Raw genomic sequence first — 72089 nt, forward strand, 5'->3', positions numbered from 1 at the left:
CACAACTTGCAAATGCTTTTGGCTATAAAAAATTATAAAGGAAGAAAAGGAGAAACATTTTCCTTGTTTTGGGGAGGAAAAACAGGAAAATGTTTTTTTTTTTTTTTTTTTTTTTTTTTCAACATCCATTGGAAGCTAGACCACAACTTGCAAATGCTTTTGGCTATAAAAAATTATAAAGGAAGAAAAGGAGAAACATTTTCCTTGTTTTGGGGAGGAAAAACAGGAAAATGTTTTTTTTTTTTTTTGTTTTTTTCTTCAACATCCGTTGGTTTAAATAGCCTTTGAAGCAAAGGGAAAAGTGAAGATAGCTTATTTCGGTTTTGAAGAAAATAGAGAAGAAGAGAGAGCTCAATACTCTGTTGAGAAAAAGAAAGAAGCTGCAAATAGAGAAGAGAAGCTGCTGCTTCATTTGGTTAGTAATCATCTACCAAAGTTGTTGTTTGTAATAGCTTTGAGCTATATGTATAGAGAAGAAATTATTCATTATATTTCTTCCTCTATTTGTTTCTTTGGTGTGTGAGAGCTTTTGGGTGTATTGGGTTATTTGGGCTGTGAGATTGCCAACACTTTGTAAACTCCCATTTGGTTGATAGTGGATTATTGGGTGAGCTCCTACTGCTCCGAGGACGTACTCCAGTTACACTGACTGTGGAGGAACCTCGTTAAAAATCTTTGTGTCTTTTATATTTTGTTCTTTTATATTTTGTTCTTGCATTTTTTTTTTTGTTTTTTTTGTTTTTTTTTATTTTTATTATTATTATTTTTTTATTAATTTTTTTTATATGGTGATCTGCAAGGCTGAGGCTGCCAAACCGACGAAGAACCCATGAACGCGTAAATTGGTGGTGTAGAAAGAGTGGTGTTGTGCAAAGATTGCAAAGGGATTTTGCTGTGTAATGCCTTTTGGTCACAGTCTTCCCTTGGTAGTGACGTCGCCGTGCCTCTTGCCGCTGCTTCGAGCTTGTTGCAGTGTGTCACTTTTACCGTGTGAGGTTATGCAAAAGACTGCAGCGAGTTTATGCTGTGTAGTGCCTTTTGATCATAATTTTCCTCGGTGGTGACGTTGTTGTGCCTCTTGTTGCTGCTTGCTGCACTGTCATCGCTGCACACCATTGCACTGTCTGTTGTCCTGCTGTTCAAGTTTTGTGGCTGTTTTTTTTTTTTTTTTTTTTTTTTTTTTTTGAGATGTGACTGTACTTGAAGTTTTGAAGTTTTGAAGTTTCAAGTTGCCTACGTACCCTTGGTTGAGGAGGGATCAAGTCATGACGTAGTTCAAATGAGTGATGGTTTTTTTTTTTTTTTTTTTTTTTTTTTTTGATGATGATTTTGCCGTACACAGTTTATGCTCTTGCGGGCCAGGAGCGTGGTGCATTTGCTTTAGGGGTAGTAGCGCTTCAAAAATCTGCCGTTGATGGGGCCGATCTTCAACCCGTCTTCTGCCATGATTAAGTAGGCGCCATTGGTGTAGATCTCTTGTATTACGTAGGGTCCATCCCACTTTGATGTGAACTTGCTTTTTGTCTTATGAGTTGTAATGATAGGCCTACGCAATGCCAGCACGAGATCTCCGGCTTGGAAAGACCTTGGGCGGACTTTCTTGTTGAATGCCTTGGATAACCGTGCTTGGTAGCATTCCAAGTGTTGTTGAGCTTCGAGCCTTCTCTCATCCAGCGCTTCCAACTCCTGAAGGCGCAACTTTGCATTTTCTTCATCAGTCAAGCCTTCTTGTATAGCCATCCTTAGTGAGGGGATTTGACTTTCAAGCGGTAGAACAGCTTCTACGCCATATACGAGAGAATAAGGTGTAGCTTGGGTAGGAGTCCTATGTGTAGTCCTATATGCCCAAAGTGCTTCACTTATTCTTTCATGCCAGTCTCTCTTTGTTCGGCCGATTACCTTTTTCAGGAGGTTGCACAACGTCTTGTTGAATGCTTCCGCAAGGCCGTTGGCCGGAGCATGATACATGGAAGACTTGTGCTGCTTGAACTTGTATTTGTCGCAAAGCTCGTCCACGAGTCGGTTGGAGAACTGCTTTCCGTTGTCAGTGATAATGTAGCGAGGCACCCCATATCGATGGATGATATGCTCCTTGATGAAACGAACAACAGTTTCCTTTTTTACTTCCCTTAAAGGTATGGCTTCAGCCCACTTAGAGAAGTAATCTGTTGCAGCTAGGATGTAAGCTTCCCCTGCAGATGACTTTGGCGTAATTGGTCCTACAACGTCTAATCCCCATGCGTCGAACGGCCATGAAGCAACTGTAGGGTGTAATGGTTCAGGCGGTTGATGTATGAAGTTGGCGTGGAATTGGCAGGCTTGGCACCTTTTGGCGTGTTCCAGGCAGTCCTTCACCATGCTCGGCCAGTAGTAACCCATTCTTTTAAGCTGGAAATGTAGCTTTGGTCCAGATTGATGTGCCCCACACACACCTGAATGTGCTTCTTCCATGGCTTGATTAACTTCTTCCTCACCTAGGCATCTCAGGAGCAGTCCTTCAAAAGAGCGTCGGTAGAGTGTTCCTTTGTAGTAAAGGAAGCGAGGTGCTCGTCGACGTATTTCGGAACGGTGTCTAAGATCATCTGGAAGCTTTCCGTGCTCTAAGTAGTCGATCAGCGGCTGTCTCCACTCTTCAGCATCGACTGGAAGTACTGAGATGACATTTGTATCATCTAGTGACATTTCATTAACGAGCGGAATCACCCATCTTTGGCAAACTGGCACGTCTGCAACTTCATCTTTTCCTAGTGTCATACTCGAGGCTAGATTGGCGAGAGCGTCCGCCATTTGATTTTCCTTTCTTGGCACATGTTCTAGTGTCACAGCTTCGAACTTTTGTAGCAGTTGGGTTGCTAGCCGGAAGTATGGGACGAGATCATCCTTCCTCACCTCATACTCAGTTAAGAGTTGATTGATTATGAGCTTGGAATCGCCATATACCTCAAGAGCTGTGATCTCCATGTTGATCACCATTTGGAGCCCGATGATCAATGCTTGGTACTCAGCAACATTGTTGGAGCATAGCTCATTCAGTTGGAAGGAGTAAGGTAGTATGTGCCTTTGTGGTGACATGAATACTACTCCTGCCCCCGCTCCGTCTGCTCGTGCGGATCCGTCGAAGAACATCGTCCATGTCGGGAAGATGTCGATGTAGAACACCTCCTCGTCAGGCAAGTCGTCTGAGATTTTCCAATCAGCCGGGATTGGATGATCGGCAAGAAAGTCTGCTAGCGCTTGTCCTTTGACAGCTTTAGCTGGGACGTAGATGATCTCATATTGATTAAGAAGCAAAGCCCATTTAGCGAGTCGCCCTGTCAAGACTGGCTTAGTCATAACGTATTTGACAGGGTCGGCTTTAGCAACCAAGTGGATGGTGTAAGCATGCATGTAATGTCTGAGTTTCTGAATGGCAAACACCAAAGCGAGGCACATCTTTTCTATTGGGGAATAGTTCAACTCAGCGCCGGTGAGAGTTCGACTGAGGTAGTAAAGTGCTCCTTCTTTTTGGGATTCATTCTCTTGCGCCAAGAGCGCTCCGATTGAACTTTCCTGAGCAGCAATATACAATATGAGTGGTTTCCCGGGCACCGGTGCCCCCAGGACAGGTGGACTTGACAAATATTTCTTTATGCTTTCAAAAGCATTATGACATGCTTTGTCCCATACGAATGGAACATCTTTCTTCATAAGGCGACTAAACGGTTGACAACGCCCTGCGAGGTTGGAGATGAAGCGTCTGATGAAGGCTAGCCGTCCTTGTAGACTTTTCAGCTCGTGCAGGTTTCTTGGCTCGGGCATGCTTTGAATGGCCTTGATCTTTGATTGGTCTACTTCAATACCACGGTGCTTGACGATGAAGCCGAGGAATTTTCTAGAAGTGACGCCAAACGCACACTTTAACGGGTTCATCTTGAGGTTGTATTTTCGCAGCCTTTCGAACACTATTCGCAGATCCTTCAAGTGTTCTGATCTTTTCTTCGTCTTAACCACCACATCATCTAAGTAACATTCTACGTTTTTGTGTAGCATGTCATTGAAGATTTTCTGCATTGCGCGTTGATACGTAGCTCCAGCGTTCTTTAGACCAAAGGGCATTACCTTGTAGCAGTAGATACCTTTTGGAGTACGAAAGGCTGTTAGTTCCTCGTCTTCGAGGGCCATGCGAATTTGATTGTACCCAGAAGAGCCATCCATGAATGACAATGCCTCATGGCCAGTGGTTGCATCCACCATGATTTCAATGATTGGCAAGGGGAAGTCATCCTTTGGGCAAGCATCGTTGAGATCCCGGAAGTCTACGCAAACACGTATTTGTCCTGATTTTTTAAGGACAATGACGATGTTGGAGATCCACTTGGGGTATTGCACTTCTCGAATAAAGCCTGCTTCGATTAGCTTGTCGATCTCGACCTCAATTTGTGGGATAAGCTCAGATCGATAGCGTCTTTGAGTTTGCTTTATCGGGCGTGTTCCAGGCCTGACCGCAAGATGATGAACAGCGATGATAGGGTCCAGACCGGGCATTTCTTTGTAGGTCCAGGCAAAGATGTCTTTGTACTCTAACAACAACTGATAATACTCCTCTATCTCATATGTACTTAATAATGCACTTACGAAGATAGGTTTTGGTTCCTTGCTTGTACCTAAGTTGAGTTCCTTGAGATCATCGATGGTGGCTTGCCCTCCGTCTTCAAGCTGTGGTGGTGCAGCAGTGACATCTTCCTCGGGGATTTCGTCTTCTTTACCTTCTTGAACCGTGACGTGGAAAACATCTTGGATCTCCTCTTCGGTGCTGTCTTCTCGAGCTTGTCGGCATAAGGATTGTCTGGTGTTCTGAGAGAGGCGTTCCTCGCAATCTTCATAGGAAGGAGCCTTGACCGAGTAATTGAAGAAGTCTTCTGGGAAGAGGTCGCACATTGTGATGGGGATGGACGATCTTTGTGTCGAAATTTCATTATCTCCAACACTTTCACATTGTTCTGGAGGTTGACAGGAGCTGTTTTGCCCTCTTTTCGACTGATAAACTTGTGGACAAGATGGTTGCTGCTTGTCCAATTTCTTCGAAGCGATTTTCGGAATGCATTCCTCACAATTTTCATAACAAGGAGCCTTGATCGAGGAATTGAAGACGTCTTCGAGGAAGAAAAGATCCCGCATGAACGATCTTTGTGTTGTAATTTCATCATCCTCAACATTTTTATGTAGCTTTGAAGGTTGACGGTAGCTGCTTTGCCCCCTTTCCGATTGGTGAACTTGTGGACAAGACATATGTTTCTCGTGCAGTTTCTTCGGAGTGACATGAATCCATCCTTCATCTTCACTTGACTTTACTGACATGGTTTTGGAGCATGCCCCCAGCGGTTGAGGTGAAGACTTTGAGTCGAAAGGGCCAGAAGTGACATCTTTCTTAGGGATTTCATCTTCAGTGCCGTTCTCTTGGGTTTGTTGGCATGAAGATTTGCCAGTGTGGACGATGATGCGCCTCCTTACCTTTAGTGGTCCTTTTGTGTCAACCTCTAGGATTGCTTGGCGCTTCATCCTTGAAGGAATCAAGCTTCGAACGTCGTCCTTTTCTCCTAACCCATTGAGCTTTTCTTCCTTTGGTGTTGTCTTCCTCTTTCCAAAAGGCTTCCCATTATCTTCAAACCTTTCTGAAGTTGATCGTCGCAAAGGAGAGATAACTGTGTTGCTTTGTTTCTTAGGCTTTAACAACCTTTCAAAAACAGAGCTTTGGGATGTCGGCGCGTTAAGCCTCTTGAAGACAGAGGTTCGGTCTTGACCACCAATGCGATTAAGCACTGAAGTTCTGGAGCTTGACTGGCTCATCCTATCGAAGACTGACGTCCGAGGGAAGGGTTTAAGCTCTTCTTGGTCTTGTTCAATGCTCATGCTGACATATTGAGTGCTAGTGTTTTTCGCTTGGTTTGAAATCATCACAGGTGCATTTGGTGTGAAACCAAGTCCGGCTTTGTTGTTGTCAACTCCGTAACCATGCTCCTTCAACTTCTTTTGAGTTTTGGTGAGGTTACGTTCTTCGTCATTGACAGTGTTTGAAACCTTCTTTCCAACCATCGCAGAAAAGCGAAGTCGTACCCGGCATTTGACATGAGTTTGTAGGCGTTAGGGTCGAAACCTTCCTCGGTCCTCTTGGTTGGAAGAAAGCTTGATTCCACCTTCTTTGGTAGAGCTTTTATGAAGCCTTGTGGTAGTCTTGCGGCCTTAGCACCCCCTAGCTGTGTCAGAGGCAAAACTGCATTCGTCTTGAGCAACTTCACGTTATCCGTGTGCCACTGTGTGTCGGCTTTTCTAGTTTCGAATGGAGATTGACCATTCTTTCTTCTTGACATCGGGATATACCGGAATATGGGTGCGTTCGGTCCTTCTGACGGCATCCTACTCCCTTTGGTTGTTGCAGGTTTAGCAAGCTCGTCATCGTCTTTGCTTGAAGATGGCACGGCCTGCTCTTTTTGCTTTTTAGGCATGGCTTGCCACTCCTGCTTTTTAGGTGCTGCTCTGCCCGTGGATTTGATCTCTTCCGGAAGGGCTTCGGGTACCGTCTCTTCATCCATGTAAAACTTGGCATCTGCAAAGTGTGATTCGGCTTCGGTGAATGGCTTGGTATCACCTTGGATCACCTTCACTCCTTTTCGGTAAAATTTTAGGCATTGGTGAAGGGTGGACGGCACTACCCCATTTGCGTGGATCCAAGGTCTTCCTAAGAGCAAGCTATAAGAAGTTCTTGCATCAATCACGTGGAATATCGTGCTTGATTTGAGCTCACCCATGGTCATCTCTACTCAGATCATGCCTATCGCCCTTTGTCCTCCTTGGTTAAAACCCTGGATCAGCAGACGGCTCAGGGATAGTTCATTCACCTGGATGCCGATTATGGTCATTGTTGATTTTGGCATGATGTTTATGGCCGACCCACCATCCACAAGCATGCGGTTGACTTTGTATTCCTTTATGTACCCTGAGACGAAGAGAGGACGGTTGTGAGGCTTTGATCTCAACAGTAGGTCTTCGTCAATGAAGTTAATTACGTCATGGGTGGCACAACATGTGGCACATTCATGTGGCTGAAGCTTCGAGCCTTCGTCGTTACTTTCTTGCACTTCGTGGTCGTCGGGACCTGCCAAGATTGCTGCTAGTGCTCTTCGCATCTTTTTTGGCAATGGTAGCGCTTCCTCGATGCTAAAGTGTGTTGGCAGACCTTCTCCAGGTGTAAGGGTCTTTTCTACCTCAGTGGCGATAGCTTTGCCTTTTGAGGGCTCTTCTATTTCTACTTCAACCATGTGACAGGCCACGGTAGTGCACTGTTGGAAAAAGTCATTCGGGAAGTACTCACTCAAGGAAACGGGAATGCGTGGCTCCTGCTCCATAGGTTCCCTAGCATATGTTGTTTTATTATGCTTTATGTTTCTTTTAGGCTTCGCATTGTTGCGGCCGTGGTGATTTCTTCTTTGTTCCACCTTTGGCTGTATGACTTGTGGTCTTGGTTTCCTTGTCTTTTTGTAGGTTACCAATATCCATCCTTTTTCATCATTAGCATGTGTATCTTGGTCGCTTCTCTCCAGTGATGGTTGTGTAGGAGGTGCCGTGCAACTTAAGCATTCACGGGAACGGTCAGGTGTCATTTGAAGAGGCACAGGATTAAACGATCCAAACGCAATTGTAGTGGTATGCGTTGCGGCCGTGTCCTCAAGGTCGAGCTCAATTTGCCCTTGTTGTGCTAGCTTCATGATGAGTTCTTTGAGAACGAAGCACTTGCCAACAGGATGGCTCACAATACGATGGTACTTGCAGTACCTAGGATCGTTTGTGCGATTCATTTCTTCAGGACGCTTGCATTCTCAATCACCTTTTTTTCCAGCAAGTCATCTAACATGGCAGCCATGTCAGAGTCAGGAAAAGGGTACGTTTTCTGTTCCAATTCTCTCAAGGTGTTCTTGTATCTGTCTTGGGTGCGAGAAGGCTCGCTTGTCTTTATCTCCTTCGCTTTCTTCTTGGAGGAGATCTTGATGGGCGCTGAGGAGGTCTTGATGGGCGCTGAAGAGGTCTTGATGGGGGTAGTGTTGACGGTGAAAGCTTCCTTAGCGGGCTTCTTCCCGGTCTTGTCTACATTTGGGGCGAATACTTTCTCCTTATTGAAGTTAGTAATTGGCTCCTTTTTCCCATGATTAGCGATACTCAGCTCCATGTCGTGGGAACGAGTTGCTAGCTCTTCGAATGTTCTTGGTTTTATGCCTTGGAGGATGTAATGTAACCCCCAGTGCATGCCTTGAACGCACATCTCAATGGCAGAGGTTTCAGAAAGCCGATCTTTGCAATCCAGACTTAAGGAGCGCCATCTATTTATGTAGTTGACGACAGGTTCATCTCTCCACTGTTTCGTACTGGTCAGCTCTAGCATGCTTACAGTACGACGAGTGCTGTAGAAACGGTTGAGGAATTCCCTTTCTAGCTCGTCCCAACTGTTGATAGACTCAGGTTCGAGGTCAGTGTACCAGTCAAAAGCGTTACTTTTCAGCGAACGCACGAACTGTTTGACGAGGTAGTCTCCCTCTGTCCCAGCATTGTTGCAAGTTTCAATGAAATGGGCGACATGTTGCTTCGGGTTACCTTTTCCATCGAACTGCATGAATTTTGGGGGCTGATAACCTCTTGGCATCTTCCAAGCATCAATCTTCTTGGCGTAAGGCTTTGAGTACAGTACGGAGTCATGCGAGCTTCCTTCGTACTGTGTCTTGACAGTGCTTGCGATCATCTCCTGTAGCTGCTGGATAGAGAGAGATCCCATGAATGCTGTTGCTTGGTCTAGCTTTGGCTTCTCTTCAACTTTCTCCACTGGTGGCTCCTCTTCTTCGTCGTCTTTTTTCTTTAATAGGCCAATATTTGGGTCGACTTTCATGTCGGGCAGCGCATCTAGTTGGTTGACAAGTGCGGCAATCTGCAAGTCCTTCTCTTCCACAGTCCGTGTGAGCTTTGCGATTGCTTCATTCATCTGAGCTAGCTGCTCCTCGATTGAAGTTGCTCCAGTGGTCATAACTTGTATGGTTGTACTGCCGCTCGAATCAGCGTCGGAGAGTAGGGACTCTGAGTATTTCCTCGGGCTTTCCCTCCTTGATGCCTTTAGCGAGGCTAGGGTGATCACAGGCTCGTACCTCAGGTGCTCTTGTTCCTTTGACAGAGTTAATGCCGGGGCGGAAGCCGCAGCAAAAAGAGCTCTTGCCTTACTTCGGGTTATGATGCCCGAAATATCACCACTTGCAGCGATGATGTTCTTGTTCTTTGCTTTGATTGCAGGAACAGCTTGATCCTTTCTTGATGCCATTTGCGTTTTTCGATGATTTGAGGATAGAGATGAGAGGTAGAGAGGTCCCACCGGGCGTGCCAAATTTGTAAACACGAAAAATTTCTGAAACAAGAAACAAGAATACCGTGTACAAAATATATTTTATGTTTAATGATTTTGGGGTTACAATCTCTTTGTAATTTGATCCTCTGATTCTATCTTCGTAGGGTGTAGGTTTGTGGATGAGCTGTTGATCCAAAGGGCCGTCGGGGCTTGATCTAGGGATGAACAGTTGATGAACGGATCTTTGAGGGCTTTTGGGCTTGATCTTGAAGACTGGGTGTATGGATTTCTTCAAGGGGGCCGTCGGGGCTTGATCTTGAGGGTTGATGGATGAGCGGATCTTCAAGGGCTTTTGGGCATAATCTTGAAGACTGATTGGATGTGTGGATTTGTTGAGGTTGTTGATCCAAAGGGCCGTTGGGGCTTGATCTTAGGACGAACGGATGATGAACACTTTCTTCAAGGGGCCGTCGGGGCTTGATCTTGAGTCGGCGGAAGTTCTTCAAGGGCCGTTGGGGCTTGACCTTGAAGGAGGGTTTGACGAAGAACGAAGAGTGTTTTCTTGATCCTTCGGGATTTTGCTTGAGAGCTTTAGAGTTTCAAGGCTTCAAGGTTTTGGTGTGATGTAAATTCCCTTCCTTCTTTCTCTTCCTCTTTTTTTTCTCCTTCTGAAATGAATGTCTTGGCTTCCTATTTATAGAATTCTAAAACTTGATTTTTGGATTTAAATAATCAGATGAAATAAATCATTTCTGCCAGGTAATGACACGTGTCCTATTTGATGACCTTTCCAATTTATTTCGATTTTTTGTTGAGTCACACGCTACATGTAAAATTTATGTGACACGTGAGCGTTGAAATTTTAATTATTGGTCAACATTCATTTCACCGAAATTTTGATGTCTACAATCCACTAGTACAATTCCAATTTCTCTTAACTCTGCCCTTTTCTACCTACGTAATGTTTTTCTTGTTCCCTCTTTAATAAAAATCTTCTCGCTGTTGCTCGGTTTATTTATGATAATAATGTTGCTATTTGTTTCTTCCCTCATTTTTATAGAATTTATGATTTATGCACTGGTTCTTTATTGTTTCAGGGCCCATGTAAAGATGGCCTTTATCCATTGTCGTTTCGTCTCTTCAAGCCCTCACTGCGTCGTCGTCCATTGTTTGGCATCAATGTCTCTATCATCCATTTAGGTTCTAGGTTTATTTCTTCTAAACATTTTTATAAAAGTTGTGCTTTAGGGAAGTCCACACAACTTCCATTTGAATTTAATAACGCGAGGGCTACTACTCCATTTTTTTTATCATACATTCTGATATTTGGATGTCAACTATTAACTCTGTTTCTGGTTTTCGTTATTATGTCCTTTTTATAGATGATTATTCCCGTTATTCCTCGATCTTTCCAATGAAAAAGAAATCAGAGGTTTTTACACACTTTCAAACGTTTGTTACTATGGCTAAAAATTTGTTTAATGCTTCAATTAAATATTTTCAAAGCGACGGGGGTACTGAATACGTTAACCATTCATTCTCTGAATTTTGTCATCTGTTGGGTATCCACCAACGTTTTTCGTGTCCACATACCCCACAACAGAATGGTCTCGCTGAACGCAAGCATCGTCATATTGCCGATATGACTCGCACTTGGCTTGTTGCGGCTTATGCTTCACTAACCTTATGGGTAGAGGTTGCATGCACTTCTGTCCACCTTATTAATGTTCTTCCTACACCAACTCTCCAATGGTCCACTCCTTATACCCTTTTATTTGGTCCATCACCCACTTACTCTCACCTACGTACCTTTGGATGCATGTGTTTCCCTTATCTTGGGCACTATATACAAAAAACTAATGAACCGATCTGTTGAGTGTGTTTTTGTGGGTTATAGTCCTTCTCATAAGGGATACAGGTGGATTGATCCTACCACCAGCCGTATTTATATCTCCCGACACGTGGTGTTTAATGAGACAGAATTTCCGTTTGCCAAGCCAAAAGCCCAGCCGCCACCTACATATGTGGACCTTGTTATTCAACCCACTGCAACCGCGTCTTCCCCCATTTCTAGTAGGCTGTTGCCTACACAGATTCCTACTAGGGTCATGCTTGCTAACCCAACCAGTGAGTCTTCTCTCGCACCTCCAGAGCCTCCTGTCACCACTGATGGCACTATTCAGTGGAAAGCAAAACAATTTGGCTCCTCATGCCCTTTCCATTTTGCTTTCCACTGACGAACCAAATTGTTTTACACAAGCCAATCGCAAACCCGAATGGCGTGCTGCCATGACGGAAGAGATTAATGCTCTTTCAAAAATCCGACCTGGGTACTCATTCCACCATCTCCTTCACAAAACAAAGTTGGGTGCAAGTGGGTTTATCGAATTAAACAGAATTCCGACGGCAGCATTGAGCGTTACAGAGCTCGCTTGGTCGCCGAAGGATTCCACCAACTTGATGTGAAAAACGCTTTCCTACACGGCCACTTGCAAGATGATGTGTATATGTCTCAGCCACCTCGATTCGTTGATCCTCAAAGACCTAATCATGTTTGTCGTCTTATCAAGGCTCTTTATGGTCTTAAATAGGCCCCGCGGGCATGGTTCCACCGCTTCAGTTCTTGTTTATTCAGCTACGGTTTCATACAAAGCAAAGCCGACAACTCATTATTCCTTTATCGCAGTGGTTCTTCCCGTATGTGGTTGTTGTTGTACGTTGACGACATTGTTTTAACTGGCAGCCACTCCTTTGCTTTGCAGCACTTCATCGCATCCTTGGGTAAGGTTTTTGACTTAAAGGATTTGGGACCTTTAAATTATTTCTTGGGGATACAAGTTCAAACCATCTCTAACAGCATCCATCTTTCCCAAGCCAAGTATGCCTATGATATATTAAAAAAGGCGTGCATGCTAAAGTGCAAACCAAGTTCTACACTTATTGCTGCGAAGATCTCCCGATCCGCTCATGATGGTCCTCTTCTGTCCTCTCCTACGAAGTTCTGTATGCTTGTGGGCTGCCTCTAATATCTAACGTTAACACGTCCTGACAATTCGTTTGCTGTTAACAGCGTCACACAGTACATGAGTAACCCTCGATTGCCTCATCTTTTGGCTGTCAAGCGTATATTCCGCTATATCAAGGGTACTATTGATCAAGGTTTGCTTCTTCGACCACAACATCCGTCTGCTCGCATTTCAGCCTATTCTGATGCAGCTTGGGCAGGGTGTGTCGATACCCGCCGCTCAACCACAGGTTATTTGATTTATCACGGCACAAATTTAGTCTCTTGGTCTTCTAAAAAGCAGCCCACGGTGTCGAAATCTAGCACCGAATCCGAATATCGGGCTTTATCCCATGCCTGCGCTGAAACTATGTGGCTGACCGATTTGTTTTATGAACTTGGCATCTCCACTCAGTTCCCTATTTACCTTTATTGTGATAATCTTAGCACCACATACATGGCTGCCAACCCCGTATTCCATGCCCGCACGAAACACATCGAGTTGGACCCAGTTTGCCGAGGGGGGGTGGGGGGGTGTTAAAGTAGAGTCCTAACCAATCTTACCTTCCTTTGTTATGTGATAAACTCTAAGTATTAATGCTGCTATATTATCTGGTTGTATTGGGAGAAATGTAATCCCGTTAGGACTCTTGTATAGCTGAACCATTTGTGTGTATTTATACAACAACTCAAACAACGAATGAAAACAACTTTAAGAAATATTCTAGACTTTTGTTATTGGTTTTATTCCTTACCGTGCCTCTGCAACTTTGTTTCTACAAAATGACATGAAAATCGTCTCCAACCGAAAGGGCTCATGGGCCCCACTGAGCAAAAAATGGGAAATCAAGCCAACCGGCTGGCGCAAAGGACCTAGCCAGCCGGCCCCGGGCTGGCCCAATATTCAACACCCAACATCTACTGGGCATTAGCATGACGCCAGCTAGCAACGGCTAGTTGACGTCATGCTGAAGCCAGGTTACCATTCGATTTGAAATTTTTTTATTTTTTTTCAAACAAAATTTACAAAAATAAAAATAAAGGGGAATTGTTATTGGCACTCCAAAAATCTCATTTGGTACCCCAAACTTTCTATAATTAGAAAGAAAAATACACTTGTGAGGAGTGTAGAATGAGATTTTTGGAGTGCTAATAACAATTCCCAAATAAAAAATTCTAATTTTTTCCCTATAAATACCTAAGACATTCCTACATGATTCCACACTATCACCACTCCTACAATGGCGGATGAAGATAATGATTATAGTCTTTAAATTGAAATTGTTTTTGTCTTTAATATTTAAGTTGTAGTTTTTAAATTTAAATTGTAGTTTTTAAATTTAAGTTGTTGTAGTCTTTAAATTGAAATAGTAATCTTTAAATTTAAGTTTTTAAAATGAAGTAGTTGAATCTTTAAATTGAAGTTGTTGTAGCTTTTAATATGTCCGAAAAAAACCTTATTTTAATAAGGTAGTTTAATATAAGTAACCATATTAATTCAATTAAAATAATAAATTATGTTTGGCCTATGACCCATTGACCCCCTTGGTTGGTAATGATTTTTTGTCATAGGGCTATGTTTGGTCTATGGCTCTTTGGCCCCCTCGGTTGGAGATGGTAAGAAATATGGCCTAGCATTGTTCATTAAAATATTAATTTTTTGGAGAGTTATAGGGCTAAAGAGAACCCTCTGGCCCTCCTTGGGTTGGAGATGACCTAAGATTCCCAGGGAAAAAATGAATATAATTGAAAAATTAAATGTACATGGATAATGGGACATTCCTTTCTTACTCAACAAGATGATTGGTGAATTACCATGTGTGCAAACACATCGGAAATGGAACAAGTAGTTGGTCCTCTTTATATGATTTTGAGTTGGATACTTATATTTTATATGATACATATTTGAGCATGTCATTTTCACATGTTGTTCTAATAGCTAGACATGATTTACCATCACCTTATATTGTCCACATATATAGCTTGAGTGACGATAAGTGTAAAAGAACGTGTTGAGAGTATTAGCTCCACGTTGAGATAGAATTAATAATTTAAAAAGATCTTGGCATACCAATTGATTAATGCTCTCCTTTTAATAGGTTGATATAGCCTTGACCAAATTCTCATTAAGATGCTTATCACACAGATCAATTATTAAAATGAGTACGCTTGGAGGTCGCAACAATAGCGTGGTAATCCAAACTTTCGGTTTGGGATTACCGAAAATATGACGACGAGGTCTCGATCCTTGTACTTAATAACTGGTATTTATAGTTCTCTCTCGAGTCAGAGTTTTTCTCTCTTTTTGAGAGTATTTCTCACCTTTTCGTGTGAAGCCTCCAACTTTGAGCAAAATTGATGGCTCCGACCCTAGCTTCGGCCGGGGTTGGTCGCCATTCTCCCTTTTCTTTCTTTCTTATCTTTTTTTCCTTGCTTGTACTGTTTTTCCACCTTGGTTGTTATACGATCTATTCTGTTTCTCTTTCCCCGATTTTCTGCCATACAACCTGCTAAGATTGTGTGTAGAGCTCCGGTGTTTTCACCGACTCAGGTGTTTCTAATAGCACCACTTTCTCTTTGTTATCTACCTTTATCGACAGTGTCAATTGTGGATTTCCACGGACTTCATCTTGATCTTTGGCTTCTCTTGTTTGGTTGCTGGCTATCCTTACTATATGGTTGTGCTCGAGAAGCAGATTGGAGTTGGATGTGGCATTTGGTGAGGTGTTGCTTGGCTGTGGAAGAGGATTTGGACAGATCAGAAAGATCTAAGGCAGCGATGGAGGCAATTAGAAGCTTCTAGGTTCTACATATGTGGTCTGGTTTATGGGCCTATATGTTTCTTGGCTCTTGTAGTGTTTTGTTTAGTTTTGGCCCATGTTTTGTTGGTTATATGTTAGTTTTGGGCTATGCTTGTGTATAAGGTTTGTGTTTTGTAGTGAAATCTTACTTTTTACCCAAAAAAAATAACCAGTATTTATTCAAGAACAATTACTGAACTTTTGGGGGTTTCGATTTTGTTTTTTTTGGGTATTTGGTTTGGAGTTTTTCGGGTCGTATTCTGGATTTGGGTAAAAAATTTCCAGCCCTAAGATCCATACGAGTTTTCAAGATGCATTATCATAGTCTTTTGGAGGTTATGAAGAAGGGAACCAAATCCAGAAAAGATAAATGTTTTAGATGCAATGGATCTTGCAATTTTGGCTTGGACAATAGATGTTTGGGCAAATACAATTGAAAATTGTTTTTGACATTGTAAAACTCGGTCAGCGGATAACATGGCTCCAGAGAATTTGGATGAACTGTTAGATGGTGGAGGCATTTAAGAATTGTAAAATGTAATTAAAAAAAGTTGAATTATCATAAGGAAAGGATGTGAAGGACCTTTTGAACTACCCTAGAGAAAACACAACTTCAAATATGATTAAGATGATAAAGTTGAAGATGAACGTTCTATTGGAACCTTAAAAAAAAAAAAAAAAAACTCCCAAAGAGGTGATGACATTGAATAATTTTTTGTTGCAATATGAGAACCAAAATTTCTTATCATATTAAGAAAAGTTAGAGATGAGATTCAATCTGATATCAATTTCCAAAAGTAACAAATAACATTGATTGAGTCATATTTTAGGATTGCCTATAGTCGAATCATAAGCACAATGTATAAGGAAATTATTAATTTATATATTATTGGGACCTATAGGAATTTTTATAATGTATTATATTATAAATTTCACGAAGTATTATTTTAGCACGTTATTTCAAAGTCGGAATAGGCTAAAAATAATATAACTTAACTTCTTGTAAAATTGGGGATATGTGTGCAGTGAAATAAAGTAAGTAAGACACAATATTTATGAGGTTCGGCAAGTGTGCCTACGTCCTCAAGGTAGCAGTAGTATTTCTTTCATTATTTGAAATAATAGAGTACAATGATAATTCTCACTATTTTCTCCCTTCTCCCTAGCCTTATAGCTTACTGATATATTCCTCTTCTTTCTTTCTTTTCTCTTATCTCTCTCTTCTTTTCTCTCTTTCTTCTTCTGTTACTTTGTTTTTTATTTTTTTGTTAGTGGCCTTGGCATGATATCATTGCTTGTTCATGCATGATGCCATTCACTCAAACCAAATAATTGAAGGAAAAATTTTGTCCTAGCTAAGAACATGTAAGAACATTTGAATACATAGGCATACTAATAACACTTTAAAGTAGGCATGCATTCAAAAACAATTCATAAAACCCATGACTTTCAAAGCCTAGTATATGGTGAACCATAAGACTCTTTAACAATATTAAAGAAAATAAGAATTTAGAGATTCTTTACCCTTGAAGCTCATCCTTGATTACACAAGGGATTCACCCAAGTGGAGGGCCTTCAAGTCACCTCTTTGCTCCTTGGATCTTCCTTGTGATTTCCTCCCTTTTAGTGCTCCTTTTCTTCTTTGAGAATTTGAGGATTTGTTCTCCAAAAACACCAAAGGTTTGGTGTCTCTAAGTCTCCACACCAAAGATGTAGTGTGAAGATGAAATGGATGACTTAGGGAAGAAGAAGATTGCTAGATGTTCCTCCCCTAAGTGGCCGGCCTCTATGTAGAAAATGAGAGAATAAATTTCACCCAAATTCAATTAGAAAACCCTAATGTGAAACAAAGCTATAATGTTGATTTTATACTTCATTTCATGTGAGTGGCAAACTTGTAATTAATACAAGTTTGCTACCCCTCACCTTTATGGCCGGCCATATGTTGTTATTGGGCTTAATTGCCCATTTTGTTTTAGTTGTCATACAACTTAAACATAATGGGCCTTGTGGACCAAAACGTTTTTGTGCCCCGAAGCCCAAAACTAACTTAAACGCCCAATACGAACGTTTCGTATAATTAATTAACTATTTAATTAATCTTGACCATTCTTCAATTAAACCATTTAATTGCTTATCCATTTCATATAATTTCTTCACTTATATCCTTACTCGGTGTACGATCCATTAGGTTCCAATTAGCGAGGTAGTGGGCGATGTTACTCTTAACGATCGATTGTGAATTGAAACCACATTTCAATTCTCCCTTAAAATTAGTGTTTGCTAATCTTTAGGGCTTCCACAAACCATGGGTGACGCCTAGCAGCATGTCATGGTTACCCAAGCTAAGTAGAAGTGGTTGGAGAACCTATCCAGTTACAACTACAATGCAATACGGTCATTCTCTAATACAATACTCTTAATCACATTGTTTAAGTGATAGTTTGTTTCATGTCTACTATCCAATGTGATACTTCTCTATATGATTAAATTGAATAAGATTTGGAACAAGCTTCCTTAGTCATATTCATATGCTTTGGCCAAAGACTCTCGAATCATATCTTAGAGTATTCTCCTTCCACCATGGAAGGTTAGAGATCCCTTGTTGTGCATTCATATGCCTACATGACTAGATAGCTTGACCCCAACAATGCCGTGGACACTCCAATGGAATGCCGTTGACATAATCAAAGATCAAGGACCTAACCATTAGACATCAATGATGCCTCAGGTCAAGGAACTACTTTGCATATTGCAACTATCGAGTTCTCACATGACATGTATGTTCGAACTCTCGTTTGATCGTTGTTCAGTGTACTCGATTACTCTTTCGAGCACCTATGTGTTTGCCTTAGTGTCCAACACCAAATGACTTGAGACTAGTTCATACTCACGCTTGAGTCGACATAACACATACTAACCTTAGCGGATTGTCAATGCCCAATTGGCAATCCTATGGCTAGGAACGTTTTAGGAATGAACATAAGAGAAAGGTCTCGTTAATTTAACTAACTTAAATCACTTGTCTCTTAGATCAAATACATTCCTTGGATTCCCTTATTGCTTAAACACAAGATACTATAAATAGTGATTAACAATAAGCTTTGCCCTCTATTAAACATATAAAAGTTTAACACAATAAGTATTCCAAAAAGCTATTACATCAAATGAGTGGCTTTGTGGGCATACTTCCAACAATAATACACATCTACATTTCCAACACTCCCCCTGGATGACCGTATGTCAATATCGATTGCCTCGTTAAAACCTTAATCTATTTTGGATACTCTCCCTGATGAGTATCTTCTCCTGATTTCGAATTCTTCAATCTAACTGGTTACAAAGTTGATGTAATCTAATACCATGCATGATAATTGGAGTGTCTGCTTTGAAGGTGGATCGCATGGATTCCAAATTTTAATAGGTCACAATTATTAGCCAAACACATTCATGACTAGCTTCATGGAGATATGTATTTACGAGAGATATGAAGATGCAGCGACAAATGTTTGCCTCCTTAATAATTGTAGGATCAATCTATTTCCATATGTAAAATACAAATCTTTTTTTATAAGCGATTTGTATGCATGCTAGAGAGATATTCATATATTTCTTGTTGAATAAGAGGCTTTTGGTGAGTTATTTGTAATAGAACAGGCACATACTTGTAATTTCCTGAAGATATCAATACTTTATTTCATTTCCATACCCATTTGCTGATATTTTGCGCCACAAGAAATGCAATAACTGATTTAGTGTATTTTGCTAAGATGTGGTACTTCTGGACCAAATATCAATTCATCATTTCCCTCACGATGATGAATGATCTTTCTTAGTGCCTGAAAATTAATTAACCATTTGAGTGATCAACTCATGATCTTCAAACCATATGGTTTTTAATACCATAAACCTTTCAATGGATAAGAATTTGTTTTTAGCATATTGTTCAATTTGTAGCTTGAGACAATATTCCTTTCAACACTTTATAATTTTTTCAGACTCTTCAGGAGTCCCACTCTAATATCAACCCTTGCAAGAAATTTAGTATGATGCAACAATATCATAATGCTAGTAGTCACTAAGGCAATTTATACCACCCATTGGTATTGAGTACATAATTTGTGGTTTCCAGGGCTTAGTTTAAGGAATTTGAATCCCTTAGGGATTTTCTACACTTCATGACACATGCTCCTTTGAAACTTATAAAGAGTAATTTGCTTTTATGTATAATTGAGGGATTTACTTATGGAGATATACTTTGGCATTTCATAAGCCATCATATAATATATATAATTCTCCATTGCAATGAACAAGTTTCACATGGGAAATCACGTTTACATGAGTATATCACAATTTCAGGTTTCAACTAGGAACCATGTGTCATATCATGTGAGTGGATTTCATTCTATTACAAATGCTCATTGTAACCTTCTGGGTTCAACATCGTTTGATGATTTGTTGTATAGGTTCATTTTTCCATGTTCTTATTAAATTGTTGCATCATGTAATGGAATTGCCTTTCTCCATTTTGGCCAATAATTTTTCATTCCATCAATGAACGAAAGAACGTGGCTCAATATCAACACAGTTCATTGATGAATTTAGCAGCTGCTGTAAAACCAAAGTTAACATTGGTTATCATCAATTTGTGATCTCATAATTTTCGTGTGCATGCGCATGCATATTTTATATGCATTTCAATACTTTGGATCCTTGCCTTTTCAGGGGCTTTACATTGTCTCTTTTAGGACAATCATCTCTTATTAAATGAATTGTTTGGAGAATTTGGGTCATAACCTCCTCTAGAGCGCTATAAAGCTTGGATTTTTAATCTCACCTTCTAAGGAATTTAATCACAGGAACCTATACACCTATCATGCTTTAGGATACACAATTAAATTTCCATGTCCATAGATTGTCCTTTTGGGACTTGAATCCATACGGCGATTGACATGCTTCGGGCATGCAAAAGTTTAGTAGTGCCAAGTCCATGGATAATCTTATTGAGACTTCAATCCATGAGGTACCTTTGTTACTTGTTAATGCCTTTGGTAGTTTATTTGTAATCGTGAAGATTGTATTACCTTTTGCGCATCTAGAATATTAGTTGAAATCGTTCTTGACTTCATCATAGACTCATGTAGAATTTGCTGGGTCTATGAGGAAGATTCCCATCATTGAACTTTGGTCTTCTACTCACTTAGTCAGCCACTCATTTTCACCCTTTAAAATTCTATAGATTCGTCGTTGATCCTTCAGCTTCAGCCTCCTACACAACAAAAATGGTGCACGATCTTTGACTTTGAATAGTCATTCAAAGCATCACTTTTCAATGACTCAATCGTTTTGACAGCTTTAGTGTAAAGAGTCAACATCGTATCAACTGTTCTGCAATGTTGGTGACTTGAAATTTCGCACAAACAATAGTTGAAGATGACTACTTGAGAGCAATGCAAGGTAAGCAATCAAGCAAAAGTTCCAAGCAATCGGTTTAGGACTGGAAGTTTGATTTTAGGTTCTGACTAATTCTTTCTTTTTCCTTGTCTTGTAGGCAAGAGCAAGAGTAAGAGCGAAGGAAAAGACAAGGAAAGAGCATGATATGTGTTACTTTTGCTCTCGACTCTAATGATACAAGATACTTTTTCTTTTGAAGAAAAAAAAAAAGTTAAAGAATTTGATGTTGATGTAAAACATCTTAATCAAATATATGATTGGGCATTTTGAAGGACTTGGTTGAAGAGGTATTCTCAGATAGGAGGAAAGCAAAATATTTTGAGATGCTTAGTTGAAGATGTATTCTCGACAAGGAAGAAGAGTTTTTCGGAGGCCTGCCTTACCATGGAAGACGGAGGTCGACATACATAGGGATTTCTAAATAGTAGGTAGTGGTGTTGTTGGGACCTTGCGATCTACGCTTGTTGGCAACACTCGTGCAATTAGAACAAAGAAATTCTCACATTTTAACTTTGTCAGAGGTAATTTGACAGACCTTGATATCTAAAAGATAAGATTATGTCTAAGAAGTGCCTACAAACTTTATTTAGAAAAATTGGGCTTTTGAAAGTTGGAAAGTGGTGTCTCTTCGACTTTTGAATGAGTGGTCGTGTTGCCTTTCCTTTTATAGAGGCATCAATTGTATCAAAAAAGCGCACTCGAAAAGTTGCCCACCTATGGAAATTTTCCCTGTTGCATTTATTTGATTTCGTTTTCTTTCATCATTTCGAAAAATGGCTTGCCCATTTAACTGTTTTTTTTATTTGAATGTTGTGGAAGATGCAGACATGCCTATTTAAGATAATATTTGGTGCCTATTCTTCTTATCCTCTAATGGTCCTCTTATGATTGGAGACTGTGTGATGAAAAATGATATAAATGCCACAGTAATAGCTAGGAGCCTTCTCACTCCAAAATATAAACGAATGCTTTAAAAAAATTCTGATGAATCAGTTGTTCAAGACTCTTTGGCTTTCAATGTTACATAGGCCAATGTCTACTTGCTCGAACTCACCAACTTGAACCATTAATGGCTGAGGTGGCAAGTCTTAGGCAACAAATTAGAGGGCTCAAGCACGAGAATAGAGAGTTGCACATACTTGCAAATAATTATTGACGAACATGAAGAGAAAGCTCGACCAGTGCAGGAATCCGAAAGTCAGATTCAAAGTGACCACTAGAGGTTCTTGACTTTATTCCGAAGGCATCCGTTGCCTCCACCTTCTAGGGTTTTGTCAAGTACTGAAGCTTCATATGAGCAGCCTTTTCGAAAGCCCTTTTTTTTTCCTCTTTTTATTGTCGCGTATATATAGAAAAGTTTCCTCTCTTCTAGTCTTATATATGTTTGAAATATCTGGTTCAGTTTGTTAGATATAGGAAACTATGGAAACTTTTGGTTCCATTAATATGAATCAATTAAGCAACAATGGAAACTTCTGGTTCCATGAATATGATTCAATGAGCTTTTAAGCAAAGATGTTTTCTAATATTATATGCTTCCACATGAATTCTCGGACATTATGAGTTCATGAAAGTATCTCTTTATAAAATGTCGATGGTAACAAAATCGAGTTTTGCTAAGTTCACCATTTTATTATTCCCAAAAGGAAGGAATTCAAGTATGATGGAATTTGTGATAATTAATTCATACCATATATAACACATGTCCACACAAAATGTTAAAACATCAAGTTCTTAACATTATTCATATTTTGAACTTCAGGTCAAATCCTTATGCATATGTACTCGAAATTTGTTCTTGAGATCAACACTATTAGAACCTTTAGGTTCATATTTTTCGAATTCATGCATGTACTAATTTGTACATGGATTAAGGAACTTATGGTCCTCATTTACATGAATCAAGGAGCTTCTGGCCCTCATTTGTTAGTATGTGGACTGAGCCGCTTAACGCACGTCATGTTAATTTAGTTGAGGAAACACATTATTCTCTTAGCTGATTCAAAAGCTTCAAGTTTTAATTTTGATTAATGAACTTTGAGTCTGATCCTTTTATATGATGAGGATCAAGAAATTTTAGGTCTAATCTTTTTATATGATGAGAATCAAGGAATTTTGGGTTTGATTTTTTTATATGATGAGGATTAAGGAACTTCGGGTCTTGGTATATACTCATCATAATAAAATGTGGTACAATATGTAAATTAAAGCAGATGGCGGTATTTCCAACTATTATACACACACACACACACACACACACACACACACATCATTCACATAAATATCAAAACTTAAAGATGGCAATTGTTATTATAAGAAGGGTGACAATGTTGCGCCATTGGTTCGCGAGTGCGCGCGCGCACATACATACATACATATATATATATATGAAGGGTGAAGGTGATCAATCCGTCGCATATATATTATAATATATTATATATGATGGATGATTATAAAGCACCAATCACAATAATAATAGAATTAATAATAACAAGAAAAAAAGTAAATATTAACTTACTGTACTTTCCTTTTTCTTTTTAACTGTGGCCATGTATCAACGGTAGCGTCTGAAAATTATAGGAAGATCTAACCGTTAGATCTGACCCAAATTTAGTATGGCATGGATAAGAAGGTAATGAACAACTTCAATGAAGAAAGTGTTTGCATCCGAGGTAACAAAGTTGAAGTTTAAAAGCCATTACCATGGCTGCCAGTTTTTCTGCGAATTTCAGGTTTATAGTTGTATTTCTAATATCTTTAATGAATTAGCCGTTGGATCTTTTTAGAATTTTGATATATTATGGAAGAGAGGATAAGGAATAACTTATATGAAGGAAAACTTTATATTTGAGCATAGTAAGTTAGAGTTTCAAAGCTTGTAACATGATTATTGGTTTTTTTTTTCTTTTTTTTTTTTTTTGCAAATTTAAAGTATGTACCCATTTTGCTTCTGCAAAGAATGATATGCAATCATATAACAAGATATAGATTCGCTTTAAGAAAATTAGTCATATAGAGATATAAGGATAAAACGAGAAGATTTTCTTATCTATCAGATTCTAGCAGCAGAAGTGGGAGGTAGGTAGTGCTTCATCAGATTTACGACGTTGTACTTTCCACTGACACATGAGTTTCTCGTGTTGATAACGTGTTGTGAAATTGGAGATATGTGTGTAATGGAATAAAGTACGTAAGACAAAATATTTACAAGGTTCGGAAAGTGTGCCTACATCTTCAGGGCAGCAATAGTACTTTCTTTCATTATCTGGAATAATAGGAGTATAATGATAACTTCACTATTTTCTCTCTTCTCCCTAGCCTTATCGCTTATTGATACACTTCTCTCCTTTCTTTTCTCTTCTCTCTCCCTTCTTTCTTCTTCTCTTCCTCATTTTCTTCTTTTGTTGTTAGTGGCCTTGGCCTTCATTATATAGGCAAATGAATAAGTAAATGACAACATTACTTACACATGCATGATATTATTGCTTACACAGGCATGATATCATTGCTTGCATAGATATTATGTCATCCAGTTAAACCAAATAATGGACATCCATAGTTACAACATATCTAAGATTATTAGTTTATTAAGTATTTAAATTATTACGGATCTACTGTGCTTCCTTTCAGTATGAATGATTGTACAACTTCCAAAAAGGAATATGTCAAAACAGAAATTGAAAATAAGTAGTTAAATATTAAGACTTTCATAGTAAGAGTGCAAGACTAAAACATTGAGTACTTTAGATTCCTAAAGATAAATTGCACGTCAATTGTCTTAATTCAAATTCAGAATTACTATGGTATTTCCACTTTTCTAAGGGTCTTGTGTTCTGAATTGGAAAATGCTGAGTAAAAACAGTACAAATAAAAACTTTGATAAATTAATTGCTAGTCTTGAATGGCCTGTATACCTTGAGACTGTCAATCACACCAGTAACTGAGCCAGCTGCAGCAGATAGGGCAATTATAAGGACACAGAGACTTAGAGTTTGGAGGCACATCCATCTTGTGCTCCACATTGGTATCTTCTTTTGAGCAATATACATCTCCACAGGGAAGTAAACTGTGAGTGGCCAAAACCCTAAGGCCCCGAGAAATCCAACAATGTTGTTAAAGAACGGAAGGATCATGGAGATCACGGTGGTTAGAATAACAAAAATTGTCCTCCAAACCAATCTGAACAGGTTAAGGGTGTAGTAACTGAAGCCTGGGATCAGGATTTTGATGTCTTTTGTGACGAATTGGCTATTTGGGAAATTTTTTGTAGCTGTTTTTTCGACCAATGCGAAAATGGGTTGGGCAAAAACTTGATATGCACCAACAAGGTGGATCACAATGGCGGCGTTGGCTATGTCGATAAGCCAAAATGGGTTAGAGAAGCCTTTGCCAGTGAGAAGGTTTCCAGGGGCTAAGTCTCCAAAAGCAGCGTAGCCCATGCAGCCACATAGAATGTAGAAAATGGATGTCACTGTCAAGCTAAGTCGGGTGGCCTTCTTCATTGTCTTGGTTTCAGATGGTGGAGATTTAACTGTGTCCTGTAACATTTTATATGGTTGGATTAAGTGCTCGAATCGCCACGAAAAGTATAGCATTGTTAAATTTAATTTGAAGAAGATATAAACCTGAATTTCAATGAGGATGATTGAGTAAGAGTAGGCAAAAGCTATGTTTCCAAGTGCTTGGAAGGTCCTCCACATCTTTTGGGCAGGAGTCACAATCCCAAGGCTTATTCCAGTCCTACTTCCATTGATTTTTTCATTTTCTGGTATTAACTCCAAACAAAAAAAAAAAAAAAAAAAAAAAACACAAAAAAAACGAAAAAAAAAACAAAAAAAAAAAAAAGGAAAAAAGCTTGAATTAAATTTACCAGAACCTTTTCAATCCTAAAAACCAAGTTCAAATTGAGGCATCGTTCTCTTGACATCTGGTCGCCTAGAATTTTTTTTTCATCTTTTATCAAGTGGCCTAGGAATTATGGTAACTCAACTTTGAATTTGATATTAAGGGTAAAGAATGAATGAAGATCACTATAATGTATTGATCTCAACTTTTGATATCAAATCTAAATGTGAGTGACCATATATTTTTTAGTCATCTAAGCACAGAATAACAATTATCCACTCAAAATAGTAGTAATAAATGTAACTATTTTTACCAGCAACTTTAGCAATTCCAAGGGCAAGTCCAATTCCTGAGTAAGTGAAGGACAAGACTGCAGCAACAACGGAGAGCCAGGACAACTTATCAAAGTTTGGAATTTGAGACAATATAATTTCTGAGGTTCCAAAAGCTATCATATAGGGATTGTAGTTGATATGACATGGATCTTTTCCACCACTATTGTGGAAGCAATTAGACCTCTTTATTGCCCTATTTCATCAACACAAAAAAAAAAAAAAAAAAAAAAGGGGAGGAACCATTAGCCCAAAAAGATATTTATAAAATACCTTACATAATGTATGCTCAAGCATCACGAAATTCTTAATTCAGTTTATACACTCAACGCTTACATCATGCTTATAGATGCTGCTACAGTATAGCCAATAGTAATTCCAAAAAGGTTCAATTGCTGAACAAATCCACACATTTTGACCTGAAATTCACCTGAGAAATTGAAATTAACAGAAAAAAGATTAGCTATTGACCTTTTGAAAAAAGGAAAGGAAAAAAAAAAAAAAAAAAAACATTTGTTTGTATGTCCAAAAGATCAAAGTATGAGGCATAATTCACCAAGGTTGGATTGAACGGCATCGGAGTAACTGTAGTTTCTCTTTCCAGTGACGGGATCACGATAGCAAGAAGCCAGAAGAGTTGAAGTGTAGTAAGTGATGAAGGAGAAGATGGCCATCGCAGCAGGACCAGCAATCCATCCAAGCTGAGCTATGGCCCAAGCCAATGACAGAACTCCAGACCCAATTACAGCAGTAATTATGTGTGAACTTGCAGTCCAAACAGTTCCTTGTCCCAAAACCAACACACATGAAAAAAAAAAAAAAAAAAAATGACTAACAATTCAACATGCTTAGCAGTCTCAAGGAGAGAAAGTATATAATTTACCGGTTCGTTTGGGACGGCCATCGTCATCAATGTACTTGGAGCCTCCATTCACATTGAGTGAGACATCAAAAATTGGGTTGTGATGAAGCTGCAGCTGGTTCCTTGTGGCAGTGTTTTCACTCATCTTTTTTCATTACAATAGAGAAAGAGACCAACTCATTAATTAGGGTTTTGCTTAAAATGCAAGTCAAAACGATTCTCTAGTGTTCTATATATTCAAATAATCTCAATTTTCCAATGCAATCTATGAAAACGATTCTTTAGTGTTCTTCTCACATAAACACAAATGATTTAATATTTGATAAAATTGATACTAACCAATATGCTATTTGTTGACTACATTATTGATTACATGTAGAACTGTTATCCAATTATCATACCACATTTGTTGACTACATTCATGTATTCTATTTAAAAAGAAATTTAATTACCAAACAATTTTTGGTAATGCCGCTCTGTTGGCACATCATGTTAATAAGACGATAACTTATCAATATATTATAAAACACGAGTCACTAACACTGCGTGATGACTCAACGTTCGCACTAAAAATTCCTCTACTTTAACCATTCAAGAGAAGCCTTTAGTAACTGTACCAAATAAATTAAATTTACTGCTCATATCAACAATTTTAAGATTAAGAGAATTCACTCATGTGCCGAAGTTCCTCCGTTCGACTCCCATTTCCTATTATCACTTATAAGAGGAAAAAATAAGGGGTCTTGTATCACAATATATGAGATTATGAACCTCTCAGTGCTAAGTGCCAACTCATTTTTAATCCCAAGCTTTGAAAATCTATCCCAAACTTTGATTAGTAGCTCACCAAATTACTCTCTCACTACTCTCCTCAACACTAATAGGGTAATTTCTAATTAACTACTTGTACACAATTTTTTTCACTAAAAGTAATCAAAGATTCGCACATCAAGAGTCAACATATCGTATAAATATTGCAAATTTAAGACCAAAAAGGAGAAAGCAAAGATCATTACAATATTCATGAATATGCACACAGATGTAACATATGGTGTTTCCAAATTACAAATCATAAGTTATGTGTTCACCAAAAAAAAAAAAAAAAAAAAAAAATATCCCAAATCTTAAGTTATATTCACATATAACAATCTGAGACAAGTATTGACGGATTTAAAAGGTAAAAGTTTATCAACACAAAGCATTCTAAAAAGACTAGCTTACAGAGAGAAAATTTCTAATAAAATTAAAAGCATTAAACAAAATGTTTTGAAGTCCCTTACCGCATTCCACCCTTCTTCCTCCTCTCTGGAAAGTTTTTGTGTGTTGAGATTGAAACTACATACAGAAACTCTTATCAGTATAAATAGGGGGATGAGTATTAGTTTGTCGTTTTGGTCCTCTGGCTATTCAGTTAACTTTCCATGTATAGTAGAAATCCTATCCTAAAAAATTAACATTTTATTCTCTTTATTCGACACCTTTGAGTATAAAATTCTTACCTGTAAGGCTTCCGAAAGGGAATACGGTTGTTGTACAATTCACATAATTTACATAATTCCCATAAACAGGGAAAACATATATCCAATATTTATATCAAATGTTATCTGAGTGATCACGGTTGGCGTCCAGAACCAAAGAACTTGGAGTCTATTATTAATCAGTGTCCTGAAAGTGGAATCGCCATTGCAATTGGCCAAATAGGTTGAATGATTGACTGTACGAGAGTGTCAGTACTAAATATTATTAGTAGAAAGGTTGAGCGAATAATCGCTCAAAAACTAATATTGACTTTTTTTTTTTAAGAAAAAAAAATAATATTGACTTTTAATTGAATTCTTCTTAGTACTACACTAATTTCAATCAGTCACTTTGTACTACGTTTTAAAGGTTTTTTTTTTTTTTGCACTTTTAATTGAGAAATCTTTGGTTCGAATCTTGTAAATAAAATTTTCTATACTAATTTATTTCTCCGCCTTTAATATAAATATATCATTGTAATAAAAAATAAAAAAACTGTTTCTTTTACTTTTATATTTGTTCAACCAAGTACTCTTTTGTTAAACCAATTGCCATATTACATAAAGATCATTTATCATGCAATAATATCTCGATTGCCCCTTATTCTAATCAAACGTATTGCTACCACTTAACATTACGGTGTAGTGGTATTCTTCTTCACTTGTAAGTAAGAAGTCTTGGATTGGATTATTGCCCAAGACGAATTTGAACCACGTTAATGCTAACCCATTGAGAGGTTTAGCCCACTCATCACCCCTTTAGTGTAGATAATATCCTTTGTTCAAAAACAAAATCAAACGTATTGCTTGTATATTTTGTCTTTTAAAAACAAAAAGGTTTTATCACAAACGATCTCTTATATTTTTCCAAGTCATTAGTTTGGTTTTTTATATTTAAAACTCATCAATTTGGTCCTTCATCTATAAAACCACTCATTATTTCCACCCATTCCGTTAGGTTACATCAAAAACTTTGTTAGTGTACTTAGTGATGCCATATGTATATGTACAATATTTTTTGGAGCATACTTATGGGACTTTGTTATCTTATTTCTCTATATTTACTTTGTTAGATTCCATTAACCGTAGCGTTTTATTTTTATTTTTTGTTTGTAGATCTGACTAAGCAAAGTTGAAAATTGAAGGTTAAAAGAGCAAAAACACAAATTGGACTTGGATGGCTGGGTACGGCATGCATTAACATTGGAGCTAGACGTTTTAGAGCTCATTAAAGTGTGAAATATGTGCATTAATTTGGAGGATAGAGGTCTAAATCAAGGACGATTTGAAAATATGGCTTGGAAGACAAGGAATGTTGCAAGAAGAAGGATGATTTGAAAATAAGGCTTGGAAGACGAGGAATGTTGCAGGAGTCCTAGTTGAAGTTGAAGTCTACAAAAAGGATAAGGCAGCTGCTATGTATGTTATCTTGTCGTATGCAGCTGAAAAGAAGAGTCCTAATCATCCTAAAGTATGAGACACACACACACATATATATATATATATATATATATATATATATATATATATATCATGTGCCACATATGCAAATGCCATGTCATCAATAACTTTAAATTAAGTAATATTTGGAATACTTTGTATAAATACTCTTTCCCTCTTTCATTTGCAGTCGGTTAGTTTGTTATAAACAAAATATTATCTCTCTATGAAATACAACAAAGTCATTTCTTCTAATACAAGATTGTTCTTGATATTCATCTTCCTTACATTCATAGTTTATGCAATTCATATAAGATAGTTAAGATGTGATAGCCCATTCCGGACTTTTCGTATAGTAGGGATGAAATGACGGTTTTGCCCCTAGTATGTTTGTTTCGTTGTGTGGTCGTTTTTAGAATTTGGTTGGTTAATTTTGGACCACACACACACCCACACTCATTCCTCTCTTTCTGCCCTGTCCCATATCTGTCTCTTTGTCTCTCTCTTTATCTCTTTTCTTCACCATATGTACGGACAAGGACCCAGTCACTCGAAACCGTGGTAGATCGAGGAAACAAACTACATATTTGTGCTCATGAGGTCCTTAGGAGTTCAACCATAGCCATTTCAAGTAAGGGAACCTTCATTTTCACGTCGAACCCGAGAGCTGTAAATCGGGGTACTTTTCATGCACACGTTAATTCTTGTGTTTTTGGGAATTTCAGGTTTGTAGGAAGCTTGGTGAGGTCCTTAGGAGGCTCGGGGTGGTTCGTTTGAAGGTTTTGGACGTCAGGATCGTGAGTTGCAGGTTTGGCCGGATTTGGTGGAGTTTTCCCGGTGAGATTCCGTTAGTTTTAGTGCTTGAAAGTGGTAAGGATTTGTTCCTCTAGTTGTAAGCTTCATTTTGGTACCAATTTCGTGAAATTTGGGTGAAAAATGAGTGAGATACGAAGTTTGGAAGTTTTCCCGGTTTTTCCCACGAAGGCGACGGCGCCAGAGTTTGGCCGGAGAAGATGACGGAATATTCCGTCAGTTTGGGAGGAATATTCCTAACAGCGTTAACAGAATCTGTTAGACTTAATGGAATATTCCTGACGGTGTTAACTGACGCCGTCAGTGTGCCAGGCACGTGCCTGCGTGTGGGCGGCACGTGTGGCCGTGCCTTGGCCAGCTTGTGGGGGCGTGTGCGGTGTCAGCAAATTATTTTAAAAATATGGGGATGTTCGTGAGGTTGAGTAGATCACCTTGGTGTATTCATGCACCCCATTTGAGCATTGTATGAGAAGTTATTTCGTAATGTTGGTTATGTGCTTTAAAATTAAAGTTTTTATAGTTGTTTCGCATATAGGTGAGACCTATCCCGAGGACGAGCACAGTCACTCGAGGCAAAGAGGTTACGACCCTTCGACGTACCAGTGAGTGGGCTTTTGGTTTTCTGTATATACCTATATACTTGTGTTTTTCCCAAAAAGTGAAATGAAACATTTATACGTGTATATGCCATGCATTATGTTTTCCCGTTTAATTATGCATTATTAGTTGCATATATACATATGTTTGGTGTTGCGGACGCATAGGTAAGTTATGGTTTATGTTTATGCTTAGTGGTGATATGAGATGCATAGAGAGTTCATAACATGCACCCCCGGTGTTAGTGCTCTCGCCCAGAGTTGGGCACAGTCCTTCACGTGATGTTCACCTCCCGCACCACACGCTCATCTTGGATCCAAGTTAGGTGCACAGTCCTGTTGTACAGACCACTTTAGGTGGTTTCGACTCGTAGGTGACCCGCGATTATTCGCCCAGTCTTCACGTGATCGTAGCACTTGAGCGTACTTATTTACACCCAGTCATGTCGTACATACCACTTTAGGTGGTTCCGACGTGTGCAGGTGTAGTTAGTGAGTTGGAGATTTAAGTTCTAGATTCAGCCGTACAGGTCACATTAGGTGACTCCGGCTGACAGATTACATGGCATTGATTGGCATTACCTGAGTACTTGCATTTTATTTAGAGACATTTGACATGGCATATTTCTGACATGACTTATATATACGTATATATTCTATTTTCTGGGAAGTATACAGGTTTTACGGCGAAGGGTTAGAACTTTGTTTATGAAATGATTCTTGAAAAGATTTGTTTTTGCCCACTCACGCTTTCTGTTTTGCGCCCCTTTAGGTTCTAGTTTGGCTAGCACTTTTGGTGGCTTTATCTGACAGAGTATCACCAGTGTAGGACCACCTTTGGTTATGTTTATTTAGTGTTGTTTCTCCCGGACTGCACTAGGTCTTCCGTGCTCTGAACATTGTTTTTCACACTTTCACTTGCACATGTATGTTATTTACTTCGTGTATAGCTTGGTTTTTATTTATTCATACTTTTATTATTATTTCTTAGCTTTCGCACTATGCATATACGTCACTTCCTCATGACAGCCAACATGCCCTGATCTCGGTCGGGGTATGTCAGTTTGGTATCAGAGCCTGGGTTTGGCAATCCTGTACTTTATGAGTATTCTAATTGTTTTGGTGTCTTCTGTCAGAACTATGCCGCCTCGTAAGGAACCACTTCGCTTTGCTAAGCCTAGTTTCCTCGACGTAGCTCAGCTGGGGGAAGCTATTGCCATCGCTACTCAGTCGGCGCTCCGTCCTCCCCAGAGGACTCTTCTGGAGATTATGTACAATCTGAAGCTGGATAAATTCGAGGGCCACGAGGGCTTTGAGGGAGCAGAGCGGTGGCTAGAACTTATTGAGAAGACCTTTCGTGTTTTGCATAACCAGGGGAATCTCCCTGTTGAGAAATGGGTTGAGACGACATCTTGGTTTTTGGATAAGGATTCTGCATCCTGGTGGAAGCAGGAGGTTCGTCGTTTATCCCTAGAGGAGATGACTGAATGGGAGGTATTCAGAGAGCTGTTCAGGAGAAGGTTTGTGCCTTCTGAGTATATTGATCGCAAAAAGCAGGAATTCACTGAGTTGAGATAGGGGAAGTTGATGGCGAACGAGTATTATCGGAGGTTTACTGATCTGTCTCGCTATCATCCGGATCTTGTTGGCAATCCGGTAGAGATGCTTCGTCGTTTCCGTTTGGGTACTAAGAAGAAGTGGCGTTCAATGACGACCACTACCCCTTGTGACACCAACCAGGAGTTCTATGAGATTCTGTTGAGGATTGAGGATTCTGAGAACATGCCCAGTGAGAGTGAGGAGGAAGAAAAATATGGTAACCAGAGGAAAGATGATAAGGGCAAGGGTCAGGCATCGCTCGGACCTCGCAAAACCCAGATCTTTAAGCAGGGTGAAACCAGTTCTAGTTCTTCTAGCGGTGGTTTTACTGCCACTGGTCAGGGTCGTGGTGGTAGATTTGCTGGGGGTGCTAGAGGCCAGAGGCAGGGTGATGCTGATAGAGGTAAGGCTTCAGTTTGCCACAGGTGTAATAATTGACATTTTGGTGAGTGCAGGCAAGGCAATGATGGTTGCTTCACTTGTGGGTAGATGAGACATCGGGCTGCAGATTGTCCCCAGAGTCAGCAGAGGCCTCAACAGACTTACTTGCCACCACCTGCACCGATCCAGCAGGTTCCTGGTACTGGTAGTTATGGGCAGACGGGTCGTGGTGGTGCCTATTACTATCAAGACGATGATGTTCCTTATGCCCTAGAACAGTATCCCTATCCCTAGGATCCGTATTCTCAGGGTGGTTATCCCAAGTATTCTAGTGGCTATACGTCGTATCCTTAAGTTTCAGCAGGTGGGTCTCAATGCTATCAGGGAAGACAGCTCCAGCAGAGGGAGATTGCTGCGAGTAGTGCGGGATCTTCAAGGCAGTCTGGTCAGCCTAGTCAGGGGCGTAATGCACAGAGTCGTGGTGGTCAGACGAGTAGAGGTCCTGGTGGACGGCAGCAGACCCAGGGGCGTATTCACAATATCTCTCTGTAGGACGCTCAGAATAATCCAGACTTGATTATGGGTACGTTAAATATCCTTGGTTATTTTGCTAGAGTATTAATTGACTGTGGTGCTACACATTCTGTGATTTCTCATACATTTGCTCAAGTGACGCAACCTCACCCTACACCTCTGGGGTATGATTTAGAGTTTGCTATGCCTAGAAGGGAGAGATGTATTGTTGATTGTGTGTACCCAGGATGTCCAGTGATGGTGGAGGATGTTATTATGCCAACTAATCTTATCCCGTTGGATATTGTTGACTTTTATGTGATCTTGGGCACAGATTGGTTGCATTTCAATCATGCCAATATTGATTGTTACGGGAAAATAGTTACCTTCCGTTGTCCTGGATTACCTGTGGTTACTTTTGTTGGCGAGCAGAGTGGGGTGTGACATGGCGTTATTTCTGCTATGCGAGCGAAAAGGTTGTTATCGAAAGGTTGCCAGGGATACTTAGCTCATGTGGTGTTGGACGATGCTGCTCCTAGTAGTGTGGAAGATGTAAGTGTAGTCAGGCATTTTCGTGATGTTTTCCCTGAAGAATTACTCGGTTTGCCACCAGACCGAGACGTGGAGTTCACCATTGATTTGCTTCTAGGTACTAATCCTATATCTTTGACTCCCTATCGTATGGCTCCTGCTGAGTTGAGGGAATTGAATCAGTTGTAGGAATTAGTGGATAAGGGTTTTATTCAGCCTAGTATTTCACCTTGGGGAGCTCCAGTTTATTTGTGAGAAAGAAAGACGAAACTTTGAGGCTATGTATTGATTACTGGCAATTGAATCGGGTAACGATTAAGAACTGTTATCCATTACCGCGTATTGATGATTTGTTTGATCAGCTTCGAGGTGCTTGTGTATTCTCCAAGATTGACTTGAGGTCTGGATACTATCAGCTGAAGATTAGTAGGGAGGATGTCCATAAGACGGCTTTCAGCACTCGTTATGGTCATTACAAGTTTCTAGTTATGCCATTTGGATTGACGAATGCACCAGCTGCTTTATGGATTTGATGAATCGAGTATTCCAGCCATATTTGGATAGGTTTGTTATTGTTTTTATCGACGACATTCTGGTGTACTCTAAATCTAAATCTGAACATGTTCGACATTTTACCTTGGTGTTGAAAAGGTTGAGGGAACACTAACTGTATGCTAAGTTTAACAAGTGCCATTTTTGGTTAGACCAAGTTGCATTTTTGGGGCACGTCATTTCAGCTCAGGGTATCTTGGTGGATCCTCAAAAGGTGGCAGATGTGGAGAAGTGGGAGCAACCGCGAACCGTCACTGAGGTGAGGAGTTTCCTTGGTTTAGTAGGGTATTATCGACGGTTTGTTAAGGATTTTTCTGTGATTGTTTTACCACTGACGAGGTTAACAAGGAAATATGTTAAATTTGAGTGGGATGATAATTGTGAGCAGAGTTTTCAGCAGTTGAAGTATTATCTCACTCATGCACCTGTTGTGGCACTCTATAGTGATGTTTCCTTGAATGGTCTGGGATGTGTGTTGATGCAGCATGGTAGGGTAATTGCTTATGCTTCACGACAATTGAAACCTTATGAGTTGAATTACCCTACGCATGATTTGGAGTTAGCTGCCATTATTTTTGCGCTGAAGTTGTGGAGACATTACCTTTATAGAGAGAAATGCAAGATCTTTACAGATCATAAGAGTTTTCAGTATCTTTTCATGCATAGGGATCTTAATCTTCGTCAGCGGAGGTGGTTGGAACTGCTTAGTGATTATGATTGCATGATTGATTATCACCCTGGTCGTGCAAATGTGGTAACTGATGCACTTAGCAAGAAGTCTCAGGGCCGTATCAATGCGTTGTACACTAGTCGCGTTCCTTTTCTGGTAAACTTAAGATCCACAAGAGTGTGGTTGGAGGCAGAAGATCAAGATGTGGCTTTACTTGCTAATTTTCAAGTTAGGCCAATTTTAATTGATCGGGTGCTTGAAGCTTAGGTAGCTGATGAGGAAACTTAAGAAATAATCCAAGCAAGGAATCAGGGGAAGAGGAAAGACCTCAGAGTTCGTGAATCAGATGGCATGCTTATACAGGAGGGTAGGATGTTTGTGCCTAATAATTTGGATTTAAAGAAAGCAATTCTCGGTGAAGAACATATCTCAGCTTATGCTATGCATCCAGGAGCTATTAAAATGTATCATACCATTTGACCATTTTATTATTGGCCGGGTATGAAGAGGGAGATAGCTGAGTATGTGAGTAGGTGTGCTATTTGCCAGCAAGTTAAAGCTGAAAGGAAGAAGCCGTTTAGGTTGTTACAGCCCCTTCCCGTCCAGAGTAGAAATGGGAAAACATTACTATGGATTTTGTGTACAAGCTCCCGCGTACGCATAATGGTTTTGACGGCATTTGGGTGATTGTTGATCGACTTACTAAGTCAGCACATTTCATTCCAGTGAGTGAGAAGTATTCTTTAGGCCGATTAGCTGAGTTGTTCATCTCGAAGATCGTGAAGTATCATGGTGTTCCTGTGAGTATCGTTTCGGATCGTGACCCAAAATTTACTTCTAAATTTTGGGTGGCTTTTCAGGGAGCTTTAGGTACGAGGTTACTTTATAGTACGGCATATCATCCTCAGCGGACGGACAGTCAGAGAAAACCATTCAGACGTTGGAGGATATGTTGCGATTTTCGGTGTTACAGTTTGGTGATGCTTAGCACAAGCGATTGGATTTAATGGAATTTGCCTACAACAATAGCTTTCATTCGAGTATCGGCATGGCACCATTCGAGGCGTTGTATTGTAGATCTTGTCGCACACCCTTGTGCTGGTCAGAGGTTGGAGAAAAAGTTTTGGTGGGTCCGGAGATTGTTGAGGAGACTACTCAAAATGTTCAGGTAATCAAGTCTAACCTGAAGGCGGCCCAGGATCAACAAAAGAGTTTAGCAGACCGACATGCTACAGACAGAGTGTATGAGGTTGGCGATTGGGTGTTTCTGAAGTTTTCACCGTGGAAAGGCGTTGTACGGTTTGGAAAGAAAGATAAGTTGAGTCCTAGGTATATCGGACCGTACATGATCACTGAGTGAGTTGGTGAGGTGGCTTACAGGCTGGAGTTGCCTTCTGAGTTAGCTAAAGTACATAACGTTTTTCACATGTTTATGCTTCGACATTATGTTGAGGATCTATCTCATGTGATACCTCCTCAACCCTTGGAAATTAATCCGGATTTAACCTATGATGAGGAACCAGTGACGATTCTGGATTGGAAGGAAAAGGTTCTAAGGAACAAAACAGTGAATTTGGTGAAAGTTTTGTGAAGGAATCATACAGCGGATGAAGCTACTTAGGAAACTGAAGATCGGATGAGAGATTTGTATCCTCGGTTGTTCTTTGATCGCTAGTGGTTGCTGTGAGTAGTTGTTATGAATTTTGAAAAGAAATTTTATTAAGGTGGGTAGGTTGTGGCAGCCCATCCCGGACTTTTCGTATAGTAGGGGTGAAATGACGGTTTTGCCCCTAGTATGTTTGTTTCGTTGCGTGGTCGTTTTTGGAATTTGGTTGGTTGATTTTGGACCACACGCACACCTACACTCATTCCTCTCTCTCTGCCCTGTCCCGTATCTTTCTTTCTCTCTCTCTCTCTCTTTCTTTCTCTCTTTTCTTCACCATATGTACGGACAAGGACTCAATCACTCAAAACCATGGTAGATCAAGGAAACAAACTACATATTTGTGCTCGTGAGGTCCTTAGGAGTTCAACCATACCCATTTCAGGTAAGGGAACCTTTATTTTCACGTCGAACCCGAGAGGTGTAAACCGGGTTACTGTTCATGCACACGTTAATTCTTGTGTTTTTGGGAATTTCAAGTTTGTAGGAAACTTGGTGAGGTCCTTAGGAGGCTCGGGGTGGTTCGTTTAAAGGTTTTGGACGTTCGGATCGTGAGTTGCAGGTTTGGCCGGATTTGGTGGAGTTTTCCCGGCGAGATTCCGTTAGTTTTAGTGCTTGAAAGTGGTAAGGATTTGTTCCTCTAGTTGTAAGCTTCATTTTGGTACCAATTTCGTGAAATTTGGGTGAAAAACGAGTGAGATACGAAGTTTGGAAGTTTTCCCGATTTTCCAGGGACGGCGACGGCGCCGAAGTTTGGCAGGAGAAGATGACGGAATATTCCGTCAGTTTGAACGGAATATTCCTAACGGCGTTAACAGAATCTGTTAGACTTAATAGAATATTCCTGACGGCGTTAACTGACGCCGTCAGTGTGCCAGGCACATGTCTGCGCGTGGGTGGCGCGTGTGGCCATGCCTTGGCCGGCGCGTGGGGGCGCGTGAGGTGTCAGTAAATTATTTTAAAAATATGGGGATGTTCGTGAGGTTGAGTAGATCACCTTGGTGTATTCATGCACCCCATTTGAGCATTGTATGAGAAGTTATTTCGTAATGTTGATTATGTGCTTTAAAATTAATGTTTTTATAGTTGTTTCGCATATAGGTGAGACCTATCCCTAGGACTAGTGCAGTCACTCGAGGCAAGGGGGTTACGACCCTTTTACGTACCAGTGAGTGGGCTTTTGGTTTTCCGTATATACCTATATACTTGTGTTTTTCCCAGAAAGTGAAATGAAACGTTTACACGTTTATATGCCATGCATTATGTTTGCCCGTTTAATTATGCATTATTAGTTGCATATATACATATGTTTGGTGTTGCGAACGAACAGGTAAGTGCTAGGTAAGTTATGGTTTATGTTTATGCTTAGTGGTGATATGAGATGCATAGACAGCTCAAAACCTGCAACCTCGGTGTTATTGCTCCCACCGAGAGTTGGGCACAGTCCTTCACGTGATGTTCACCTCCCACACCACACACTCATCTTGGATCTAATTTAGGTGCACAATCCTGTCGTACATACCACTTTAGGTGGTTCCAACTCATAGGTGACCCGCGATTATTCGCCCAGTCTTCACGTGATCGTAGTACTTGAGCGTACTTATTTGCACCCAGTCCTGTCGTACAGACCACTTTAGCTGGTTCCGACTCGTGTGCAGGTGTAGTTAGTGAGTTGGAGATTTAAGCTCTTGATTCAGCCGTACAGGTCAGGTTAGGTGACTCTGGTTGATAGAGTACATGGCATTGATTGGCATTACCTGCATACTTGCATTTTATTTAGAGACATTTAACATGGCATATTTCTGACATGACTTATATATACGTATATATATTCTATTTTCTGGGAAATATACAGGTTTTACAGCGAGGATTTAGAACTTTGTTTATGAAATGATTTTTGAAAAGCTTTGTTTTTGCCCACTCACGCTTTCTGTTTTGCGCCCTTTCAGGTTCTAGTTTGGCTAGCACTTTTGGTGGCTCCACAGAGGATTTCTCGGCTTATCTGACAGATTATCACTAGTGTAGGACCACCTTTGGGTGTGTTTATTTAGTGTTGTTTCTCCCGGACTGCACTAGGTCTTCCGTGCTCTGAACATTGTTTTTCACACTTATGCATGCACATGTATGTTATTTACTTCGTGTATAGCTTGGTTTTTATTTATTCATACTTTTATTATTATTTCTTAACTTCCGCAGTGTGCACATGGTTACGTCACTTCCTCGTGATGGCCAGCATGCCCTGATCTTGGTCGGGGTGTGTCATAAGATGGTATTGAGAGCAAACTATGCTTGCGCGTTGATTCTTGGATGGGTTTTCCGCTACTCCATTCAGTGAAGTTTTCTGGATCTATCATCTTCGATTTTCAAATTCTTGTTTCTACAATTTTAGGGTTTGTTCTTTGGATCTTGAATTCTTTTTAGCATCTATACATGTTTTTTTTTTTTTTGTGGTTTGCATTCATCTATGATAAAGGACAATGCCAAGATGATGTGTGATATTGATTGATTTCTAAATATGAATTGGGGATTTCTTGTTTCTACAATTTTAGGGTTTGTTCTTCGGATTTTGAATTCTTGTTAGCGTCTATACATATTTTTTTTTTTTGGTTTGCATTCATCTATGATAAAGGTCAATGCCAAGATGATGTGTGATATTGATTGATTTCTGAATATGAATTGGGATTTCTTGAAGGCCGATACCGAGAATCTCATATAAATTGATGACTTAAGGTTGATAACTAGTGATTCATCTACTTTGTTAGTGTTTGTGATTTGGAATGTTTTCTGACAAGATTTGTATCTGAGTACTTTTCTGGGTTATAATTCTCCTTTCTGTGAATTGTTTGTTTTGCATCATGTTTGACTCTATAAAACTTGAGAATTCATTAGATATGTTAACTATCAAGTTTTGTAGATGAAGCTACCAAATTTGTATAACTCTTTCCATTAATGAATAAATCAGAGGTTTTTGGTGCATTTGTGAAGTTTTCTGCTTATGTTGAGACTCAATTTATACTAAAATTAAAGTGTTACAATCTGATGGTGGTGGAAAATTTCTGAGCAATGGTTTTTAGGATTATCTAGCTATTAAGGGTATATTACATTTCACCTTACACTCCACAACATAATGGTCTTATGGAAAGGAAGCATAGACATGTAATGGAGACTGGTATTACCTTATTAACTGCTGGTCATGTGCCACGTAGGTTTTGGTACCATTCAATTCCACATGCAGTGTTCCTGATCAATCGAATGCCTAGTATAGTCTTTGATATGATGTCTCCATTTCAAAAGCTATTTAATAAACAACCAGAGATAGCTTCTTTAAAGATCTTTGGTTCTTCCATTTATCCTTATCTTAGGCCATATAATACTCATAAGCTTCAACCCAGATCTACTCAATGTGTATTTTTAGGGTACTCTCTCGGTTACAAGGGTGCTATGTGCTATAATATTATGACAAGAAAGCTATTAGTCTCCCGACATGTCATTCATGATGAAAGTTGTTTTCCATTTACTCTTATTCAATCAAATGTTAGATCATTAACTCAAGAGCTTGTTCAATCTTCCAGTACCATGTCAAGACCTGTTATCATTCAGTTTAATAATTTTTTTCATGAGACAAGATACAACAAACTCCCATAATCAATCTTAAGGTGACTATGCATCCATAGTTTAGCTTCAATACTTTGCAATCTTCTTCAGCAGTTGATACTTATTTTGATTCACAAACTATACATGCACTTACACAAGATTCTCATCTTCAATCTCCCAGCTTTATTGCTACTTTTTCTATTCTTCCCACAATGTTGTATGTCCATTCTTCTCAACAGTTAGAAGACATGCTACCTCTAATATTTCCTTCAGTGTCTAATATCACAGATTTGCCTATCCTTCCTTAGGGGTGTTCAAACAAGACTTAGAATTGGTGTAATAACTATAAGAGATTATTCTTCACTAATTGTTGTTTTTCCTGAAGTCAAGTCTCTTATCTCTCATGAAGATGCTTCATTCTCGAGAGGTTTTACATTCATTGCAGATATCACTGATTTTGCATAACCTTGAACCTTTAAAATAACTTCTCAAAATACCTCAGTGGTAGGAGGCTATGCAAGAAGAGTTTGATGCACTTCAAACACAAGGTATATGGACTTTAGTACCTCCTCCATTTGATAACAACGTTATTGGTTGTAAGTGTGTGTACAAATTTAAAAGACATCTTGCTGGCACTATTTCTAGACATAAAGCTAGATTAGTGGCCCAAGGTTTTACTCAAGATAATGGGTTAGATTATACTGAAACTTTTAGTCCAATAGTTAAGCACACTACTGTGAGACTGACTTTGGCTTTGGCTACAACACACAAGTGGTCACTTAGACAAATTGATGTGAAAAACGCTTTTTTACATGGAGAGTTACATAAGGAAGTTTATATGAAGAAACCTCCTGGTTTTGTTGATTCTAAGTTTCCTTCACATGTCTGCAAGCTAGTAAAGTCCCTTTATGGTCTTAAACAAGCCCCAAGGGCTTGGGACGCCAAGTTTACAAGTTATCTGGCAATGATTGGGTTTCCAGCTTCTCTTTCAGACTCTAATTTGTTTGTGAAACAAGTTGGTTCTGATGCTATTATATTACCACTCTATGTAGATGATATAATACGTACATGATCAAATTCTATCTTGATTTAATCTATTGTCAATGTTTTCGGTTAAGTCTTTGAATTAAAGGACATGGGACAACTTACCTATTTTCTTTGGGTTTGCAAATTAACTACAAGTCTAAATGAGATATCTTTGTGCATCAAGAGAATATATCAAGGATTTAGTCCACAAAGCAAGCATGGATACATGTAAACCTTGTGCAACACTTTGTAAACCAAATACTTCTGTGTTTCTTGCTGAGGGTGAACTTTTATCAGAACCAACACAATACATGAATCTTGTTGGTGCCTTACAATATCTCATTTTCACCAGGCCAGATATAGCCTTCGCAGTTAATAATGTATGTCAGTTCATGAATGCTTTCCCACTGATATACATTTTGGTTTGGTTAAACGTATTCTCCAATACTTATATGGGACAATAAAGTGTGGTTTAACATTTATTGCTGGCAATGGGATTAATATTAAAAGCTATAGTGATTCAGATTGGGCAGCAGATGTTAACACTCGCCGATCTATTACAGGCTATGTTGTCTATCTTGGTGATAATCCGATTTCCTAGCAATCCAAGAAACAGAGTTCCGTTTCTCGAAGTTCAATTGAAGCTGAGTATAAGACTCTTGCACATGTTGCTGCAAATATAGCTTGGATCAGACTTGTGTTGAAAGATTTGTGTGCTGTTTTTCCTCATCTTCCACTGTTATTATGTGATAACCAGTCTGCCATAGCTTTGAGTATGAATCCTATTCATCATTCCAAATTAAGCATTTAGAAACTAACTTCCATTTTGCTCAAGAGAGATTGGAAAACGGAGACCTTGATGTGCAATATGTGCCTACATAAGATCAGATGGTTGACATCCTTACAAAAGGATTACATGGTCTTCAGTTTTTTCAGCATTGTCACAATCTTAATTTGGGATATCCCAGTTAAGATTGAGGGGGGATATTAGACATACTTGTATGTTTATTAAGGAGGCCTACTTAGAATGTATGCTAGGATTTGATGCTAGAATATAAGAGAATTTTACCTTATGATTTTGTGTTCATAAGTAGTAAAAATCAATTGTCTTGATTAAGTTAAGTAAATCCTTTGTAGAGTAACATGTTGTCCAAAGATATAAGGCATTTTAGCCAAAAGGGTCCCTGAGATTGACATAACTCCTCCATTTGGTACTTGAGCTTTGAAATCAATAAAAGCGGTCCTTGAGTTTGTCCACCATCAATCATTTTGGTCTTTCACATGAAAAATCCCTATTAAAAGGACCAAAATATGACATCCCGTCTTGAGATTTACTGTATTTTATTCTCAGTAACGGCGAAATTCCTAAAATATTCTTGTGATGCCACGTGAGCCTTCCACATGGACGTCAATTTTCCTTTCATTTTTCCAATGTTATTTTATTATTTTCGAACAATACTCTTTTTTTTTTAACGAGCACATGGTCGCAGATGAAACTCAATTCGGACTTTTAACGGAGAAGTTATACTTAAAATTGTAAAAGATTTAACTGTTGACTGATATGTCCAAATGGAGGGCCTTGTGCAGTGCACCCTACTGATATTATGGATATCATTTGGTTAGGGTTGGTTTGGTATGGGATCCCAAACCAAACATTTTCGAGACAGGAATTTGAAGACCAATCCCAAATGAAAATTTTGGTATTCCCAATTTTTTGAGATTCCCAAAATGGTTTTGGTATTTTGGGATGAATCAAGATTGGATTTTCGGTTTTGGGCTTTTGGGTTAAAATTTGAGATTTTTGGGCTATGGGCTAAAATTTGGGCATTTGGCCTAAAATTGTGTTCCTCAATTTCGTATCAATTGAAATTAGGCTTTTTACCACATACCAATTTGAAATTTCATACCAATTCATGCATACCAAGTCAAATTGATGTTCCAAAGTTCCAAACTAATTAATTTCATACTTCTATTTCTAATATAGTCTACTATCAAACTACTTAAATTCAACATTAAACATGCATGCAACCAAAATAAATATATATACTTTTTCGGTTTGATTCGGGATTCTCAAATGATTGAATATGTAATCCCGATTCTCGTACTAATCCCAAAAAATTTGGTATTATCGGTTTGAGAATTTTTTGGTATGGAATCGGGATTTTTTTAGTTTGATTTGAGATTTTCGGGAAATTTTTCCAGCCTTACATTTGGTTATGTAACGGCTCCGAATGGAGCATTTGAATTTCTTCCCAAATTTCCAACAAAAACCTTTCTTATGCGAACTAGGGGAAATTAAGTTTATTGCATTAATTATAATTAGTCTAATGACTAGGGTAGTAATTTCCCGTATCGAAGAGGACCACCCAAACAAGTACCATGGGCATAATAGATTTGGTAGTTACGACTATGCAACATGACTATGGGTGGGTCTTTTCGTTTTAACGTATATATATGTATATGTGATTTTTCCTGAGAACTGCTTTTATATACTATGATGTGACATGTCATGTTTACCTTTACAAATAGGCTTTCTTACATTTTATATTTATAATATTATTTGTCAGCATAAACCTATGGCATGACATCCTTGCATCTTATATGCTCATTATTCATGTTTGCACAATGTCTTTTAGGTATTTGTACTATCCTGGGCCAAGGACCAGCTTCACATGCACCGTTTACATTCGCTTTGGATCCAGAGTTAGGTGTTTGCCTGTTCTTTTGTGTGATGTTTTGGACTCATATGTGATACGACTAGCGAAACACACATGATGTAGTACTAGAATGTAAAACCTACACCCAGCCTATTACATTGTTTGAATATTTCTACAATGGACTTGTGTGCCTACATAAATTAACGAGCCTTGATTTCTTGTAATAACGATTTGAGATTGAATATTGAGATACCTTCTTGTTGTACCATACATCTTTTGACTCACTTCTATTGTAAGGTGCTGCATTACATACTAGTATTATAATATTTTTGGAAAACTATAGATTTGTTCTACAGTGAGGGGTTACACTTCTCAAAAATGTTTTCCAAAACTTTATTTTCAGGCACACTCACCCTTGTTTTTCACCCCTCCATGATTTTGGTGGTAGAGGTTTCATGCCGATGAGGATTGATGATAAAAGCTGATATCTAAGGGACTACTCCCAACAGTATAATTATTACTCTACTCTTATTACACTTTACTTATGCTCTAACATCACTTGTGTGATATGGGTTCAATCCCGCTCACATGTGCACTCTTGTATTAGTCACTTTTAGGCTATAATTTATTCACATTTTCCACACCACTACATTTTACGGCTTTGTCGCCATCTAGGTGTCAGCCAATACATTTCGGTTCAGGTGTCCAGGTGGACAATACGGGTCGGGATGTGTCACAAAATGACAAAAATGCCCTCAATTTAATAAACTATGGGTCAAAATGATTTAATAAAAACTAAGGCTGTTTTTTCATTTTTTTTTCTTTATTTAATGGAGATTTTTTATGGAGTAACCAAAATGATTGATGATGGACAAACTTAGGAACCAATTCTATCGATTTTCTCATGGACCAAAGTGAGAAGTTATGTCAATCTTAGGGACTATTTTGACTAAAAAACCAAAATATAATTGTTTTGTCAATGCTTATAATTTGGGGTATTGTCATTCATGATTTATAGAAGTAATAATTGGAGATTAATTTGTGTGCATATGTTTCTAGTGTGCAGAAGAATCTTTTAGCTAGCATTTTCATACACCAAACGCTTAAGCTTTAATTCACTTGCTGCCGTTTTACTTTTGTTTGGTTGTTGATTTTGGTTTACAAAATCCTCATTGTGTATTATTTGCTTAAATTAGTTTATAGTAGTTGTTAGTTTTGTGTTGATTAGCAACCCTTGTAATCCTCAAAATAGAACGATCATTGCCTACCCGTACTACAATCACATTTTTTTCAAGGTTTATTTTGAGTGTTAATTTGTAACACATCGAATTTTGGTATCGTTGTCGGGGATTAGCAAAATTGTTAATCTCAATTATGTTTTTCATTTGCTTTTTCTCTACATTTTATTTCATTGTAATTTTTTTTTTCCCAAGACATGGCAGTTGATAATCAATTAATCAAGGAACTCTCAACCTCAAGATTGGACAATGTTGTTTCTCTCTGCATTCAATATCCAGATGTGGCTCCATGAAAAATTGGTGAGTTCGACTTGAAATCTAGCTTGTTGCATCACATCCAAAATGCCATGGTTTTGCCCATTGAAGATTAGAACTAGCATTTTAAGGAGTTCGAAGTAGTTTGCTCAAGTATGCCACCTATCAATGTGGATAGGAACATTCTGAAGATGAAGAAATTTTCATTCTCTCTATTGGAAAGGGCCAAGGATTGGCTCTTTGAGTTATCACTTGAAACAATTACTTCTTAGGATAACATGAACATAGCATTTTCAAAGAAGTTCTTCCAAATTTCTAGAGTCATCTTGTTGAAAGAAAAAATCAGTGGAATTCAAGGATAATATTTTCTTGGCGTATTATGAGCGTTTCAAGACTTTGATTGCATCCATAACACTAGATGAAGGAAGAGATTTTAATTCAATACTTATATGAAGTACTACTTCCACTTGAGAGACAAATGCTTGATGCTTCAGGCAGAGGTGCTTTAGTTGACAAAATCATGTCCGCAACTAAGACATTGATTGCCAACCATACTTTAAATGCTCAAAAATATGAAGGAGCCTGAGCAAGATAGCCTACACACCCGCATCAACTTAATAAGGTAAATACTGGTTCAAATTTAGAAGCTCAAATAGCTAATATTACTTCTCTACCGTCGCAGATTCTAGAAGGGTCAAAAGTACAAAGAGTTGTCGCTTGTGGTGTGTGCTCTATGAAAGGAAATCATACTGATCGATGTCCTCAATTAATTGAGAATGGAGGTTGAAAAAGAGTCAATGTTGTGGGCTACCAAGGCCAAAGTCAACCAAGAAATAACCCAGTTTCCAACATTTATATTCTTGGTTGGAGAGATCATCCAAATTTCAAGTAGAACCTTAACAAGTTCAACATGGAGGACATTGTTGGAGTTTTTTAGTAGAAATTTTCTTCTAACTCATTCGTCCCACATTGGTCAAGTTAAAACCTTTCTCACACTGTATAACACTTTGTCCTTTTTACCAAGTGATTGGGTAAATAAACTTTGGAGAGGAAATTTAGGCTTCAACCTTGGGTTTGGGCTTTAGGGTGTGATAATTAATATATAATTATTTAATTATCGAAAGATGGTGCTTTGGTGCTCTTGGATTCGGGCTCTAATAATTAAATTCAAAAGTTAATTTTGAATTTATTAAATTAATTTTTAATTTAATTAATCTTTTTATCCTCAAAAGACTTATCCTTATGGATGAAGTTCGACGATGTTGATAAATGATGAGAAAAAGATGAAGTAGTACATCCATGTTGAATGAATAGTCAAGTCCCAAATTTATACAATCACAAACATGTATATGCAAATTAGAAATACATGCATATGCATATCATTCAAAACCAAAAATTATTCTTCCTTCCATATAAGTACACTAAGAGAACCACAAAGGACTTTGTCAAAAACTAAGTTTTCCGGTGCTGGCATACTGGTTTTAGATTGTTGAATATCGGGGAAGCAAACACCTACAAATCTACAAGCATAAAGTAGAGGTGGATTTCTTTTTCAAGGATGTGGTAAGCCTTAATCTTTAGTTATCTGTTTAATATTATTTTCTTTTATCCATTCTCTATCAATATACTCAGTTGTAATTTATTGTTTATTAGCGCATGCAAATTGATTTTTATATGTATTTATCATTGATTGTTGGTTGTTATCCAATAATCCTGAAACAAAAATAATGAATCAACAATCTGTGAATATGAATGGCACTGGGCCAATGTACATTGAGAAGCTAGAGAAATTCAAAGGGCTGAACTTTAAGAGATGACAACAAAAGATGTTGTTCTTCTTGACAAACATGAATCTTGCTTATGTTGTTAACGAAGAGGTTCCAAAGTCTAATGAGAACCCAATGACATCCTTAACAGTTTGGATGATAATCTTGGGTTTCTAAGTCATAACAGATGACAATTATAGCCTGGACTCATTCTGAGTTTTGTTGCCGGAATTACATCCTTAAAAGTTTGGATGATAATCTCTACGTCATTTATTTTCTGTGCAAGATCGTAAAGGAGTTGTGGAAATCCCTAGAGATAAAAGTATAAGATTGATGATGTCGGTTCAAAGAAATTTGTGATCTGTAAGTCCCTCAAATATACTATGGTGGATGCTAAATTTGTTTTCTCTCAGATATAACTCTGAGGCTACGAGTGGAAAAGAATTATATAAAGGCAGACTGTACTGATGGGTTTGCTGTTATTGAAGGAAATGAAAATTATGTTGAGGGAGCAACTCCAAAGCCAAGTTAAAGAAGAATAAGCCTTAGAAACTCAAGCAATTTGCTCAATTTGCATTTGCTGCTAAAAGAAAAAGTCTGAAGAAGACTAAGGGCTCCTGCTAGGTTCGTGGAAAGCCTGGTCACAAGGCACAAGATTGTCATCATCCCAATGATGGAAATTAGGTCAATGGAAACAACAATCAAGCAAACATGATAATCACTGATAAAGAGTTGGTTGTTATTGTGTTCAAGGTGAACATGCTCTTAAATGTGAGTGACTAGATGTTGGATACAAGTGCTACTAAGTACATATGCGCTAACAAAAACCTGTTCACTGAATACCATCCTACTGCTACTGGAGAAAAGCTATATCTAGGCAATTTTGGATCATCCGTAGTGGAAGGCAAAGGCAAAGTGGTACTCGAGTTCACATCTGAGAAGAGTCTGACCTTGTTGAATGTGCTGCATATTCCTGAAATAAGGAGAAAATTGGTTTCTGGACCTATTTTGATTGTTACGAGTTTTAAACTTGTTTTTGAATCCAACAAATTTGTACTTACGAGGGGTAGGATGTTTGTTGGAAAGGGATATTTGGCTAATGGCCTTGTGAAACTCAATGTAACTGATATTGATGATGCTAATAAAACTAATACTTCTACTTATATTATTAAGTCTTTTAATATTTGGCATGCTAGATTAGGACATGTTAATTTCTTTCCATGCATAGAATGGTTAAATAAGAATTATTACCCAAATTTGACATTGATTTTAATCATAAGTGTAAGACATGTACCGAATCAAAATTTGCTAGCCCACCTAGAAAGTCAACTTTTGAAAGATCAAGTGGATTCCTCAGATTTTCATAGTGATCTTTGTGACTTTAAATCCACAACAACTCGTGGAGGAAAAAATTATTATGTTAGTTTCATTGATGATTATAGTAAGTATTGCTATGTTTATTTGATTCATCGCAAGGACAAAGATTTGGATATGTTTAAGACAAATAAAGCTAAAGTTGAAAACCAACTTGAGAGGAAAATCAAAACACTTAGATCCCATAGAAGAAAATAGTATGAGTCAATTGTCTTCTCGTATTTTTGTGCACAACATGAAATTATGCATAAAACAACGGCTCCATTTACACTACAAGAAAATGGTGCTATTGAACGGAAAAATAGAACTTTCAAGGATATGATTAATTCTATGTTAAATAGTTCAAGGTTTCCACACAATTTGTGAGGTGAAGCTTTACTTACTTCAAATGGCATATTAAATAAGATTCTTAATAAGAGGACCGACGAGTCACCTTATAAAATATAGAAAGCACATAAAACCACATATAAAACCCTCAAAGTGTGGGGTTGTCTAGCAAAAGTGCAAGTTCCATTACCCAAAAGAACGAAACTAGAACCTAAAACTATTAATATTAATTGTGTATTCATTGGATATGCAAACAATAATGCTGCTTATAGGTTCCTTATAGTGAAATCTTTGATTCCTAACATGTATGTTAACACTATTAGAATCGGTGATGCATGATTCTTTGATGATATATTTCCTTACAAAGAAAATGAACCTCATTCTAACAACAAGGTGATTCATGGCCATAGTCATGATGAGGCCTTTCCTTCCGGTATCCAAGGAAATGATATGGAATGAAAGAGAGGAAAAAGGAACAAAGTTTCTAAAAACTTTGGACCAGATTTCATTGTTTACTTGTCCGACAATGAACCTAGAACTTTCAAAGAAGCCATGTCATCTTTCCAGCCTCCTTTTTGGAAAGAAGCAATTAAAAGTGAGATGGAATCCATTACGGAAAATAACACATGGAAATTGGTTGATTTACCTCCCAATAGTAAACTAATTGGTCATAAATGGATTTTCAAAAAGAAACTTAAGGTGGATGGAACCATTGACAAGTTCAAGACTTGTTTAGTTGCCAAGGGTTACCGCAAAAAAGGAAGGGTTGAACTATTTTGATACCTATTTTCTAGTTTCTCCCATAACATCTATTAGGGCGTTAATAATGATTATGGCTATTTACGACTTTGATATAACACCAAATGGACATAAAAACAACATTTTTAAATGGAGAACTATATGAAGAAAATTTACAAGGAGCAACGTGAAGGGGTCGTGCTTAAAGGAAAGTGTCTAATTAGTTAAGTTGTTATATGGACTTAAACAAGCATCAAAATAATGACACAAGAAATTTGATCATAGTTTGTTGACACGTGATTTCAAAATTAACGAATCCGATAAATGTGTCTACATTATGACTAAAGATAAATCTTACATTATTATGTGCTTGTATGTGGATGATATACTCATAATGGGAACGGGTAAAGATGTAATAAATAAAACGAAGAAAATGTTGAATTCAAGGTTTGACAAGAAAGGCTTAGGTCAAGCTGATGTCATTATAGGAATTCAAGTTAAGAGAGATAGTGAAAGATATATCCTTATACAGTCCCAATATGCAGAAAAATTATTGCAGAGGGCCAGTGATTCTCTGAGCCAGTCTCGATTTCCAACGCCTCGGGAAACTGGTCGAGATAGATGACAACACCCTTTTAAAACCTGCTACAACTCCCTTTGATGTTGGATGCAAGTTGGAGAAAAATAAAGGCAATGCCATACTCTCTATTGCACAACAACATGATGATGCTTGATCTCCCCTAATTTCTTTGACTCACCACGCGTTGGGTAGCAAAGTAGTATGGTTTCAGTTGAACCGCCAGTTTCACAGTTCTGAGGGATTGGACGAGAATTTTATTGAAGGTGTGGAGCGTAGTACTCCTGTTAACATTATCCAGGAACCCGGGATTTCTATTCAAGGATGTTAACCCATTGTCCACTAAAACGCGGTTGAGCATGGCATTGGAGATTTGGACCTTGATGAAAAAAGCGTCATCGTGGGGTGAATATACGTCTTCCAAATCTTAATCAGAGAACATGAGGATATTGGAGTCGATTGGGAGTGGTTTGTATATAGTTGCACCATCTGGGGTTTCTTGCATGCCACTTTTCTTTCTTGTGTGTCTTTCCTAGGTATTCATGTTCCCCATAAATGCAGTAGATGCTGAGTACGAGGCTTTCGGTTATATTTTGATGGTTCTTAAGCTTTTTGAGACTTCTTGTGTGAAGCCTTCAAGGCACGACGTCTCTATTTCGGTCTAGAGTTTTAGAGTTCAGATCAATGGTTCTTGCTAGGGTTTGGACAGGTGTTGCCTCTACGGTGGCTCCTAAAAGGCTAAAGATTACCTTCTCCAGCGCTTTCGCGCACCTTTTGAGGTTAGCAAACCTTGCGTGCTCTCCGTTTCATGAATCCCTTCAGAGATTGACTATGGTCTCGTAAGTCTATAGCATGCTCTAAAAAATTATGCCCATGGGTAGGGTGTCATCATTACCAAAATTGCACAGTACAGTCGTCGTTACAGTCATAATAGTCTTAGAGTGATCTAGTCGAGAGGTTCTTGAGTTCAACTCTTAGTGAAAACACCATTTGTTAGAACCAAATCCGCACATCATCGTGAATGGTAAAGATGCTTGAATCTATTCACAACCATGAGTAAGCCTAGGACTGAGGGGTGTGTCGGTCAAAGGCTTTTTAATGGTCAAGTTAGTAAGAAATATTAAGACTCAAATAAAAGACAAGACAATAAGTGTGCAAAGACTCTTTTAACAAAGATGAACCTTAAAAATGTGGAATATTATCCAATTGTGGAGAGGACCTTTTAGAATGGTAAAAACTGCAGTAAACCGTGAGATCCATGAGTATATCTAGGAAGTAGATATTGTATCCTCTTAGGGGTATGATTACTCGTAGCACATCCCAATCCTTATATTGTAAGGACTTCCGTTTTTTTAGGAAACCTGTTAATTCCTTGCTGTATTAGGTTACCGAATCTTGCAGAACAAGACTGGTCTATCTTAGAGAAGTCAACGGACTTTGCGCACTGATTCCAGAACCTGATGAAGGTGGCATCACTATTTTGTCAGCTCTATTATGGAAGTTGTTGCGTCCATGACCGGACTTCTGAAGTAGGCGTATTCCTATCTACCTTACTCCGGCCTTAGGAAGTCATGGTTCCACATGTAATTTGACAAATGTTTTGAGTTTGTGTCCTCTCACCTGAATTAAGTAATATAAGCATGGATTATTTAGAACAAACTAAGTATTAATATTACAATCCAAAAAAATAAAGAAAAACTTTTATCTTTGAGTTTTAAAAACAGTGCATATTTTAATTTCGGAATAGTGATTTTAACTTTAGTTTGGACAAATTATTGAAGATATAAATAACTAAATTACTAGTTTGGGCAAATTATTTAGAAACATTGATTTTATGATGGTGAATAAGCTTTTTTTGGTTAAAACATTTCTCGTATACCATATTCTACGAGAGTCAAATCAAATGCCAATTTAGAAAAATTACAAACAACCAAGGCAAGGTAGCCTGCGAGGTGGTCCATAATATAATGGCCTAGTAGTTGGTTTTTTGAAAGGCTTAAGGGTAAATTAAACAAAACTACTTTAACTATAGGTCGAACCACAATCTCATACATCATATTTTAAACGTTACAAAGTCGTACCTTAACTTATGAATTCGTTGAAATGTCAAACCTCCGTTAACTTTTCTATCAATTTGACTGTTAAATGATGACATTATAAAAGTGGGATCCACTCATTCGCCAACTGGAATAAAAAATTAATTAATTAACTTTTAAAATAACCCTCTCTTCTCCGACACCGTTTATCTTTCTGATGCTTACTAGTTCTCTTCCTCCTCCATCTCTCCTACTTCTCTCACCTTCATTACAGAGTTTTACAAAAACCCTATCCATAGAGTCTCTCGCCAAACTCCACCACCGCCACCAACCCCTCACCGTATTACTCAATCCCCACTGTCCATCATTCCCAAAACCCATTTCTTCCATCAGATCCCCGCGCCAATCCCCGTGATTCAACCTCACCATCTTCATTGTCAGAGCCTCATCCTCATCGCTTCTAGCGTCCTCCTCTTCCCACCTCATCAGAACTCCCAAGGCCCTAATCCCATTTCCTCTTCAAAACCCTAGCCCCTCTCGCCGCTCCTATCATCGAGAAGACCTGCCGCCATCGCTGCTGCCGAATCGATTCAGGAATTTAAGACTCCCAAAACTGACAGCGTTCCGTATCGAGAGAAGGAAAGGGTACTTGAAGAGTAATTGGCCAAGAACCTAGACGATGTCGAAGCTCTGAGGAATTTAATGGAGGTCAGGATCAAATCCCGTAAGCTGACCGAAGCGATTCAGGTGTTGGACCGCTTGATACTCCAGTCGACACCCTCTCTCGACTTCATCCCCTCCGACCCCCCGCCCCCGATTCCAGCTTCGATAGCCCCACCAATTCGAGTTGTACTCGTTTAAGGTTGTAAAAAACATATGCGAATCTTACATTGGTAATGTGTATTGGAAGCCAATCAAGATGCGAGATAGACGAGGGAGAGACAGCACCGAGGAGAGGGGAGAGGGATTTTTTTTAATTAATTAAATAATTTTATTCCAATTGGCAAAAGAGTTGACCTGCTTCTGCCACGTTATCATTTAACAGTCAAATTGATAGAAAAATTAACGGAGGTCTTACGTTACAACGAATTCATAAGTTGAGGTATGATTTGCAATATTTAAAATATGAGGTATGAGATTATGGTTCGATTCATAGTTGAGGTGGTTTTATGTAATTTACCTAAGTTTTAAACAGTGCCTTTTCTTTTGGCTTGTCTGGCAATGAAACGCAACACGCAAACAACAAACACACAAGTCCAAATTAAAGAACCCATATCCTATTCGGATCTAATGATCCTGAGCTTAAGGATCAAATGATTTGGACCGTTGAAATTTGATCCAATGGCTACAATTATTATAATTTTTAGAAGGATCCCCTGTTTGTAATCATTGAATCAAATTTCAACAATCCGGATCATTTGATCCTCAGACTCAGGATCAGTTGATCCTCAGAGGATCTGGGTTCCAAATTAAAGATGTTGATGACTGTGTTAATGCCTGCCATTGTTTCAATAACATCACTCTAGCAGCAGTGTATATGCCCGTACATGAGTTAAGAAATCAAATTACTATAATTTGCGTCTTTGGCAGGTTGCAAATTGCAGACGCGTGTAGGTGCTTATAGGGGACTCGCGCGTCAGGGGTAGTACAAACATTTCCTATGAATCAGACTAATAGTTATGATCAACCAAAAAAAAAAAAAAAAAAAAAAAAAACGAAAGACTAATTGTTCGGGCAGGAATTTCACCAAGAAGGATCCCTGGCTCGAGCATATAGCTCTCTGAGGAGTTGTTACTTTGGTTAGTTGTCGAGCTCCTGCTTGTTAAGAGGCTGCAAGAGGAGGACATAGTTAAATCTGAAAGGTGCCTTTGTGGGGCCTTAGGTGTAAGCCATGAGGCTCACAATCAGAACTAACTAAGTGCTTAGGCGTGCCACTGCTATCTCAGTATGGCAGACGTAGAACAAGTGTGTTTAAGTCAATTACTTGCGCCCCAAGTTATTCTGACTTCTTTTTACCAAAGGATTGTCGTGGATGGGTTAAGTTCATATTAAGTTCTTTTCTATGCCTTGAGATCAAGGACTTTTAGTTCATTATCTTGTATGCTTCAGAGGGTGGAAATCCAGATCTGACTAAGTCGTCAGTTCAATCCCTATTTTGGCTTTTATGATAGCAAAACTACTAAGTGAACCAAATCTGAGGCCCAATAGAACTTTTGATCATCAAATGAGTGGAAATAACTTGAATATATATTGGTGAATACATCATACTACCAGATCTACTATTTGAAAGACAAGACAAAGAGAGTCGGGCAAGATTTCACCTTGTTGGGCAAGCTTGAACGTTTTGCAGCTTCTTCTCTTTGTGGTTACAGAGGATTGTATACTAAAAAGGGGATGGATGGCAAGCAAGTTTACATGGGGAAATCGATACTACAACATTTAGAGAGGGTAGTAGAGCTTTTACACTGGACAAAAGATGTCTTTCTAAGAGAACTATTGCTAAAAATGGATTGGAAAGTACGAACTGGCTTGAGAGCAGAGTTTGTATGCTTGTTTGCTTGATTGGTTGAGGGTCCTTGTCTCTGGGCCTTGTCTTCACTTTTATAGGCATCCTGTCTTGGCTATTGCAAGCTTTGCCCGAAAGTACTTCAGTGAGTCATCATCTTTTTTACATGTTCTGCATTAGAAAGTGTTTTTGGGCTGAAAGTAGGTTGATTTCCATCGGTTGTCACTTCTCTTGTAAGCATAGAGCCTTTTCATTAATAAGGAGTCACCATATTGTCTTGAGGTGGATGGCTGGGCTTCGTGTTGGGCCTCAGGTGAGTTTTTTTACTTTAGCTTTTTTGGGCTTCCATTCCTTTAAGTCCAAAGTTCAAATACTAACCCAAACAGTGCCCCCTTCAATCGTTGTTGAGCTTGCAAACCGAGGCGCTAATAATGATTGAACAGCTGCTTTTTCATAACCACAGTCACACGCCTTTACTCATAACTTGTGCCATTTTAATGCAGCCGTTTGTGAACTGGGCCCTTACACTAACCCATGATCTCTTGTTACTAATCAACTGCGCATTACATAATCCCTTCCTAATCCCTTGGTAAAATACCTTAAGCAATTTCAAACCTTCAAATCCTTAAACTTCCCAGAATTCCTAAAATTCCCCCCAAAAAAAAACCTTTCTTGTTCTCGGCTTCCTCATTCTTTATGACTTAAATTCTTCTTATCCCTTTTCCTTTCAAGCTTAATCAATGGCTCTAAAAACCACCCAAACTCGATCAATCACTCAACCCCAATCATCCTATGAATCTAGTGAAGGTATTGCCACCCTACGCCGTTTGCTCAACACCCTTCATTGCCCTCAGGCAAGCCTGCATTTTGAACTTTTCTTTAAGAAAGGGGGTGCACTTACTAGGACCTGCATGGACTTCTCAAGTTCCAATTGCAATAGAGACCAACATGCCCAAGACCAACTGGTTTACTACGAACCCATTCCTGGCTGAATCAGGCATTTCTTCATCTAAGTGGTCACAACACCATCGTGGTTTTCCTCTGATGAATGACCCAGCCTGGATTCAGTGGATAAACAAACTTGAGCCAATGTCCAAAAGGAAATGGATGAACAATGGGATCTATGAGCTAATAACGCTTTCAAAGACTACCATGGCTAAGCCCGAGCTATTCACTACTGCCTTTCTCTTCTGGAATTCGGCACCAATACCTTTGATTTCAAGATGGGCCCCATATCCCCAACTATTCTAGATATGGCACAAGCCTTTGGGCTAAGGCCCTCAAGCAGAATCGTGGATGTCACTCATAACTGGGCTCCCTCTTCTCGCCCGACCGCTAAAAGTTTGGGCTCATCTACTTCCTTGCTTCAACTGGAATATAACTCTACGACTTTTAAGAGTTATGAGACCTCCTTTAAGGGTTTTATCCCTTTTGTGAATAAGAGTTTTGGTGCAGACTCCTTACATGCCAACATAGATCAAGAACACATGTGTTTTCTCTTGTACAGGCTTAATAAGCACGTCTTCCCAAATAAATCCAAGGGTGTGAAGGTTGAATGGATCCCTTTAGTGGAAGCTCTTCATAATTTCGATAAAATCGCCACGGGCCGTTTTCTCTTTTCTTATTTCTACCATCTCCTCTTTGAGATAACTCGGGAAGAGCCGTTTGAGACCAACCTTAATGGACCGATTTGGATGGTCTAATTATGGTTACAATGGTATTTCCCTGAGTTTTGGGCAGCAAACTTAGAGTTCTCAGAAGGCGTGGCCCCTGCCCGGATTCTGGCCGAAACTCCTCCCATAGATCATTCTACATTTGCCTGCTTCTATTTCTTCAGAGTCTGCAAGACTCGGGCAGACCTAGAGTGGGGAGCATCAGTTCTTAGGAGGTATTCCTGGTTCTTTGATCAAGCCTTCCAAGATGCACTCGGGGGAGATGTCATCCTTTTTGCAAGGAGAGATTCATCAGCTGCATCCAATCAAGGGAACTAGCCTAGGAAGTTTGCAATGATCGTTACAAACGCGAGCTAGAGTTTATCATCCAAATTTATGTAATAGGCTTTAGGCAGGCCATTCCAATCCCAATCCCATTCTTTGACTCAGTTCATTGTGGTACCTCCTACCGTCTCCATTCTCCTCCAGAAGTTACCTTTCGAGCTACCCGACGTGGCCTTGAAGTTATGAGCAAGTTTGCCTGAAAACCTTTAGCCCTTCACTTCGAATGCACCTCTACTTTCTCCATCTGTAAGAGGCTAAGTGGGCCAAGAAATACGGAGAAGATCTGTGGGATGCGCACGACCGTCTCTTTAACCAACTCTCTCTCATATCTTATCCTAGCTTAGGCAAGCTTTAAAATTGGAAAGAGATGGTATATCAAAAGAACTAGCTTCTTCTGATAGGTATTTCCCATCTTTTTAATTCGTATTCTATGAAATTATTGTGAACCTGTCTTTCTTTTAACTCTTCATTTACCTCTTTTCTTTGTAGCCTAAGGAAATACCAAAACAGCAGACATTGGGTCAGAGGAAGAAGATGCAGATGCGCTAATCCTTCAAGAAGCTGCGACAGAGGCTAAGAGGCGAGCGATTAGAGAAGGTGGGGATATTTCTGAGCTTTTTGGAGACTCGGAGGCTGACGAAGAGCCCGAAGCAAACACTCGAGCACCTAGGCGGGAACGGAAAGTCGTGGTGGAAACTTCTGATTCTGAACCTGAACAATAACCTATACCCAAGAGGGTAACCCTAACCAGGAAGAGTACAAAAGCTTAGACTTTTAAGTCCTCAAAAGCTACCTCTGCTGCAAATACCTCTATTGTTGTTGTTTCCATAACGAGCAGGTAGAAACGGCTAGCCTCCAGTAAGTGCATCTTGCCTTAATCCTCCGTTTATATTTTATGTTTGAGGGCTAACAAACTTATTTTCTTGCATTTAGGACCCTTAGCGTCCAAGAAACCTACTATTGTTTCAAAGAGGACCCTTTAGGGGCTAAAATGTATTAGTAGGCTGATGAACTTCAAGATTTATCTCTCAAAAAGCTGGAGGTGTAATCTGCCATTTCCTCAAATTTTTCCCCTACCTTCTTAAATAGCCATCCTTAATAATTCTTTGATTGATTGTTCGCTATAAGAGATTCGGGCAGAAAATATCTCACCACCCGAAGCTTCCTCTTCCCTAGCCTGATCAAGGCAAGCTCCTTCCTCTAGGCCAACATCCAATCCTTTGGTGGTAATTCCCATTTCTCAGTTTGATCGTTCAATTAAGAAGATAATGCACTATGTGGATGATGATAGTAATTCAATAAGTGCCTATTTTTAACACTCATATGTTAAGAATCCTTTCTCTTTATATTTATTGTCTTCTATTTTTTCCCAGCCTTCCCCAGCATAGGAGTTCCACCAAACACCAGCTTTTACCTTTGGGGAGCCTTTAGTCCTTAAGATTCCCCTGGTTTCATATGTAATTAGTCCTGAGGCTTCTCGAGCCGCTCTTACTAATGTGCCCAAAGCTTTTGAAGTGCCTGTTTCCCAACCTTAGGTGTTCCCTCAAGTACATCATTACTTAAACTTTCTACTTTTTTTCTTCATAAGTTAATTACTGACTTTTATCCCTACTTTTCTTCTTCAAAATGCTCGTCAGATCTTCAAGGATTGGGTGAAGAAGGACTTTACAGCCTCCTTTAGCCTTAAGATTCTTTATGACGCAGAGAAGGCCCTTATTGAGCTTTTCAAAACTCAGTTGCTGTCCAAGGCTCAGTATGAGTCTTTTCTGCATTTCTTCCAGAGTTTGCAAGCACTAAGGGATTAACATCATAAGGCGGAACGGGCATCTAATAGAGTGAAGTGTTTTCAGGAAAAACATGTGAAGACTACAACCACTCTTCAGCAGTTGGTAGAGGAAGGGTCAACGATGGAAGAGAGGATTGCAGCGGTTGATTCTTAGATCCATCAATTGGAAAAGCAACTGTCTTTACTCAAAGATGAGAAAATGACCCTTACCAACCATCTTCCCCAAAAGTAGAAGAAATGGAGAAGATTTCTCAAGAGGTTGAGGACTCCGAGGACCAACTTATGAATAGTAACATGTATCTAGGAGAAACAGGCCGAATTTTTACTATTATGCAAACTTATTTTTCCAGAATAATTGCCCTGGCTGAGGATGTAAAACTGTTAAGCTAAGATTTCTGTAATCTTTTTATGAAATGAATCATTCTTTTAGCTTTAACTTGTTTTCTCTACATTTTAGCAATAATAATCTATCTCTACCCTTCTCAACTTGTTTAGACCTTCTTGATAATGATCCCTTATATCTTTTGGAAAAGTTCAACATCTAACTGGATGTTTTTGCGAATTTTCCTCTAAATTTTCCTGATCCCATTCTAAACAGTTTTTGAACACTTCTAACAAGCCCCTTGATCGATAGTCCTCTCCCAACCGTTGGAAGACATTCCCTGAAGTCTCTCTCTCAGTTGTCCGCATGATATTCATGCGGTTTTCATGTTCTTCCTTCTTTTGATTAGCTTTTGATCAATGATGGTCCCTGCTGCTGGCACCTCTAACTCACACTTACATTGGTATTGGCTATGCAAAACTATCTTTTTTACTATGGCTGGTTTGAGCTTCTCGGGCAGCTTAAGGGTTTCGTCTGTGGGTCTTTCATTCTGCGTTTACCACTTAAGTGGCTTTCCCTCTCCCCTTCTCAGTTCATGTTAAGTTGATTATGTTGATTAGGGCTTCTGGGAAGGGATCCGTGTCAATCATCATGTTGGCCTGAGGTTTCTCTAATAGTAACTTTTCTTTAATAATGAGGTTTCTCTAATAGAGTGGTTGAAGGTGTAGTGCAACTTGCAATACTTTTTTCCTCTTTATTCCTTCGGCTTAGGTAGCTTTTTGGTGCTGTCGGGCACAAGCACTTTTGCCCACGCCAATTCCTTATAGATTTTTGCAGCCTTGGTTAAGTCAAAGGAATAGGTCTGGTATTTTGGGGGCTTCATGCGAAAAATTCCATCATCGTTCATTACCACCTTCTAATCCTTGACCGGCTTAACCAATGCTTTCACTATCAAAGGTTTAAATGGAGTGATCATCTCCGCTGCACACATGTTTATCCCTTCTCTTCCTCGACCATCATCTTTTTCTGGTTCTCCTTCAAACTCCACTTGGTGGAGGCAACTTTACTTTAGTAGAAATGTGGTGTTTTAAAGGAGTGCTTCAGTTGTTGCTCCTCAAACAACAACTTCTCATACTTATTGGCCGTAATCACTAACTCTTAAAGCTCATTCAACTGCACGCCATAAAACTTCTTCCTCAAGGGTAGTCTCAAGGCATTCTGAACAATAGTTATAAGCTCGATATGGTTGATAGGAAACTGACGTCTCATCTTTGTCCTCCTAAACCTTATAATGAAGTCTTCAATAAACTCATGCTCGTATCGCTTTACCTCAACTAGATCATTGATGGTCATTTTTGACTTCATCCTATAAAACTGCTCATGGAAGGCCATTTCCATTTGCCCCTAGTTAGCAATGGAAATTGGGGGCAACAAAGAGTACCACTTAGATGCTAAGCCCACCAAGGAGTTTTCAAACAATCTCAACTTGTAGTTAGGGTTATCTTCAAATGCCACACGATAGTTGGAGAACTTGAATATATGATCTTTGGAGGACACATTGTTATCTTCTCCACTAAATGTTGGGAATGCGGGCGTCTCGAAGTTAAAAAGAAAGGGATTTTCCTTATCAATGAACTCTGAGTAGGGTTTCTAATAGGTCCTAAACAACGGACGAACTTGTGGATGAGCGTTTCTCACCACTATCCTTCTTAACTCAACTAACTCATCTTTGAGTTGTTGATTAGCTGTTTTGATATGTGGGGTGTAAGAAGTTTCCCACTTCGGGCTATGGTCATTGCCCGATGAGGCTTCCTTCTTTGACTCGGGCTGCCTCCATTTGACATCCCCTCCCTTATTAGTCATCAGTGATGGCCTATAAGGATGAGGTTTTTCCGTAGTTTATCCTCTCATTTCTCACTGGATTCCCCAATAAACTGGGGCATCCCATATTTTGTTCTTTCCTGCCCGCTCTGCCCCCTACTGTTTAGTGAAAATAACAAGGGGTCGAGCAACTCTACTTCTTAGATTTCTCCCAACACTAGATGATCCACTCCAGATCCTTCCTCATTTTTTTTCTTATTCTTCTTTTCCTCAAACACAAGAAATAGAGGAATAACTAGTTCATTCACGGGGCTGGCTTCTCTCACCATCTTTCTAGCACGATTAGTTTCTGGGGTAGAGTATTCCAGATCTAGGTTCTTTGCAAATTCCCAATTGCTTAACATGACTATCATGGTGCCCTGCAGGTCTTCATTTGTGACATTCCCTCCTAACTTTTCAAAAGAAGTTGGGCTTTCAGTCAAGATAGGTTATTGTAGATCTTCGGGGATATTTGCCATGTTTGATTTTGGCATAAACTGGGGTGGTTTCTGCTCTGTTTTCATCCTGGAGGTTTGTTCTTTCCTTCGTCTTCTTGGCATAGAAGACTTGTGGCCCCACTGAGCGTGCCAAAAACTATGTTCAGGCATAATTTCGCTGGGAAGGGTCCCTGGCTCGAGCACACAGCTGCCCGAGGAGTTGGCACTTTAGTTAATTGTCGAGCTCCTAATTGTTGAGAGGTTGCAAGAGCAGGACAAAGTTAGTTTTGAAATATGCCTTTGTGGGGCCATAGGTGTAAGCCTTGAGGCTTGCAATCAAAACTAACTAAGTGCTTAGGCGTGCCACTACCATCTCAGTATGGCATATGTAGAACAAGTGTGTTTAAGTCAATTACTTGCGCCCTAAGTTATTCTGACTTCTTGTTACCAAATGATTGTCGTGGATGGGTTAAGCCCACATTAAGTTCTTTTCTATGCCTTGAGATCAAGGACTTTTAGTTCATTATCTTGTATGCTTTAGAGGGTGGAAATCCAAATCAGACTAAGTCATCAATTCAATCCCTATTTTGGCTTTTATGATAGTAAAACTACTAAGTGAACCAGATTTGAGGCCCATTGGGACTTTTGATCATTAAATGACTGGAAATAACTTGAATATATACTGGTGAATACATCATACTACCAGATCTGCTATTTGAAAGACAAGACAAAAAGAATCGAGCAAGATTTCATCTTGTCGGGCAAGCTTGAACGTCTTGCAGCTTCTTCTCTTTATGGTTACAGAGGGTTGTATACTAAAAAGGGGATTAATGGTAAGAAAGTTTACACGAGGGAATCGATACTACAACATCTAGATAGGGTAGCAGAGCTTTTACACTGGACAAAAGATGTCTTTCTAAGAGAACTATTACTAAAAATGGATTGGAAAGTACGAACTGGCTTAAGAGCAGAGTTTGTATGCTTGTTTGTTTGATTGGTTAAGTGTCCTTGTCTCTGGGCCCTGTCTTCTTTTTTATAGGCATCATGTCTTGGCTATTGCAAGTTTTACCCGAAAACACTTCAGTGAGTCATCATCTTTTTTACATGTTCTGCCATTAGAAAGTGCTTTTGGGCTGAGAGTACGTTGATTTTCATCGGTTGTCACTTCTCTTGTAAGCACATAGCCTTTACATTAATGAGGAGTCACCATATTGTCTTGAGGTGGATGGCTGGGCTTGGTGTTAGGCCTCGGGCGAGTTTCTTTACTTTAGCTCTTTTGGGCTTCCATTCCTTTAAGTCCAAAGTTCAAATATTAACCCAAACACTAATAGTGATGACATTGCACATATTTAATTCCTTCAATTCCTAGAAGAATTAATGGAGCACGACCATGGTGAAGGAAGAGGGGGAGAGGTGTTAATGAGAGAAACTAAAAACCCTAAAATTATGGTGTGATTAATTCATGAACTTAATATACGAAATACTGTGATTTTAAAATAAAAAAAAAATGCAATTTTTATCTTTTTTTAATGTATGTCACTTTCCATATCAATTGCCACAAAAACTATTTTTAATTGATCTGGCTATCCACCTTAATAGCCATATTAGGTAGCATAAAATTATGGTAATTTAGGCACTACCAAAAAATAGGGTTGCCCTACAAAATTTGAACCATCGAACAAAAGTTGGACTGTTGAAGGGACTTTACCCCACGATTTTTTAGTTGGTAGGGCAAAAATGGTCAACATTCAGCATTTACACAAAACCTTTACGAGACAAAAAGTGATCATAGGGCAAGTCACAATTCGTAGGGCAAAACTTTGGCGCGAAGAGGGGAAAATGGTACGCAATATTTGACGGTTTGACAGGTGAGTCTTGTGTTCGTCAGCTAGGTTGCCTTCGCCTGACAATACTGTTCATCAGCTAAGTTCTACTATTGGTGGGGAAAGACCCACAATGACATGTTTTCTTTGTACTTGCCCAACGGAGGGGTTCGTCGGTAAAACACTTATTCATCAATTATAAATATGTGCCTTCCTATTCATCTTTCTCCTAAATACCTTCCTCTTCCTCTTTCTTATCCATGCCTTCCTTTTCTTCCTTCTCCCTTCTTTGCTTCAATACCCCATTTTCCTACTACTTAAACCCTACCTTTTCACCATTTTGCACAAAATCCCCAAGTACCTTATGAAGAGCAGTAGCAGCAAAGGCATGGATATCGTGACCTGAGTCCACAACCAGTAGATGATGGGCTTAGGCCTACATGGCTAGTTAGAAGAAGAAGGTGAACCTTCAGTTATGGAGGTCTAGGGAGTAATATCGATTGTAAAATCAAAGCAATAAGTGTGACAAGAGCAAGAAGCGGAAGCCAAATTGTGGAGGTTCGCAGCAACTATAATATTTTTAATAGGAATATTATAACGAAGAGTTGGAAGGGAAATATGGATTGTGCGTGAAATAGTTGAGTAATTTTTCTACGTTGAAGAAGGTGATGATGAAGAACATGGAGAATATTCCACAGTCATGATCATAAATATCCCCAATAAATGCATGTGGCAATGCAAAATCAAATTTGTCTTGTATCACAGCATTGGCTGATAGCATCTAAATTTCTCGTATTTTCTAAGTTCTTTTTATAATGGGTTCCAAAGTTCTAAACCTTATGGTTAAGCATTTTTTTCACAAAAGACAACATTGTACTTAATGGAAGTATAAAATAAAATCTAAGTGTTTTTTAATTCCCAACAAATGTATGCATGGACAGAGGGAGGTAAGGCCCAGTAGGGGCACATGCCACCTCTCATCCCATTTCTGGCTTCGTCCCTAAATGTATGAGGTAGTGAAAAATAGGATTTGTCTTGTATCATAGCATTACCTGATATCATTTAATGCATAAGCGATGATGAGTATAAGCGAAGTACAATTTTCATCATTTCAAGGATCCTATATCCAGGTATGTAAAGAAAAAAAAACACCCCTTCTTCCTCCATTTTGCAACTCAGTTAAATCCACTGTTCTAAAAAATTCTCAATGCACAATCTAACCATTTAATGGTTTGCATATACTTCGAGATCTCCTACCCAAAAAATCACCCCCAAAACATTCATAGATTAGGTAAGGGGACGAAATCATTCACAAAATGAAAAATCACAATGTAACTGTCGTTTTAGCTCTGATTTTGTTGATTTTTTACAAATATAATCCTCAATCGTAGAAGAATAAGATGAACCAACCTGATGATCAATTTAAAATAGTGGATACGACAAAAACTTTCATTCTAATTTGTGGAAGTATATAATACTCTAAGGGTGCGTTTCTTGCACTGGACTAACTTCAGCGACTAAGTTGGATTGGCTTAGAATAGACTAAGTTAGACTAACTTAGTGAAGCGTTTGGTTCAGTGTCGAACTAAAAAACAGAATAATTAACAAATTATAATATTATATTATTTAATATATATATATATATCTAATAATATTTTTTATTCATTCAACTTTCTTTTTTTTCCTAAAAATTCTAGAACACTCTTCTACCTCTCCCTAGAGACTTCTTTACTTTTATTCCTCTTTGGTTCTGTCCCCAATATTTCCTTTTCTCCCATCTTTTTCCTGCAAATGCTTCCAAAACCAATTTTCACTTCAAAACGCTTCAAAACCATTTTTCCTGCAAAATTGTCCCAAAAACTACTCTCTCCTCCCTCTTCGTCTCTTAATCTCTCTTCGTCCCTAGCTCTCTTCCCTTCTCTATTCATTTCTCTATAGAATTTTCTGGAAAAAAGGAAAACCTTTTAGGGAATTTTTGGGAATAAGGAAGATTGTTTCTATTGAGATTGTTGTTGTTATTGTTTTGGGTTTTTTCCTTTCAAATTTTGGTGGTTGGATTTTGAGATTGAGGTTGTGAGTGGGTTTGGGTTTCATATCCGCATGCGGAGGGTGCCGGGGGGGGGGGGCAAATGGAGTTGCCCACAAGCACGCTTGCAGACTAGCAATGTTCATACGACTTGCAGATAGTTTTGAAAACAAGACTAGCAATCCCATGGTTTTTCAGGGGTTTCACCAAGACCGGCTAATCCCCTGGTTAGTCGAGGCGAGCGAAGGTTAGTGTCATTAAAGGTAGTCCCATTGGGTAACAAACATTGAACTGGGCTAACCCGTAGTCAAGTCCAGTCCAATGAGAGCGAGGGCAAACAAACGCCCCCTAAGTGTTTTTGAATTCATCCTTTACAAGGGGACATGCATTCTACGAAAAAAGTTTCCATGATCCAACCATTCTATATGTTTGTATATATTTTGAGATCTCCTATGCCAAAAATCACCCAAAAAAAGTTCAGAGATTAGTTAACTAGATAAAATCATTCAACAGTTAAAAACGAAAAATCATGATTTAATGATCGTTTTAGCTCTGATTTTGTTAATTTTTTACAAATATATTCCTCAACCCTAGAAGAATAAGATGAATGAACCCGAATCATCAATTTAAAATATTTAAAGTAGTGGATACAACAAAAAATTTTGTTCTACTTAATATAAGTATAGAATAAACTCTTTTAAGCGTTTTATAATCCTTTACAAGGGGACACACATTCTATGAAACTAGTTTCCACGATCCAACCATCAAACATGTTTGCATATACATTGAGATCTCCTATGCCAAAAAAAAAAAAACATTCGGAGATTAGGTAACGGGACGGAATAATTCGACGGTTATAAATGAAAAGTCATGATTAAAGGTCATTTAGCTCCAATTTTGTTGATTCTTTACAAATACAAACCTAAACCCTAGAAGAATAAGATGGATGAACCCGATCATCAATTTAAAATATTTAAAGTAGTGGATACAAAAAAAATTACATTCTACTTAACGGAAATAACAAACTCTTTAGTGTTTTGGAATCCATTCTTTACATGGGGACACATATTCTCTGAAACTAGTTTCCATGATCCAACCCTCAAATACGTTTGCATATATTTCAAGATCTCCTATGCCAAAAATCACCCAAAAAATGTCCATAGATTAGGTAACAAGACGAAATCATTCAAATGGTCAAAATAGAAAAATCACGATTAGCTCGGATTTTGTTTATTTTTTTTTACAAATAAAATCCTCAACCCTAGACAAATAAGATGAATGAACTTGATCATCAATTTAAAATATTTGAAAGGATTTTTATCAAAAATGGTCCTTGAAATTAACCATCATCATCAAAATGGTCCTTGAAATTGAAAACTAATCAATGTTGTCCCTACATAGGTTTTGCAAATCAATGCGGTCTTTTCGTCACAATTATGTTAAAAACTTTCGTTAAGTGCTAATATGACACATAAATGGGTCCCATAAGTTCTTTTTTTTTTTTTTTTTTCTCACAAATGGTCCTTGAAATTGACCGGCGACATCAAATTAGTTCCTGAAATTGACCTGCGGCATCAAAATGGTTGCTGACTTGAAAATTCATCAATGTAGTCCCACAAGTAAGTGTCCTAAATCAATATAGTCCATCCATCACAATTCTGTCAAAAATTTTGTTGTGTGCTGATGTGACACATGAATGGATAACACAAGTCTAATTAAATTAAAAAAAATTACAAATAGGTTTAATAATTCAATAGTTAATAAAAAGTTGTGAACTAAAAACCTAGTCATGCAATCACCTCTGATCCCATTACACACTTCGACACCCTTCACCAAATTGAACCTGGATCAAGATCACCTTTGGTGACGGCTTGGCTAATTGGCATCGACTTCTGGGAGATCACATTTAACATTTAGGCGATTCCCTGGTAGTCTGATGACTCAAAGAACGGTGAGGTTTATCTGCCTTGAGATAATAAGGTTCCAACTGAGGTGCATCTATTGTTGGTTGAAAACTATTTCCAAAACCCCTCTTAGGCCTTGTTTAAAGGCTGATTTTGTATTGTTGTGCTTTAAAAAAAAAATTGCTTCTGTTGTGTTGCAAGAATAAACAGCTGTGGAATAAAGCAGCAGAATGTTTGGTAAACTTTTTTGTAAAAGTGCTTTTAGCAAAAAAAAACAGTGTCAAAGTGTTTGATAAATTTTTAAGTAAAACCGCTGTGAGTGTGTAAAATGACTAAAAAAGATATGATGTTGAATATTATATAATAATTTTTTTATCATTTTCTTTTATTATGACATTTATAAGATTTATGTAAACTATTTATAAACAGTTGTGAGCTTTGAAGAATGTACTTTTACCTTGTTTTATTAAGATATTTATAATTTTTTTTAGTCTATTCTCTAAGAGTCGTTTCTTTACCTTGTTCCTATTTTATTTTTGCATAACCTTTGTTTATTTTATCTTCCGCCGCTCACTCCTTCTCTCCCCCTTCTCTCTCTATCTCTCTATGTCTCTCTATGCCTGATCCTAAGGAAGGTTAGGTTGTGGGGAAAGGAAGGCTGGGTCGCACCAACCAATTCACAGAAGATGGATGAACTCCGATTTCAGGACTTACCGTCGTGTTAGCGGCGAAGGCGTCAACGCTTTCCCCGTTGAGATTTTGGGTGTCAAGAAGAAGGGTGCAAATCTAGCATTCTTTGTGCAACCCATATTTTGACAAAGCTAAGAAATCCGATAAAGAAGCCCCGACAAAACCCAGAAATCCGACGAACATCCTGCCGTTCCTATCCTAGAAATCAGAAGAAGCTTAGAGTCAAAGAAGACGGAAGAGAAACGTGGCGGGGTCGGCGACTGACACACCTAGACCCAGAATGTCCACTAGGACCCCGAATCAAGCTGTGCTGGCTGACACCTGGAAGTTGACGAAGCCATAAAGTGTGATAATGTATCAAATGTGAATAAATTAAAACCTAAAAGTGCTTAAGTACACGAGTGCGCGATGAGCAGGTTTGGACCTATGTCACGCGTGATACAGAACATAGGTATAGTACAGTAAGGTAACGTAAGTAATGATAGTTAATTAAACTAGTGTCTAGTTAGGCTTATCACCAACAATTATTCCCGAAAATAAATAGTTTGGAAGTGGGGTGTTATAGATTATGCATTTCACGCCATGTTGTATATATATATATATATATATATATATATATATATATATATATATTTTTTTGGAAACACTATGTTATGGTTGAGTGTTAGATTGCATCATGGCAAATCCATATGTATATTATTTGTAGATTGTAATTCAATGACTTATTCGCTGGACTAGTTTAGCAAGTAAATATGTAGGTCTTTTCATGAGTACATAATATCCTTGGGTAAAATACAACAAACACATAAGTAAGTCACATCCCGGCCCAGGCGCCCACCACATCTCGGGCACAACTCCATCGTAGCATGATATTGTTCGCTTTGGGCCCCTGCCACGCCCTCACAGTTTTGTTTCTAGGAACTCACATGAGAACTTCCCGGTGGGTCACCCATCATGGGAATGCTATTGCCCCCAGCTCACTTAACTTTAGAGTTCCGATGGAACCCGAAGCCAGTGAACTCCCAAAAGGCCTCGTGCTAGGTAGAGATAGAAATATGCATATAAGGCTTACAAGATCCACTCCCCTGGGCGATGTGGGATGTAACAGCAACGAAGTTGACGGGTATAATGTATAATTTCTTTAATTGCTAAAGGCCATTTTGGGTATTGGAAAATTTCATTAAAGGCCTCAGCATCTCTTGCGAAATTATTTGTGCAGAAGCTGGGCAAGCAAAAAAAATCGGTTTTCCAAACATAAAAAAACTCCCAGCTTTTTTTGATACCCACTTTTTTCAGAAGCACCTCAGTACCAAACTAGGGCTAAGCCTTGTGCGTTTGAGAATTTACAGAAGAGATCTCTCTTCGGAGTAGGTCCTACTATAAGAAAAAAAAAGATTCCATTGTGAAAAAAGGTATTTAGACAAAATTTTCAATTAATTATTAAACCCGCATTAGTACATAACAAATTTTTATATAGAATTGCGGCGGAATGATCATATTGATTTGCGACACCTATTTTCAAGGACTACATTCATTGATTTAAAATTTTAGGGATCATCTTGATGGTGTGGGTCAATTTCTGGGAGCATCTTGATTGTGTGAGTCAATTTCAGGGACCATTTGTGATAAAAATCTATAAATCTTATGGGGCCCCTTAATGTGCCACATCAGCACATAACGGAATTTTTAGTAGAATTGTGACGGAAGGACCACATTGATTTGCGATGCCTATTTTCAGGGACTACATTGTGCAACCCCTAGAACCTTCTTCTTTTCTTTTTTTTTCCTTCTCACATTGTGCAACTCTCAAATCCTCTCTACTCTCTCTTTCTCTCAATCATCATTCTCTTAAATCTTAACTATAAGTCTGTTTCTCTCGCTCTCCCTCTTTTTCTATCTCTCTTTTTCTATTTTTTTTTTTTTTAACTTGTCATTTGAAATTGTTAGGATTTGATGTGAAATTGAAATTGATTATGACGTTATTTGATTTGTAAATATGTTGTGATTTGCAAGTGGGGTGGATACGGGGATGTGTATGGTAGTGAGGTACTAGTACGATGTTGGTTTTAGTGATGGTGTACGGTGTAGTGGTACAAGTACGATGTGCGATTGGGGTAGTGTACGATGGTGGAGGCACAAGTACGGTGGTGGTTGCTTCACAACCGCATTTGCCGCAAGCATGTGGTAGCCCCCACCCTTGCCTCATCCCTCCCTTCCCAAGGCAGTGCAGAGACCGAGTTAGTGGCTGTGGAGGAGGTGGGGGATGTGGCTCGAGGACTAAAAAAACTCGGGGCATTTGTAGGGGATTGGTAAGCATACAATAACTTTTTTAATTTATTAAATTGTTTTCTTTACTTTTATTTTATTTTTTTTATTTTTTATAATTTTAAGCTAAACTATTTTGTTTTTGTTTTTGTTTTTGTTTTTTTAATTTCAATCCAAATTCGAGTGGGACAAGCGGGACAAGGCTTGTCTCGTTACATAGACTGGGTGTGGAAAGCTGGTATAAGGAGTAGAAGTCTGAACTACACAATCACTATGAAACATACGCATCGCCTGAGGCAGCTCCTAAAGATCCACCCCAGGGGTTTGTGGAAAGGGTGGACGAGTGGCAATGGTTCGGCACTCATTTTCAAACCAAGTAATTAAATTTTATTTATATTTTAATTTTAGTTCAATTTGTATTTTTTTTTAATGGACATAAAAAATTGGCAACAAACAAAGGTAACCGGGAGAAAAAGACGTACCTTCACCACTTAAGTTGTCAACCCATATCTTACCAAGTCCAGGAACAGAGACGGCTGAGGAGCATTTCCAAGAGGTAGAGGTTTGGGGGGATATGCATGCAAATTATACCAACGATGTTGCAAACGAATTTTATGTAAGCATTCATTTCTTTGCTTTAATTGTAAATTTCATTACAATAAATAAGTTTTAAATTATGATATTTAATCTTAATTGGTTTTCTTTGCTTCTTTATGTTTTTTTTTCTTTTTCATTTTTCCAAAGGCTTCTATGATTCAAAAGAAGAACAAATACCTCATCAACCTCTCCTAGTAGCAACAGGATGTGCATATGGAGGAGGTTGAAGGAAAATATTTAATTTTATTAAGTTCATTTGAGCAACATCTACACATGCAAGTAACAATTAAAGGGGAAATCATGCTTGTATACATACTCACAACTAAACTTTACCCATTAAATTCAAAGGCTAGTAGTTGTGAACCAAGACTCAACTCAAATCAAAGAGAAAAGAGCTAAAATTTCTTATACCTTTATTGAATGCTCTAATTACCCAAAAGAAAGGGCCTTCATTCTTTGCTTCTATGCTCCATGGATTTCATAGAGGAGGCTCGATGAATGGATTCTACAAGTTCTCAAGAAAGGGAACCTTTATGTTTCCACACCAAGGAGGTGAAAAAAGAAGAGATGAGTGACCTTGGATGAGGATTGCTAACAATAAAACCCCTCTTAGAGGGCCGGCCTCCTAAAGAGAATAGAGAGAAAGATGGAGCTCTCTTTGCTTTTAGAAAACCCTAAGGAAGGAACGTTATAACTTCACTTATATAGCCACCCACACCTGAGTGGCACAAATTAAATTAAGTGGAACTTCCTTTATGGCTGGCCTCGTTGGGTTTGTGGGCATTATACACTTTTGTGATTTAAGTTATAATACAACATAAATCATTGGGCTTGACTATTCAAGTTCCATTGGGTTTAGAGGCCCGAACCTAACCCGAGGTCTCAAACAAACTTATTTGCTTGATTAATTAACATATTGATTAATCCTAACCATTTAATTGTCCTTATTCAACTCTGTTGTTTCTTCAATCTCTACATTACATGGTGTACGATCCATTAGGTTCTAATTAGCGAAGTAGTGGGGGATTAGAACTCTTGCTAATCTTCAGGGCTTCCACAAACTATGAGTGACATGTAGCAGTATGTCATGGTTACCCAAGCTAAATAGAAGAGGTGGATAACCTATTCAGTTTGGGATTACAATGCAATAGGTCATTCTCTAAACCAATACTCTTGATCACATTGTTTGGATGATAATTTATTCATGTCTACTATCCAATGTGATCATCTTGTTTATATGATTACCTTGAATGTGATCTGGAACATACTTCCTAAATCGTATTCATATGTTATAGCCATAGACTCTTACTCATATCATAGAGTATTATCCTTCAGCTGTTTGAATGTTAGAGATCCC

The 72089-nt window shown here is 38.7% G+C and overlaps 2 protein-coding genes across 2 annotated transcripts; one reads left to right on the forward strand and one right to left on the reverse strand.

Annotated features, from left to right (window-relative positions):
* Nucleotides 1–24388: 24388 nt before the first annotated feature.
* Nucleotides 24389–27966, reverse strand: LOC137716125 (amino acid permease 3-like). The gene is made up of 7 exons (XM_068455528.1): nt 27937–27966; nt 26678–26801; nt 26351–26578; nt 26131–26224; nt 25776–25990; nt 25243–25382; nt 24389–25155 (listed from the first exon to the last, which is right to left on the reverse strand). The coding sequence occupies exons 2-7, from the start codon at nt 26799–26801 to the stop codon at nt 24502–24504; spliced, it is 1455 nt and encodes a 484-aa protein (XP_068311629.1). The 5' UTR covers nt 27937–27966; the 3' UTR covers nt 24389–24501.
* A 7931-nt stretch (nt 27967–35897) lies between these two features.
* LOC137725865 (uncharacterized) lies at nt 35898–36628 on the forward strand. The gene is made up of 2 exons (XM_068464691.1): nt 35898–36068; nt 36257–36628. The coding sequence occupies exons 1-2, from the start codon at nt 35898–35900 to the stop codon at nt 36626–36628; spliced, it is 543 nt and encodes a 180-aa protein (XP_068320792.1).
* Nucleotides 36629–72089: the final 35461 nt, after the last annotated feature.

This window comes from Pyrus communis, chromosome 1 (assembly GCF_963583255.1).
Source record: "Pyrus communis chromosome 1, drPyrComm1.1, whole genome shotgun sequence".
Classification (NCBI taxonomy): Eukaryota; Viridiplantae; Streptophyta; class Magnoliopsida; order Rosales; family Rosaceae; genus Pyrus; species Pyrus communis.

Bases quoted from the DNA above. Each gene is read 5' to 3' on its own strand.
- LOC137716125 (XM_068455528.1), bottom strand. From the start codon at position 26,801: ATGAGTGAAAACACTGCCACAAGGAACCAGCTGCAGCTTCATCACAAC. The intron at 26,579-26,677 runs GTAAATTATATA...TTTTGGGACAAG, and splicing joins TGGCCGTCCCAAACGAACCG to GAACTGTTTGGACTGCAAGT. The intron at 25,156-25,242 runs GTTTATATCTTC...AAAATGTTACAG, and splicing joins TCATCCTCATTGAAATTCAG to GACACAGTTAAATCTCCACC.
- LOC137725865 (XM_068464691.1), top strand. From the start codon at position 35,898: ATGGATTTTGTGTACAAGCTCCCGCGTACGCATAATGGTTTTGACGGC. The intron at 36,069-36,256 runs GTGAGTATCGTT...GGTGATGCTTAG, and splicing joins TGAAGTATCATGGTGTTCCT to CACAAGCGATTGGATTTAAT.